Below are 72089 nucleotides of genomic sequence, written 5' to 3'. Positions count from 1 at the left end.
GCAAAGAACGGAAGCTGTTGTGTATGGGGAGCTTTTGGCCACCGGTCTAACCTTCTTGATATGTTGAACTTGTATTTTTAATGAATGGTTGAAGCTCTACGGGGCGCACGATACGCCGTAGACCAAAAATGACAACTCCTCACGTACCGTCGCTTGGATAGCTCGTAACAAGAAAGAATCCGCGAAAAAAAAAGGTAAATAAGCTTCATCCCGGAGTCTCGGGGTGTCGAAGTTCTTTTCGGAATGAATCATTGTTGTTCCCCCTTCCTTTCTTGCAAACTTAATGGTCCTGTTACCCCCCCTACGTAAACCATTTTGAATACAAGCCTCATAAACAACAACTGCATTTGCTCATGGTCGTATATGCTTTATTTGTCACATTATTTCCAACCTGGAAAGGCTAAGCTATCTGTAAAGGAGCATGTTCACGTCAATTGTGTGTGGACCTCTGTTCAACCAAGAAAATCTGCACTGTGACGATCAGCCAGTTGGCTGCCAACGAGCGCAGGAGTTCCTGTGGTGGGCCCCTCAGTGAAAGCCGGCGCTGTTGTCGTGTGTCCTTTTTTCCTTCAGCTTGTAGTGCAGACCCAGCAGCTCCGTTTTGCACGGAGTAGAAGTTTGGGTAACTGGCGTGCCGTTTTTCAGCGATAACGACCCGCATACCGATGCTGCATCTGGGATACTGAGTCGCCGTCGTATCCACCAAGAAAGCAAAAAAAAAAATGGAGGGAACACTTAAGCTCCGCCTTGAGAGTATGACGCGATAGCGTTAATGGGTTAACACCCATGTATGAGGAATCGATCATTCTCGACTTTACGTTCACATATCGCCGGGAGTCGTCAGACTCTTCATACTCCTCCTGGCGCAGTGGTGCAGTGGCTAAGCGATGCGCCACTGCCCTGCGATGGCAGGTGCTGCTACCAGTGGGGCTTGTGAAACGCAGGTTGCTCTTCCCGAGCAACCTGTCATTAATTTAGCTGCCATCCGCCACGGTGGTCAGTTTGCTCACAATCTGGTGGGCAAGTTGTGATGATGCCACAAGTTCACGTGACGTAGGTGACCCATCTATTTACTTCTCTGGGTATTTTTCGCTCATACGGCCCACGATGATGCCGGGGATGACGACGAGGATGCCGGATTTTCTACCGAACTTGAGCCTTGAAGCCATAACGTTAAAGTCATAACGACGCGGGCTTCGGCGCTGTACTACCCTGGCCGCGAAAACGGCGAAGGATGTCACAAGTTATTCTCGTGGCTTTATGAAACTCCAGAGGCGACATCCAGAACTGTCAGGTCAGCTCACACTCCCTAGCGGAATTCGTGCGCGACAATAGAGCAGCCAAGTTTTGAAGACAAGGTCGGTTCAACACAGTTATTGCGTGAAGAGCGCGAGCGGCGCTTTCTGAGGGCCCCGTGCCGCTGGAGACTCCCTCGTTTGGCCTCTGCAACGCAAAGGCTGAACAGGAAGGGACGGCGTGTTTCAAGGACGTCTCTGTAATCCCTGAGGAGCTCCTTATAGTACTTATATTTAACAATGCAGCCAAAGACAGCCAGGAGGTCTTGATCTCCCGTTATTTTGCGGGTACTGCGTACGAAAGCTAGCTTCCTATTTCGCCAGAGATTTCCAAGACCACCGGGGCAACTGTTCTTTTTATTGAGGGGGGGGAGGCTAGAATGCGGGGTAGCTTGATCCTTAACTGCTTCCTGTACTACGAGCACAGCGCAGTGCTCAGTATGGCGGCGCGCATTGACCACTTTTTGAGAAGGGTTTCGCGGTCATGGAGACAAGTGCTCACAGAACGTATCGGCAATTTACGGGAAATGGTAGAGGTCTTTGCTTTTTATCTTATGAACGTGCAGACAGTAGACGCACATTCTCCAGCTTTGGTCTTTACTTTTACAAGCCCGACAGGTGACGCCAAGCGGCTGCGATGGCAGGACTATGTCTATCTCCAGCATTTTGTCTACCTCGCTTTGGATAAAATGGTGCTCAGAAAGAAAGACACCATGCGGCGCCGGTGAATAGGACTAGCCTCGCCAGGGTCAGTGCGATGGATCACAACAGGAATTTGTCCTAAGGGGCGAGTACCAGCCTACGCAAGATCTTGGAGGGTGTTAAACTCTACCTCAGGAAACTCTCCAGAGCCAGCAACAAAAATTATGCAAGGCGGGATTGAACTAAAGGGGGCTGAGCTTTCAACGATGATTGCGTTTCTTTTGCTCAAACATCAAGTAGTAACGCGAATTTGTCCTCTATGACTGCCCGAAATCGTTAAACAATATTTCTAGAACCGCGGTTAGAATATATGTCATTACGGCATTTTTAACGCTGAAAAACAGTAAAGCTGCAGATGCGCCAGGCTTGCAGATAGTACACTCCATGAAGTTTATCATCGATGTCCTTGCACCTTGCCTTGCTCACATCTGATGTGCAACATTCTGTAAAAAAATTCAAAAATTGAAAAATGGTAAGATACTGTTATGAAAACATTAGAAGTTATGGTGTATTCGTCTGATGTGCCGCAAAATATTTATTTTAAACTGTTTCCGTCGATCGAATCGAAAATTTAAGGCTGCCATAGAAAAGCAATGGGAAATGCTTTTGAGGATAGGAAAAACGTGAATAAAAAAAATGCATGACTCAAGTCGCGTGACCTGCGGATATATCGATTGTTATTGTGAAATCTTATGTCATATGAAAAAAATGCGTTCACAAACGGTTTCCCACTCAAAAATTCTTTTGTCCAGAATTGTTGGGTGTGTTTAATGTGTATTTTCTGTCCGGCGTCTTACTGTGTCTTACGCGAACAAGCTAAGTTTAAGTAGTATTCAAAAAAGGAAACAAGAATAAAATAGAAACTACTACCTGATATCAATCCTACTTGTTTTCTAAAAATCTGAAAAAGTTTCCCCGCCGCGGTGGCTCAGTGGTTAGGGCGCTCGACTACTGATCCGGAGTTCCCGGGTTCGAACCCGACCGCGGCGGCTGCGTTTTTATGGAGGAAAAACGCTAAGGCGCCCGTGTGCTGTGCGATGTCAGTGCACGTTAAAGATCCCCAGGTGGTCGAAATTATTCCGGAGCCCTCCACTACGGCACCTATTCTTTCTTTCTTTCACTCCCTCCTTTATCCCTTCCCTTACGGCGCGGTTCAGGTGTCCAAAGATATATGAGACAGATACTGCGCCATTTCCTTTCCCCAAAAAACCAATTATTATTATTATTATTATTGAGAAAGTTATTTTCTTCACAAGGGCGGAAAGTTGGGCGAGTCGGTATTGATCCATGAGAAAATGAGCGCGAAAAAAAAAAGGAGCGCTCTTGCTGTGTGTTCTGTCTTCGTCCGTCGTCTTGTTTTCGCGCTCTTTTCACAAGCTATTTTATTCCCCTGTCACACGGCATTCCTCTAAAGCCTTTCCAGCAAAGGCATCCCTTTTCACCAAAGGAGCGAAAGCTTAAAGGAGCAGCGACGCTGCTCCACGCTGCACCCCAAAGGGGAAACAGTCGTTTAGGCTTAGCATCCGCTGTTGTGCTCGAGCCGGCAGAAGTGAACGTTTTAAAATTAAAGTGGGGAATACTGTTCATTCGCTGAGCTCAGGCAGTTTTTTTTATTCCAATTGCTTCCTTAAAAGGACTGCAAAAGCTACGCTCATCATCATGAGCAGCAGGTTTTGTGTACTACTTTGGCCACCAGGGCCACTCGGTGTTGCTGCTACACTACAAAATATAAACACCCGTACAAAAACCAAAGCCAGGCACACCTTTCGTATTAAAAAAAATGTTTTCAAGCATTGTTTGCTGTATCTATTTTTTTATTGCTTTTACTTTTTTACGTTGGATGGCACTGCGATCGCAGGTTCTCGAAGGCCGCGCCTTTGGGTTCCAAAGGTCTCTGACGAGCTCCTTGGCGTCCAAGGCCCTTAGCGCCAAAGGCGCAACATTTGTGCCTTGCAGCTGCACTCCTTACGCCTTTGGATATAAAGACCTGATTCTCAAAAGCCTTTGCAGTGCCCGTGTGACACGAGCGTTAAAGCGATTGTCCTGTTTCACTGATCCGTAAAACCTGATCACTACTGCTCAATATGACTTTCGTAAAAAGGAATTGACAGAGTTAGCTAACGTTGTTCAAGAATAAATCATGCTAGAAATATAGCCGCCGCGGTGACTTAGTGGTTATGGTGCTCGACTGCTGATCCGAAAGACCGGTTTCAATCCGGCTGCGTCGATCGCATTTCGATGGAAGCGAAATGCTGAAAGCTCGTGTACTATGTGAGTGCAGGTTAAAGAACCGCAGCTAGTCGAAATTATCCAGAGCCCTCCAACACGTCCTTCCTCACAGCCTGAGTCGCTTCAGTACGTTAAACCCAATAAGCCAACCAACGAGAACTCTTATTCCCATTTTGTCGCATTGGTTATACTTGCGTCTACTGTGATTATTTATCTTTTTCTCTGTGTTGCTCCCACTGTATTCATAATGGGTTTAGGATCTTTCAAATAGTCATTTGTAACTATTTCCGTAAGGCCCACCATAAAACCTGCATTTTTGGAAGTATAGGCCACCTATTTATCATGTGGCGCATTAATTGACCATGGCACTCAGAGATGAATGAATGAATGAATGAATGAATGAATGAATGAATGAATGAATGAATGAATGAATGAATGAATGAATGAATGAATGAATGAATGAATGAGTTATTTGCACAAAATAACAGTTTTATGGTGGAATTAAGAAAAAGGTTGCAAACGGCAACATGAATTCTCCTCAGCCCGTCCTGTGGCAGTGTACAGCTAGAGATGAATGTCACTGGCATAACTGATTTGAAAAAAACAAGACATGCCATGAAAACAAGTAAGTTTAGTCTACAGGACCAAGAAAATAGGGAAGAAGCCATTCTAATAAAATTTGCAGAAAAAAAGTGGGGAATACAACTGGTTATAGGACCGTTTTATCAATGGCAACCGCCATCTTGGGAACGTGGCGCCATCTAGTGTCTAGGCGGCCAACAACCTCCACGCTGATACGAGTATGCGCAGTCACATTTGCGGAACAGGACGCAAGCGACAACAATCGGTATTTCGGAGCTTTCACGTTAATCTTTTTACGTTCTAAAAGGTCCCGATTGAGAAAGAAATGTTTTCAAGCAGCAGTGAATACATTTAGTAAAAAAAAAATTATCGGAAATGCGGCGCATGATGGGGCATGATGACGACTGACAAGAGGAAGTGAGATCTCACGACGAGCTGTGTGTTACTTATATACATACATGTAGTGCAAAGCAGCGGTGGCGTGTACCGCTGGCTGCGACGTATATGGAGGCAGAGATGCAGAGCAGCTCTTAATATACGTTTTATGGTAGTAGACTGAGTTTTGAGAAACAGACTCAGGTAGCATTTCGGGACAGTTGGAAGCAAGTCGAGGTAGTAATTTCTTGAGGAATCTTTTAAGCGCTATTTTAGTCGCGCTAGAATTTTTTAGTACAGTGATTGCGCAAACACTCAATTTACTGTTCAGCAGCTAAGCCGCGTGCGGTTCCCACGGTACATGTTCTGTTAATTATGACCTTCTGCGAAAGTCGATTGAAACACGCTTATTTCCCAGTGCATTTGATGTGTATAAATTCGGGTATTTCCAGGAATGATTGGGACTCACATAGCCACATTAACACGCACTATCGGCAGCAGGAGTTTGCGGGATGCATGCTCCAGAAAAAAAAAAACATTTTTGAAGCGCTCCCACACTCCCAATAAATTAACAACCGATCAGGTATCGTTACCATACAGTGGAGCACGCATGTTCTGTCATACCTAACCGGCATTCCGTGAAGTCTTGCTTACGATAGTACCCTGCGCTCATAATCCAACTTACGCATGCGCCATAACAGTTTTGACCACCCGTTCTCCACCAACAAAGTGTTCAGAGCACGCACGAGATGCCGCCGATAGGCCGAAACGCTCTCGGTTGCTGCTTACAATCCGAAGACGCCGCTCGTCTTCGTCCTGCGGAAAGCGTTGCAACTGGTACAGCATTTACTCGCACACACCGCCTGCTATTGATGCAGTTCGCACGGTTATGGAGCTAATTGTTCCCCTCTTTCGACAGTTGTTAGTTCAGCGAAAACAACACAGTGGTATCCGGACGACTTTGCGGCTCGATTCAAGACGCTTTGCAGCTACGTCGTCGCGAAAATTGCTGCGTAGCATGGTGGCGCGCACGCATTCTGATGGCCATGCCTTGAGTCCTCGGCCGTCCGCGCATACGAAGGGGGTAGGGGTGGAGGGTGGGGGGGGGGGGGAGGCGACGGGCGCAACGAGTTCGATGATTTTTTCTTCCTTACCGCTAGCATGGTGTACAGACAGATTAAAGACAGCGAGGTGACAAAATACCTAAGTAAACTCTGTTTAGAACAAGAACTAAGATCATCATTGTCGACCGATGTGGCTATTTAATAATCTAGCCAGATTATAAGAAATCATTTGTTTCGCATAGGTGGTACGCGGGCACGGCACAAGCAAAATAATCCGGAAACCCTTGTGCATTAGTTAATGGTGCTTCTTCTGAAGTGGGCCATAGAACTAATGTGTTTCGTGTTGTCTCCACATTCCTTAGATTAAGCCAATAATAATCAAAAATTTAGGAGAGCCGCAACCATTAGTAAATGTAGGTCTTAACCGCAGCAAAGAAATCGAATAGTACATTGCACACACTGCCGATAGCTCTTTTTTCGGGAAGAAAAATGCAATTAATATTAGTAGCAGAAGTTGCGCCCCTAACGAGGCAACAGCGATTTACGTGGCAAAGGAACAAATAATAATAAATCAACAGTTTCACTTTGTGCTGGAAGCTTTTTAACAGTGAAAACATTTCAAGTAAACTGAGATAGCTTGCCTCCAAAATCTTTGCATTGTGGTTGCAGAACATATTTTGATCAAAAAGGATACCCAATGTGTTAACTGAGCCCACGAGTTCAATTAAAAAAAAAACGAGTACAATGTCATTTTGCAAGATAGCATTCTTATTCTTGAACTGAAACAATAAGGTTTTAGGTTTCTTTATTGTTAATTATTAATTCATTATCGAAAGGCCATCTATATAATTTTTCAAGCACATCATTCGCGCTGTAACCGACTCTACAAGATCACTGTATGAAAAGAAATTGTAGCGTAGTGGCGTATATATAAATTTTGTATTCGTTTCCACGATTCGTTTCCAACGACTGAGAGAGCAATCACTCCTCAATGGTTTCCGGCGTTTTGCTAACCGGGGTACTGTTCTTGATTTTGCTATTGCTGCTTTTCGGTGATCCTGAGCCTAACCTCGAACCCTCAGTGAATCAGTGCTGGAATTGCTCAAAGTTTACAGGCTGGTCAGAGCAATATCAGGAGCAAGCTGGATGCTATTGAGGCAACATTAGCTAAACACACCCACGTGATACACCGATCGTTCCTCGGCGGTTTTGTCCACCCATAGCTCACGACAATGCACCCCTCCGCAAGCTCCTTGCAACGCGTTATCTTTCGGATGCGCACTCAGATACCCTCAACCTCTACACTGATGTCGCTCTCTCTGGCGACCAAGCTACGAATGGCGTGCATTTGTACGCAGACCTCCGTCTACTCAGTGGCCAATGCGTGCCACCTTCCTTCCAGTAGCCCTCTGCACGCTGAGCTGCTCGCAGTCTGGCCAGCCATTGCCTCCATACCTAGGCTGTTATCAAACCAGCCAGAGAGTTCACTTATTCACACGGGGCTTACTTGAAATTCTTCGCCCAGCCTCGGGGGATGCCACAACCACGGCCATCCAACACATTCTCCGCAGGCATGCACAGGTTGGTAATCAGATCGAAATCATTTGGACACCGGGCCATACGGGTGTGCCCGGGGCAATATGGCGGCACGTGCCGCTGCTGCTGCTTCGGCAGGTGGGACGATCAATTTTTCGTTACCTCTGCCCCTCAGGGCAAACTCGTACGATCTCCTAAGCTACGCAACCTCCACAATAGCTGCCATGCACTACAACCGTGCGTCTCTCCGTACTTCAAGTCATTCCGGCATAAAATAACTTACTCCGTCGGTCCTCTTTTCGTGCAAGACCCGCCTTGCACGTTCCGAAGAGGTCTTCATCAATAAGGTTTACGCTGACTCCGCATATACCCCATATACTCTGGCGAAATGGAGACGACCCGACATCACCGCGGTAACGTGCTCGCACTGAGGGGTCCACTGCCGTGCGGACCTTACCCATTTACCCTGGAAAGGTACTTGCATTTGAAACCGGGAGAATGGTCATACAGTCCGTCCAGCACATTGATCACTGTGCCGCGCTGCTCACGGATGCCGTCACAGCTATTATTTGCTGCATATGAGAGCCAAAGTGTCCCGATAAGGGCGGTGTAAGGCTGCCGACTTAAGTCCTTCTAATCTAGTCTAGCAATAGCAAAATGGAACAATATGCCGATTCGGAGCTTGAGTGTGTTTAACACTCTTTCCCCCTTTGCCCTCACAGTGGCCTTGTGCGTTTTCCTCAAAATAAAGGACTTCCAGTCAGTCAATGAAGCTATTACGCTTACTGAAATAAATAGCAAATTGCGAACAGCTTGAAGTACAGATAGTAACCCCTGAATGAAGCAGTAGAGGGAACAAGGCAATGTAGTCAAACATCTCACAGACGAAGTTAAGGACCTGCAAAAAAAAGTGTCCACCTTCATAATAGAAGTCGAAGGTAGAATCTAGTTTTCTTAATGATTTAAAGGTGACTAGATGAAAATGTGCGATCAGTGAGAAGAATTTGTTAAAAGTGTCTGTCAGGACCAGCTTGCAATAAAACTGAAGAGGAAACGAAGAGCACATTCTGTCGGTTGGTTCAGCATGAAGTTCAAACGACCGATTGTTGTCATTTTTTTCTCCGACAAGGAAAAAATGAATGTCCTTAAAAACGCTAAAAAATTTAAGGGCTGTGAGTATATTGTAGATCAAGATTATGCACCAGAGGTACGAGAAATTCGGAAACGACTATGGAAACATGCTAAAGTGGAAATAACGGACAGCAGCACTAATGTTCAACAAAGTGTTGTGTTTATTGCTGACGGAAAGGCTTTAACCTGGGACAAACAAAAAAAAGGAAGTTGCTCCGGTTCTAAAAATAAAATTGAACGAACACAGGATGGAGCGGCAAGGTTCGTTATGAGGTGGTACAAGCGATGGGAGAGCTGCACTGAAATAAAAAGTGAGCTGGAATGGAAAAAAAACTCTCCTCTCGTAGAAGATAATTGCGCTTAAGACTGTTGCTTCCAATATATAACAAGACCGGAGTTAATAAGATATTTATTTTAAGCAACCGCACTATATATCAAAACAGTTAACTGACCATGGCTTCAAAATACGAGAGTACCATTCTAGGACGAACCGTTACGGTAATTCGTTTTTTGCAAGAACGACAACAAAGTGAAACCGAGTGTCTTGTAGCCAAGTGTGCTGTTCTAATCAACATCTATTTTTTTTTTAGTTGTGATGTCATGACGGCGTTTGTTGAGGGCGGTGGACAATACAAAGGTCAGTGTGTGCCGACTAGCAGTACTAATTTGCTAAGCTTACACATGCCACTTACGGCAGCAGGACTGCCATCAGCAGCGCGAATTGTTCATGAGGAAGCTGGTGTCAGTACTTCCACGAAATCTTATGACGGACACTTTGGCGCGATTATCAATGGGTATAGGGAGAGGAACACCAAACACAAGTACATCAAGAAGATTACGTTGATGAGCAAGGTTAAAAAAAACCATGTTAGGTCCGGGTCACACATGCAGTGTCACATCACGGGGCTGCATCGCCTAGTTTTCCGAGTAGTGCCCGGAGCTCGACGGAGATGAGCTGCAGAGAGGAAGAGGGGAATGAGACAGGCGGGCTTGCACTGAAGGGCTGCACACACGAATATGCAGAGTGATCTCGGTTTAAGAAGAGTTGAGTAACAACGTGGTCCGTAGACTCCATAGCTGTTTACGTAGAAAGGTAGTGGTAACGACTACCAACAGCTTCCCGTAATGGTGCGAGATGTGTCCGACGCGCGAGCATGAGACACAAATGGGCCTAACATCAGGTGTACGTCATTCATCAGGATTGCGGTACCGGTATCGTGGTGCGATTTGGTTGCTAGAAGTGCGCGGCAGTGATCACTGGCGGGGCTGGAACTAACGTTTCGACGGTGCAGCCAGAGGGCATGTCTAAGCATGCAACGTCAGCGAGAACAATGGCTTGTATTAGGGAGATAGTGGCCAGCATGCCGCCAGAAAATTCAAGAGTGGGCGCGGCGGGAGTCATGGCTTCCAGTTCGCGGCACACGATTCGGGACGCACCTGGCGCAGCATGATGGGGGAGGGGGGGGGGGGGGGGGGGGGAGGGGGGGAGAGTCATTTGTCCTGCAGTGGACGTAGTGGGGGATGATGATGTACTGCGCTAGTTGGCACTTATCGTTCTAGGCTCGATGGCAGCTCTCATGCGCGCAACCTCAGCGTCGTCGTCATCAAGAAGACAAATAGTGCCTTCGTCGTCCAGTGGCTCCGCACCTGCACGTAACACTAGGTAACACTATCGTGACGTGGCGGTAATAACGCCGTGATGGATGAAGGAGCAGACTGAAGTTGCGCAGCAACAAACTCTTTATTGAACTGACGTGCACCAACAAAGGATGAAAAAGTCGCGAGGCGGTATGAAACAACGCGCATGACAGTAACCGAAAAACAAAATCACGATCGTTCTCGGCCGCGCTCAATTTAGAGCTAACGAAGAGCTCTCGAGATAACCCGCGGCAATCACCTGCTGCAACCACGAATAGCGTTGAAGCAGTTGCAATTGGCTGCAATTATGGCAGATAAATCTGGATGCATCTTGTGCCCAAAACAAGGCGATAGATCTCCGCATAAGTGGATTTAAACATAACAGACATTACCAAGCTTCGCGTCAATATACTTGCAAGCACGCACATGTATGTGTGCAGAACGTGCAATGACATCGCCCAGTACACGGGGCACTAAAATTTCGCCTTCATCGAGACCACTGCGACCGGGATCGAACCCGCATCTTTCGGGTTAGCAGCCGAGCACCGTAGCCATTGATCCACGGCGTTGGGTTTGTTTAGAATGTCGTCACTATTTGCCTCCTGTCCAGCTCTTGGCCTGCTTCTTTTTTGTGCCGGAGCACAAGACAAACCGAAGTAGAACTTTATTACAGCGCTGGACACCTAGGTAATGAGACTGCATGCTTCTTATTTCTTTTTACTCGCCAATTCGTGTAAGTATTCCACACATCTGGCCGTCAAGACGCCAGTCACATTGCTTCTTAGGAACTGCTGAGGAGCAGGATGTTTTGAGAGGCTGCCTCGGCTGACCCAATTCTTGCTGACTCTTTCCAAGTTGAAAGGACCAACCTCATCTCTGGATGCTGCTCACTGAAAAGCTCAAGCGTGCTTTCAGTTCAGGCTACAGAATTGCAAAATCAGGCCGGCATTGATGTCTCTTTCAATCCATCGACGAAACTCACGCGTGCCGCATGGTTGAGCAGGCAATCTCTGGAGAAGTCTTGAAGCTTTGAGATGAAGCTGCTGACTGTTATGGTTTTATTATTACAGGACAAAACTGCTCACTGAAACTTTATAGGAGCTTCACTTAAGAACTCCTCGGGACGTCTTCAGAAATCGAGTACCCTGCGTTCGAAGGGCCGCCTAGAATTGGAAATATGCTGCACTTATAGTAGCATTAGAAGTCATGGAAAACAAGAAAACAGTGAAGAAAGAAAAAATGCATATAAGTTGCTATAAAAGTGAAGGAGCGTAACAAAAACAGAAAATTATGCCAGTAAATCACAAAGCAGAATCATAACAAGAGGCGCCGAATCCATTTGTTTCCCAGAAGCACGAAAACCTCCTGCATACGCCTCTAGGAGGCGAATACATCTGGTGGTTTTGTTTTTCCATCACTCGCTCAAGCAAGCCACTTCACTACTTTTCAATCAGCGCTAGAAAAGCACTATTTATGCTGGTACTTATGACACAGGAAATATGTCTGGTGGCTTTCGTTCCTGGGCTACATTATTGCAGCAACAGCGAATTCATGCGAAAGGAAGAACAGCGTTGCGATTAAACATCATTAGAACGATGTTGTGACTAAGTGAATAAATGCTGATAAACACTTCGAACACCGGTGATGGTTCTACTGAAAGAAATGTTTGGCTTGACAATTAGCCGTGTAAGGGGGACATTCAGCTTTTGCAGGTAACTTGCGAATTGCGTCAGTAGAGCATGCCAATTCGTTCTGGTGCATGTCGCCACTGAAAGTAGTTCTTACATATTCTTTTTTTCCCACCTTCTACGGAATTCCGCATGACATAATGCCGGCGTCGTGCAGGAATAACAGTTCATTGTACACAATGCAAACGTAGCGAGATTGACCATTGCAGAGTTGCAATGAATCGCAGTTTCACAATGGCCAGAAGTATAAAAGGATTGAACAATCGGATGCATTTTGTCTTCCTGTTTGGCTGAAAAGGCCAAGAACTGACAACTTCCAGGCTAAGATACACTGGGCAGTCATCGGCAACTTGTTTAAAAAGGGCACATCCTCAACGACGGCCACTCTCTGGGTCAGGGAAGACTGGCCACAGAGTGTGTTTAAACATAGCAGTGCGCTAAACCTGTACGAAAAATCTATCTAAATATCTCTTTAGACACTTGGAGAACGCAGGAGTTTCGGGTTTTGATGAGAAAGATTGACGGAGGCAATTATACTTAAATAGAATGCTCATATTAATCATATTTCTGGACAAACACTTCGCAAACTTGGCTATATTAAAAGAACATTAAACAATTCAACGAAAGAATGTAAACCACTTACAAATCGCTAGTTTGACCGATCCTGGAGTACGCCTCGGTTATTTTGTTCCCGCATTACGCATGTCACGTTGACCATTTGGAATCGGTGAAAAAAAAGCAGTGCGATTCATCTTTGGTCGGTATGATCGGTCGGTATGATCACTGCAAACGTTAGAACACCGACGCACACGTGAACGCATTATAATGCTGCATAAGATCGTTCACACGTCATCTAGAATCGAGGCACCCTTTTCTATTGTATACTTTCTAGCACGCATGAGAACCGACAAAACCCTCCATTAAACATTGTTCCTTTCAGGCAACACAAATTTTTTAAATTTTTTTCTCACCAACTGTTCAAATTTGGAACAGAGTGGACGGCTCACTTCCCTCATTGCCATTTGAAGAGCTCGTTGTTGAACTGCTTAGCGTTATGACCTGTTAATCTGCTTTGAATATTTGCGTATTATTTCTATGCTACTGACGTTATTTGTTTTTACCGCATGTACCCAATCTTGCTATGTCTCTCCTCCGAGGCAGCAGTACTTGTAAATAAATATAGTTGAAATAATCAGCAGTGGCAACAAGGCAGCGTGCTAATGGAGCGGCCATGAAGAACAAATCTGAGATAATTACCTAGAGCATCTCGGCAGTTAATGAAAGGGCCCCGCAGGCCTTTTAGTATATTTTGGTCATGTCTGCGTTATTTTATATAATGAAAATAAAAATTCCTAATATGAAAATGTTGCTTAGCATTAGCGGTAAAAAATCAGTTTCGTACCGTTGTTAATCCCATTTGAAGTTCAGGTGTGTGTCTTTCATCTAGTTCACCTAGTTAATGAACCACCCTGTTTGATTACTCCGAGCAGGCGAATAATTAATCACTGAATACTTTCAAAAATAATTCTCAACTACTTTAGAAGTTTGCCGGCTGCTGCAGGAAGATAGAGATCTTCATGCTTCAAGAGCATGGGTCAAGTTTGTTCACTGATGAAACTCAGCCTATCAGAAGAGAAATTTCTCTGCAACCTTATTGCGTTTCTTTGAACTCCGTGGATTTAATTTGGAATTTCGTCATTGACTGCTTTTCATTGAACAGAGCCGGCGCTTTCGAGTTGCTTAGTAAAAAAGTACTGCTGGGTTGCATCTCTAACTATAGCAGAGTCCGTTAAAGCGAGTCTTCCTAGCAGGAAATGTTTGCTCCAATCGGCTCCGCGCACGACTGAGTTGGAAGAGAAAGCGCCATTTCCTTCATCTCCTCGCGAGCGGCCGCGAGGTCAGGCTCCACAGGAAGGTCGCTCTCGGCCCAGAAATTCGTCGGAAGCCTTTTAATCTCTCCTCACGGCGCCCTCCTCTTTTCTCTGTGGGCGTCACGACTGTGGGTTCCATCTTTTCCCGCTCCGCGTCGCGTATTCCTGTTTGAGGCATCGGTTGTTGTGCGACTGTACCCGGCCATTATTTGGCCGAGCGCCCCAATGGGCGCCGCCATGGTTATCGCGTCTGCCTCTCCTCTTACTCCTCCCCTTCCCCCCCCCCCCCCACACACACATTTAAGAAGGTGTTGCAGCACGAGAACCGCCTCGCACATCGTTCGTCGCAAGCAGTCGCCACGACAGTTTTGTCCCGCAAGTGCAAGGCTAAAGCCGCACCAACGCGACGCATTCCTCACCTCCATGTCCCACACGCGAAAAAAAAAAACGAAGCAAACAGCTAAATGGGAAGAAACCACACAGAGAAGAGGGGGGGGGGGGAGGCGACGATATCGTTCGAACCCCTCGGGAAGTCTCCTTTTATTCGTTTTCCCAGCACGCACGTGTAAATGCGGTTCCCACAGTGTTGCCCCAGCTTTGGATACCTCAGACCGAAGGAGCCCTTCGCGGCTATAGAATGGGCGCTCCTGGAATGATTTTTGTTGACACCCGGTGCTGTGAAATGAGCCCCCACCATGGAGGTGCTTTTATGCTTGAATGAAAACACGTTTCCATTCCCTTCGCAGAGAATGAAGCCCGGAGACGTACTCTAACGAAATGGCGAGATTACTTGGAATGAACGTAGCTTTTCTTTTAGTGAGAACAAAGTGACAGGAAAAACTCCCAGTAGACTGACAGAGCTTGATGGAGTCGCTCGTAAAATTTGGTACATGTGCTGGGGGAAGAAACAGAAGCAATCTGAAAAGGTAGGGTACGAAGTGGCCCACAAAAAAACCACCTGTCAGAGAAGGAGAAAAAGAAATCGGAACGCTGCGCCAAGCATGAAGGTTTACGAAAACAGAGGCGCCTCTTAGATAATTATTAATGGCGTGCACGCGTTGACGCTGTACAATTGTTTCGCTCCTGGCGCATTATGGAGTTTAACGCATAGTTCTTGCAATTATTCAGAAATGGACCTGCAGCAGAGCCAGTAATCGGGTTCGCATTTTCGGTGGGTGTAATGTGTGTGGTACTACATACCACATGCAGCTTTATTCGCATGAATAAGGACATGTCTGGAACAGCACGTGAAATTTACCTTCAAAAGCTCAGCGCTCATGTCGTTCTGTGTATTCATCTATAATGTAGTGCTGTTTAATTTCAAGAAAAGAAAAATGAACCTAGTTAATTGTATGAAAACTTCCGTTTTACTTTAGTCGTACTTTTATTTAGTTTGACAAAAGCCATTGTTCGGAACATCCTGGCATTTCACGTGTAGCACCGGCGTTATGTGATTCGGTTTTATCACGTACTGACTGTTCACTGACGATTGATTGCCCTTGACTGAAGTAAGGTTGTACAAGTTTTTACGCACGTCGATGTTTTTTGAAATTATCAAGAAATACCATGCAGGGACGTACCAGGATGTGGGGAGCGAGGATTTAAATAAGTTTAGGCAATATTGTATCGGTTGAACTCCGCAAGACATTCGCATAATTTTCTTGATCGCGAGTGTTTGCTAGCTGTATCGCCTCAGAGTTCAGATAGATTTGCTTCAGATTAAGCGCACTCGTCTTTCCTTCTAAAGAAAAAAAACAGCGCTTTGTTGTGTCCCTACGTGTGTCCTCCTCCTATGCGGAATTCATGGAATTTATGAAATAAGAGGGGGATTTCCGGTCTGTGCCTGGAGTCTGCTCTTCTCAACTCGTGTGCGCACAGAATGCAGGAAAGCTCTAACGTTCTGGTGTGCAGGCTTATCCTTGCCGGCTCCTTCTGTGCGATTGTGGTAGCGGTGGCTAAAACACTACTGCAAAAGATGAAAGGCAAAGCGCGACAAAACTTGAAAACGAAGTAAAACTGATTCTTCTTCCACTGGTTTACTTCAGCGTTTCCTTATTAGTGAGCTCTTTGCACTTCTGTGATAAGGGCTTTGAGGCGTTTTTTTTTTTCCTTTCGGTTTAGTCTCCGCTCATTTGCTCCCCGCTCCTCTTACGCAGACGGGTCTTTGGCTTTTATCGTCTAAAGCCGTGCCATCTATGTCGCCGCATGGATACTGAAAGGAGGGCAGGCATCTGAAGCAAATGACCACCATTTGGTATAGAGAGATGAGCGCCTCTTCAAATCCTTTCCTCTCCTTTCAGGCAACGCGCTGTAATGCAATCGTTCAGGTTACCGGTATCTAAAGCATCGCTGTAAATTGTGCTTATCAGGCGGTCAGGACGGGTAAAAGTTTTGTTAGTCTTAAGGCAAGCAAATGACGGATCTGGCTGTTTTGATTCATTTTAACATTTACTAATGCAGGAGGTCTCGATGTAATTTACCAATAGAACCTCGTCCTCATTTGTCCTACTTTGTTATCAAAGAAATAAACTATTGATTAAACTGATTGATTGGATGATTAGACGGATGGAAGCTGGGGAACTGAGCAAATATTTATTCACAACTCCGTTACCTCCACGCCCACGCACAGGCACAAACGAGGGAAAAATGACAAGCTGCCTCTACTGCAGTTCAAAGCGAAGTTGGCCCTCCAGCAGTTTGCTTTCGCTGTCATAAATCAACCCCAGTTATTTGGGTCGTCAGTCAGTCCTTGCTGGCTAGAGTGCGCAAACGTATCTGTTGTCGGCTCAGCTTCGTAGTACTCGGAAGAGGTCGAAGTCTCCGCGGGCTCACTGACAACAGCTTGCGGTTCTTCGGCTGTACGCATGCCTTCCTCGTAGTTCGTGAAGAATTGTGCAGCCTGGTTCAGCCACTGCTGAACGTGAAACGACCTGCTGCTCCAGAAATTTCCAGCTTCGGTGTTCGGCAGGGCACTCGCGGACATTCTTTGTACGTCGTTTTCCTCGTGGTCAGGAGGTACCAAGGCCTCGGACATGACAGACCTTGTGGCATGAGCCTGGTCGGCCATAAAATACTGCATGGGACCAAAGTCGGCCGTCTCGTCAGCTGGCTTGGACACTGCCGCCATCCTGTGTTTCCAGTTTTTTTTTATGGCCCTCGTCTTGTACCTGAAGGCTGCCGTCGACCGCGAGCTGCTGCAAAGCGGAAACGGTGTCCGATAGGGAGCTGTTTTGCGCATTGCCTTTACACGTTTCTCTCCGCAGAAACTCGTAGAGGCACTGTCTTCAAAGCTAGCTTGATTGCCGACAGTGTCCACGTTGGGAGAACCAGTCTCCGGCGAAGGCAACCCTATTATCTGCTGCTCTCGCTCAGATGAAGTCACTCTGCGCTGTACGGACTCGCCGATGGCGGTAACCGATGGCGACGCCCCCTGCTGCTTCGGATAGTCACTCAAACCACCGACGCTGGCTTGATCCTTCGGGATGCAGTCGGCAGCTACAGAGCACGTCTCAAGGAAGCGATTCAACAGGCTGTACTCTGGCAGCGAGGTGTCAAACCTTGCGCCGGAGCCGACGCCTTCGTTGTTCACTTCGCGCGGCGTCCGTTCAGCGGCTGTCGTGCTCTCGCTCGTCAGAGGCATATCTTGCAGCATCAAAAACCTTTGCAACAGAGGACTGATCTCGTCGTTCTGAAGCAGATCTTTACGCCGGGCGTCGTCTCTCAGCTTAGCTTGCTCCAGAGCTTCAATCTGCTCCGGCTCAAAGATGGTGTTAGTGCCTGACGCATCGGTGAAAGTTTCGCCAGAGCTACTCATCTGATCTGTCGTTAACTCCTGGTACAGCGACACAGTCTTGAGCCAGTAGTCTGTGTGCGACTTTGTTCTGTGGTTTGCTGCGGCTGTGGACCCTCCACGATTAGCATTCTTGCCGGAAAACCCATGAAAGGAAGCAGATTTCGGACGTTGTGATAAACGGAATAATGTTGGGCGTACCGAGCCTCCTTTTCCGGGTTCTTCAGGCGCTGCTTTTGCGGTTGTCTGGCTTGCAGACGCCGAATAACTAACTCTGTTCAGGTGCTGCTGTCTCTCCACGTAATCGGTATTTGCATCAGGAGCATGGTAGGACCAATTCCCGAAAGGAACATAACTGTCGGATCTGTTTACGAGCCCTGAGTGAGGGAATGGTTTCAAATCCTGCTGCGACTTTGCCAAGCTTGCATTAGACGCTGATAAAGTGATGTCTATGGGTGGTTGAACATCGGGTAGCGGCATCCTTTCTTCCGTGTAGGAGAATGCGGTAGCATCAATATCTGGCAGTGTTATGTAGGCCGGAGGATTCCAGCTGACTTGACTTTTCTTGGCGGGTTCGAAAGCTACCTGCTTTTGCCACTGCTCGTCTGGAAATATTTTATTCCCTGGCAGCCGCGGTTGACTAAGATGTAAGTCTACGAAGTCAGCACAAGATAAGCCAGGCTCCGGAGGCTTAGACGTCGATGCGCTTTCAACTGATATGTCAGATAAGAGCCTTTCGCCTTGGAAATCAACACTAGGAATCACATGCACGTGTCCCTGTTCAATCGAAGTGGAGTCCACGGCTGTACTAGGGCTTGTAGTGCTTCTCGTACGGCAGGATGTTGCCTTTGAACTGACATCTCTAGCGAGCTTCTTCTCTTCGAGGCAGTAGCCATCTAATGACGTGTCCTCCGAAACAGCCTCCAGATGCTGTTCTGCAAGCCTCACCCTTTTGTTCTGGCCATCAGTTAATTTGGACGAAGAAGCTACACTCGACTCAGAAGTCGGGCGCCGATTAATTGATCGCGCAGCTTCCTGTGAAGTCTGCGTGCTGCTGGCTGACGCGCTTTTAGTGTTGGAGCTGGTACGCGTCGTGTCACCCTCGGCCTGAGAACTCTCTGCACTGCTGCCTCCCTTAATTTCCGCAGTTGTGGCACAATGTGCGCCGCTCTGCGACTGTTTCGGAATTCCCGCATCCCCTGCCGCCGTGGACGCGTTCCTCGCGCGCCCTTGAACGCTCGGCGGCGTGTTCAAGGAAGTCGCTTTAGACGTCTGAGACGTCGCGTTAGTGTCATGATCTGTGCACCGCGGGACAGGATCACTAATTTTTGTATCTGTAGTGCCTTCACGCGCAACTTGAGCGGACGCGTGAAGCAGGTGCGAGTACTCTTCTTCGAGGATTTCCTTCAGGATGTCTTTAAGGTCTCCTCGTCGGAGTGAGTACAGCGGTCTGTTCAGTGCGTCGCTCTGGCTGCTCGAGCAGCGTTCCGTGTCCCTCCTCTGTCCTTTCCTGTCAGTCGCTTCGCTCGACACTGCTTCGCTGTGCAGGAGTGTGTCGCGCATTAGTTGACATCCCGACACTGGCGCTTGCTCAGCGAACGCCTCGGGAAACTTTCGTTCGTTGTCTTGATCTTGACAAGCATTAATAGCTACAAGCCTGTTGATGCAGCGAATAAGTTCGTCTTCGGTGACGTTGAGGTTGATAACGTCGTCTGGAGTGGGCTGCTGTCGACGTGCGTACCCTTTCTTGGCAGGGTCTTCCGTTGTGGAGATTGCCTCACGTCTGTCTGTGAAACTTCCCATTGGTGTCTTGACTGCTTCATTCGGCAAAAGTGTGTGGGATGTCATCTCGTTCATCCTGTTTATTTTTCCATCGACAGCTTTGCTCCACTGCTGCTTTCCCCCGCCAAGTTTGACGCCAAACGGTAGTTTCAGCTTGTTGAAATGAGTAGCTAGTCTTGCAGGCTTGTCTGGAAAAATTAACTCATCAGAGAGGACCGCCGAAGGCTGGCTTTTCTGCACACTTTCTAGCACGTTGCCTTCATTCATTGCTCTTGATTCCCGACGGTTGTTTACCCGTATTTGCTCATCGCTACTGTTTTTTGACGGAACTATGCTGGGGGTTTTGGTGCGCTTTTTCAAACTCAAAACTGAGCCAGGATGTGGTTGTATCTTCGTCCTAGAGTGTTTGCTTGAACGTCGAGTGCTTGAGCTGGTCCTGCTAGGCGTAGTCGACGCAGCCCTTGTGGCGGGCACTTTAGTTTTTAACTCAACCAGAAACGAAGGAAATTCCTTCGTGGAAGCCGGATTGCGAATAACTAATACGTCGCCATCCTTAGAATGGGTCGTCTGCTGCGAGCTTAATACAGCTTCTTTTTGCGCGGAAATACCGCGCTGCTCCGCGGTGGGGCCTCCGCACGGACTTTGATTCCGGCTACTTTCATCCTTGCTACGTGGCTCTTCCTTCTTCAACAAGAGTGGCCTCTCTTCTTCGCAACGCTGGACATCCTTTCCGCTTTTCTTGTCGTCTGTGGTTGTGCCAGCATTCTTCAGAATACTGCGCTTTTTTGTGACTGCGCTCACTGTCTGGGGTTGTCCGGCGTTCACCAATGGCTGGACACTCAGTCCAAAGGAAGAAGTTTGGTTGTGTTCCTCAACATCTGCGTCGTAGTAGTGAACACGAGGAGCTCTTCGCGCCGCCAATTGATCAGCCGCACCGCATTTGCGCTCCTCGATGCGAGTGCGTTGTTGAGGAACATCGCTGTACACAGTCTGGAAGCACCCGGCGCTCCTGGTGCTTGTAGCCGCCGTCGAATTGGGATAGATAATAGAAGACATGAAGCTTTTGAAGGTGTCTCCGGTCTTGCCGGATCTTTCTTGAGCTCGAAGCGCAGACATTTTTGTCTCGGTTCCGCATCGACCAGCACTTTGCGAGAAGACACTTGGAGCGCCAGCAGACTTACGCGACCCTTTCCAGTGGCGTGACCGGGACGTATCGGAGAACGAGTGATAAGAGTGTGAGGCACCACACTGGTTGCCATCTTTGAACAAGTACGTCCGTTTAGGCAGTGTCCAGTTCTGCATCACCGGATACGCGTCCACTGGACACGTGTAGCTCTTGTATGACTCCAACGCTGCGTCCGGACGTGAACCGAGTAACGAGGCTTCTACAAGCGGTGGCAGCAGTTTTTGTTCCGACATGGCCTCTTTGTGGATCGCTTTCGGCTTTTGAGCGGCCTTTAACGGGAAGTTCGAACACATCGCCTCTTTCGATGATGCGCTGTCCTTGACTCCAGTGAACGGCTGACGCCAGGCAGGAATGTCAGCCTGAATTTTGCTCTTTTCTTCACCAGCGCCTTTGTCCATCCTCTGCATTTCACCATCGCGGCAGAGCTCACCACTGTTTTCGATGCACTCTTTCTCCTCGCACGGCTTGCACGAATCTCCGTAGGACACGTCGTCGACGCTTTCGGCGTCTCGGCCGCTGTTCGACAGAATCCTGTTTCGTAGGGTCACCAGTGTGTGCGAATAAATCGACCTCACAGCGCTACTAATGGGAAGCATGTCAGCCGGAAAGTTTTCTTGGCAACGCTTGATAAGGTCGCTAGAGGATCCCTGAGTGCCAGTGGGCTTAGCTTCTCCGCCCATCATCCTGGAGCTCGGTTGAACGACAGCTTCCTTCGCCGAGCTGTGTGCCTGCAGGATGCTGCTCCTCTCCAAGACCAACTGATGAAGCACCATTCTCATAATTCTCTCCGCGTCCGACTCGGGGTCGAATACGTGCCCGACGGACGCCGGCGCTCCGGAGAGTTTCTCGGGTGATTCATCTTTTAGGGAGACCCCAGCTTCGCTTCGAGACGCGGATTTGCTATCGGCGACGTGTCCCGTGTGCCGAGAGACTGAGAGCGACATTTTTCTACGGTCGTTCGATTCTTCCTTGCCGAGCATGAGGTCCCTGGAGGTGGGAGACAAGTCGGCTCTGTCATTCTGATCTCCCGCCTCGTCTTGCGTGGGCAGCAGGCCTTCTCTCGGGTCTCCGGCGTCTTCGTCGGGGGACACTGAGCGATGCACGTCGGCCTTCACCGTGGTTATCCGGACGTGCCGCGCATTGGGCTTACTCTGGCTCGGTAGGTAAGCCGCCACGCGCGTCTCCGGCGCCGGGGCCACGGTATTCCCGCGGCGCCGCAGAGCGAGCGCTCTGACCTTCTCTTGCATCTCCGAGAGCATCACCTTCGTGCTATCCCATACATTCGGACGATCCTCTCTCCAGTACTGGCTGTGGTACGTTGGTCCAGTGGGACTGTGCGTATCGTTTCTGTTGGCTAGTTTCCTGCGCAGAGAGTCAGAAGGTAGCATTCAGCCGACTGTGCGTCTAGAATTGGGAGTCAACCATGTTCTGAAACTGCGGTAGGGTTTCGCTTTGCTTATAACCGGCGCTACACAGTGACAGGGCTAAGGACAAAATGACGACAAGGATACTAATTTCTTAAGAATTTTAAACCACGTGCAACACTTCTGCAAAAGCCATGCATTCTTCACGTTTATCAGCAGCCGATCCATCAACTTCACCCACGTTTTCTTCGTTCATGAGCACTTACGCGTGAATTAATTGTGGTTCGTCTGAAACCTTCAACCTCTTAATTGTAGAATTCGAGAAGAATTGTAATAAATTTATTAACTAACCTGCTCACCTATCTTATTATTAATCTGCTCGCCTCATACAATTTACAGGAGCGCATACAGGCTGATCAAAATTAAGCTTTAGAGATTTCATAAAATCAGTCGCTGTGTGGTACTTGAAATAGCCTTTGCACATAAGTTAGGCACCCGCCGCAGTGGCTCAGTGGTTAGGGCGCTCGGCTACTGATCCGGAGCTCCCGGGTTCGAACCAGACCGCGGTGGCTGCGTTTTTATGGAGGCAAAACGCTAAGGCGCCCGTGTGCTCTGCGATGTCAGTGCACGTTAAAGATCCCCAGGTGATCGAAATTATTCCGGAGCCCTCCACTACGGCACCTCTCTCTTCCTTTCTTCATTCACTTCCTCCTTTATCCCTTCCCTTATGGCGCGGTTCAGGTGTCCAATGATATATGAGACAGATACTGCGCAATTTCCTTTCCAAAAAAACAAATTATTATTATTATTATTATTATTATTATTATTATTATTATTATTATTATTATTATTATTATTATTATTATTATTATTATTATTATTATTATTATTATTATTATTATTATTATTATTATTATTATTATTATTCATAAGTTGGGTGGCCAGGGGCTAGAGCGAATGTTTATATTAGGAACAGAGGCGGTCACGTTTCTGGACTACTCGATTTGGTAGAATTCTTATATAGCCCACGTATTTTGAGATATTCGCTCCCAAAGTTTACATTGATTGCGCATGCAAGGCTGTGGAATTCGATGCGAAGTTCTATAGTGCGGCGCACCTGTCCCATCGAGCGTTCCTTCCAATTCGATAGAATGAAGGTAAAGAGCCTCAGTTACGAGCTTCAGCGGTCGCGCTGCGTCGTTGGCAGACAAAACGCCGCGTCACTTTGGGAGGAGTTTCGCGCCGATCGTCGCGGCCTCACATTGTGAATTACGAGGATTCAACTGAAAATTCGGACGCGCATATCTCGAAACACGTGTGCTAGCGCAATTCGGCCAGGTGATTGCGCAGGAATGAGAATGCGTTTTAGATTCCAATATATCGTAAGCACACCCGCTCACACGTGCCATTGAAAAGTTGGCTAAACGATTTTAATTAGCTAGGCTTCTCAGAGTGAAAATTATTATTTGACTTTGTGTTCCCTGGCCGTATAACTTTGTGTTCCCTGGCCGTACAACTCACACCTGTCATTGAAAAGTTCGCTAAACGATTTTAATTAGCTAGGCTCCTCACACTGAAAATTATTATTTGACTTTGTGTTCCCTGGCCGTATAACTTTATGTACAGCTGAATTTGACGCACCTCACATCGCATATTTAAAAAAATCTGTAAAGCTCAGTGAAGCCTTGCACTCTCATTGAAAAAATTCCGCGTGATCAAATATCCAATGTCGAAGTCTTTGAACAAATAGAAGTTAAAAGTAAATACAGTGTGTGAAAGAGAAACGAGTAGTTGACATAGGCTGCCCAAAAGAATGACGTAAGAGTACAGGCGGCTTCTGCGTGTATTATTGTCGGTGTTTAATCATTAATACGTAATATGCGCCTCGTGGCGCCTTCTTGAATAATAGAAGACGTTAATTAGGACAGATTTATTTTTTGTGTGTGTTTAAGGGCAACATATATTCAGTCACCTGACTGCAAAACTGCTTCAGTAGCCCTTCATAACAGAGCCTTATTATGAATATTAACGGAGTCATCTATACATGTGCTCCTTAGTGCCGTGCCTCGCAGGAATTTGGTGCGCGTAAAACAAAAAAAAAGAAATCCAAACGTAGGGCTTGTGTTCACGTGAAAGTGCTGTGGCCATCAATTACTTTCGAGTGGCCACACCCACAACTAAAGAGCTTTTGCGACAAGCCACGTCCAGCACAGCCCCGATGGCGTTCGGTTCCAGCCTTCATCCTGCCTCCTTCCTTCCGGTCCCCGTGCACATTGTGGCCCTCAATGCATGATAGCAAAGCACTGGAGATTAATATTGAGCTAAAAAGAGGGAAGAGGATCATGACTAGCTAAACGGGCTTTCTAAAAAGCGCTTCATACCCAGTGGGAGTGCCGAAAAGTGGGAACGGCGTATCCGGAGTTCCCGGGTTCGAACCCGACCGCGGCGGCGGCGTTTTTATGGAGGAAAAACGCTAAGGCCCCCGTGTGCTGTGCGATGTCAGTGCACGTTAAAGATCCCCAGGTGGTCGAAGTTATTCCGGAGCCCTCCACTACGGCACTTCTCTCTTCCTTTCTTCTTTCACTCCCTCCTTTATCCCTTCCCTTACGGCGCGGTTCAGGTGTCCAACGATATATGAGACAGATACTGCACCATTTCCTTTAAAAAAAAACAATTATTATTATTAATTATTATTATTTCGATTGGCCAGCGTATATTGGCTACAGAAGTACTACACATGCGCTGCAGTTATTCAGTCTTCAGACACATATATTAAAATGCGAAATAGTATTCCTTCATTCACATCGGCTGATACTTCATGCAGGTTTCTGCATCTGGTAGAAAAACAGATTTCTGCTTCTCCTCTAAGCGAATTAAATATTTTAACATCGTGCCTTTCTCTCTTATATAAATTCCGTACACAAAAGCGCTTGGCATTAAGCATATTTGAGCATTTGGAGATTTTTCTTTGAAAAGAAGCCGTACTTTTGCAACCAAATATACCTTCTTCCTTCTGCATACTTTCTTGGACCAGGCAAATACCAAGTCCAAATTTAGCAACATTTGTGCAGTAGTTGACCTTAATTCAGTTACATTTTGCCTCAAGGTAGCTATAGCAAGCTCAATGATTTAAAATGCTTTTTTACGCATTTTGGTACGTTCTCTAAACCAGCGACATACGCTCACTTTTCGACGTATAAGTCACAATGCACTTCCTTTTTCATTTCTTCGGGATTACCCGGTTCATTTCATTCAGCTAAAATGATTCTTCCGTTTTTTTTTTTTACCAAACATAATCTTTTCTGCGACCTGACTCACCTAAATTTTCATATGCTTTTGCTCCTAAAGGGGGTTTAAATTCTTCCACGTTTCTGGCAATTAGCTTACTATTCTATTGGCTAGAACGCGGCCGAGTAACGAGTCCATATTACGGACGGTCTTACGGTTAACAGTGCCATTGGTATTGAAACTATGAACTGACTATAGGGTTATACATAAGAGGTGGTTTATCAGGCCTGTACAAGGATATGCTAACAGAGTTTCGTCTCGTCGGTCTGTAACTGCTTCCCGTTTTGTAAGAAAGCAGCGCAAAGCACAGAGAGTCGTTCACAAAAGGTGCAGACAAACAGACTCACCAACTGAACTATCTCTCATCTATGGATTCGGAGAGCTATGAACAAGGGCAAAGCGCACGACTGATATTACATATCAGATTCTTAATGACATCTTAAAGACTGACTTATCAAAGTACACTTCACTCTCTCATATACGACCACTAAATAGCCAGCACCACGGGTATAAGATGAGAGGGGACCCATATCACAGTGAAACTTTTAAACACGCTTTCTCCTCTCTAGTAACAAGGTAATGAAGCATTCTGGATGTATCCATTACTAACGACATCTGTTACTAACGGTAGTTAATATTAAATTTTCTGTTCCCAACCAGACGCCGTTTTTCTAACTCCTATAATTTGGTTGGAAACTTAATTCTTCATTTTGTCTATCTGCTGCTGTTGACGCTCTCTTGTGGTCGTGTCTTCGTTTTTGAACTTGTGCCTGTATGAAAAATATTTTTGCAAATCTGATAACTCCTATTTAGTTTTCTGAGCTGTATGAATTACCTACGTGGTTGTATTTTTTTGAAGAACTCCTTTGAGTAACTATATCATCAGTTTTTATATCTGATATGTATAAAGCCCAAAGTGTTCAACAGAAGCGTGTCGTTACCGCCTTATGTTTAAAAAGAGAGGTGAATGAACGTAAGAATAAATAAATACGTATTAAATTGTTCCCTGTGATGTTAGCTTTGTCGACAATATACCAAAACAGCAACTCGAAGGCTTATTTGCTGGTTCTATAAATACAGAGCATCTATAGATTACCTAAAATTCAAATCCAAAAATTAAGCCGGGCACAACAGGCTACGACGAAATGCGCCCACAGCTATGGTACGATCGGAAAAGTAAAAAAAGTTTGACTCTACTGTTCGTCTTACCTTGAAATTACGATGATGACGCCGATGATTCCTATAAATAGGATAGCTCCCGCTATCCAGGCTATTGCCTTTGCTGCTCTGGGAGCGATTCCGGCTGGAAATAATAGCATTGCTATGAATGCAACCATGTCCCGAAAAATAAATGACAGACAGTGCAATGTAACTAAGGTCAAGCGGTCCCAATATATTTGTGACCGCTAGTTTGCCATTACCAAATTGGGGGCTTGAAGCATTGTCACGCCGCCTTGAGGCAGCTTTTACTCCAAGCCCCGCCATCACGTACATAGTGACAGCAAATAAAAGATACTATTATTATAACATTAGCCGCACCCTATACTGAGACGTAGATGGTATCGGGCTCCAAAACTTTTCTTTAAAAATAAAATAATCTGTATCCCGCATGCTTAACCTAGCCCTACAAAACGCAATATGAGAGAACTAAATTTATGCAGAGTAGAAACCTTTACATTAAAAAAATAAAAAAAACGGCAACTCAAGAACAGCCTTTTCCGTTTCACGTATCGCAAATCAGGATGACAGATATGAATCGATTTTACCAATCTTTCGAGGATGAGTGAAACAAGAGCAATAAAAAATTATGCTACGCAGAAGGTCGGTCATTGCTACACGCAAAAAAAAAAAATAACGTGCTGGCATTAAGAAACGCAGTATGTCAGTTTTCAGTGCATGCACTCGTGGGCCACAAAGGTAAACATGAATGCTTGAAGACGTCCAAATCCCACTCGCCCTTAAATAATATGCGGTGCTTGAAACTAAAGATCACTGCTCATGATGACACGAGTTCAGCGCTTAAGCTGCCCCATGGAACGGTTGAGATGGTCAGAAGAACTCCATTTTTCGGAAACATCTGTGATTCCGTAGTATGTATGCAAGCTTACCGCCTATGTTTCAGTTCGAGCTTTCTAAAACATACCAATAAACAAAAAGAAAATAATCCCAAACCCCAAAAATTTCCGCTTTCAAAAGAAGTAACGCTGATAGGAATCCTACCTTCCATTCTGTTTCTCTAACAGAGTCCACACTGAAACCGACTAATGTCACGTGATCAGAGATAAAACATACCCGAGAGCCCATATTTCCAAGACCCGCGTACCCTTCACAGTTCATTCCGAGCTGCGTAATTTTCTGTCATTTTAGGTCGTAATATTTTAGCGACGAAATGTTAACATTACTGCTGGGCCCACACTGACACAGCCAGATTTCGTTCGCGTTAGACGAAATCACTCGTACAGCAGTCGCCCTAAGATATGTCAGTATGCTACTCCCAGGCCATTGCAGTAGCTAGCAACGCTTCACGCTAGGTGTTACGCATGATCAGGAAAAGTGTTCAATCAGCTTGCCCATTTCGGTGCCGATTAGCTGAAGCTGCGTCTAGCAGCAAATACGGATTAGAAGTCATCACATATCAGCACGGAGCTCATATCTCGGCGCATCGTTTAGGCTGTTAAACTAGAGTGACTGTATAAATATTAATGCAAAAATTGTAAATCGGTGTGTACAAAAACATTGAGGTGAGCTTATGCGAGGCATGGGCGCCTTAAACGCTCATCGATCCAAGGCTACATGCTTTTAGTTTTTCTCGCACAACATTACACATATAGCTATGTATTGCACTTGTTTTAGGAGAAACGGCGTCACTATAGCATGTTGCATGCGATAACTACCGTGTCACTTGATCGCCAATTAGGTTATCTAGTTCAATCCGGCCAATACCAGTCAGAACACGTGGTTCGGTTGTGGGCGTTCTCGCAGAGCCAACTAAAGTTATCCCGCTCAACTTGAGAGCGGGCGCTTACGGGGCGCTACGGGGGCCATATAACAATGACACTATTCTTTGTTCTAGAATAAGCAGCACAGCTGACATGGAGTTCTTACTGTTTGTAAATTCAATTCTGATGTCTCGAGAGAAGTTTAAAGAAACACTGAGGACAACTTCATTGCCTTTTCTAAAATCAGACAGTTTTCATGACTTTCCTTGTTGTAGTTACGTTTGCTCGGTTGCAAACGACATTATCAATGCTGATAAATTTGGAGCTACGTTTTGAAATTTTTGCCGCCCCTTCCTGATTCAAACTGGTGACGCTGTTCATCACTCGGACTTGGCAGCGCTATGAGAGTGCCCTACTGGAAGTGGTGCAAAAGTTGGCTTCACATTTGGGTACGTGATCCAGCAATTTATGTTATATTAAATATGTTTTTGAGGTTATTGATCTTCAGTTCAATGGCGTATAAGCGGCTTTGCGTACCATGAGTCAAGCAAACGGTGACAGCATGTTAGAGTATGGAAACTAAAAGTCGAACGCTGCCGCTTTCTGCATGCTTGGTGGAACCCGTATTTTATGCTTCTAGATCATAGGGCCTCGCTATGAGAGGATGTAGGCCTATTGTGGTTACAAAGATGTATTTCATCAGTTAGAAAACCTTCAAAGTACCCTTTAAAGTCTCGGCCGAAAGATTTATTCGGCAAATGTTCTTTCACATTGACAAAGTACGCAGCTGCAGACAGCACTCACCTGGAACACACATCTCCTTGTGCTTCAGTATGTTCGGCGGTCGACATGTGCACACTTGGTTCACGCACTCCACGTGAGGATTTAGGAAAGAGCATTCCACAGTGTCTGCACAATCTTCGAATATGTGGCGAGCTGCGAAGATTACAGCGCGCAGAGAGAATACGTAAGACGTCCGCCACACTGAAAATTTATTGAGTGCATTATGCTCGAGCATAACGTATCCCGTTTCATCAGTGCTCGCGTAGACAAATAATTAGTGGCAAAAACTGAATACCAGTTCTACATCTGGGAAATTCTGCCTGGCAGTTGAAGCATCTTAATAACTAACACACCTCAAAGTGGCTTAGCGGGACCTTTTCACATAGTCAGTGAGGACAGATGCATTACAGATGCTTGTAAAGACTGCTAGACTAATTACGGTTAAATGATTCTACATCTCCGCTGGGCAGTGGTATTAAACGGTTGCCAGGGTAGATGGTTAAAAGTAACCACGTTGAAAGTGAACGAAAGGGGGGACAATATAGAAAGTTTCAGAAATCTTTGGTTTTACTCTGAAGCTTTCTTTCTGCTCATGTATTTGCTATAGCGCACAAGAACGTTCGGTACCACCCACGATGAAGCATTTGCAACGCTTCCAATGTCTGCCCTATTTTAAAAGATAGCATGCTGCATGTTTTTTATCCTTTTTTTGACGATACGTGTGTACCCGTACCCTTTTGCGGACTTGTAAAAAAGAGCGGTTCATTTGGCTACGTTTGGCGACGCTCAACGCGCCGCACTAATGACACGAAAGAAGGCAGTAGTTGAAAACAAAAAAAAACAAAAAGATCTCTGAAGAAAGGTTTAGGGCTCCTTTGAAACAAAGGGCAGCAATGCCAAACACTAAAAATACCTTTCCTCGCTAGTGATCTTTTCTTGTGACAGAGGCTGAATTAGTTCCCCTTCTTTCGCATGCCCGAACGTGAACAATGTGTTCACAGACGTGTGTCCTGTTGTGAGATGCCGACTCAGATTAAGAAAATCGTTTGTTGTGCATACAGGATGGCGTGCCCTTTGGGAACAAGCTTAGAGGGTATAAGACAAAGGGTAAATTTAAATTACTTCTGCCAAAATTAAGAAGAGAAAAACACAGCTTTCTATATAGGGTAAAAAGCATTTATTCAGTCGTGCATGAAAAGGCGCCTTGCTACTGTTTCCTGCTGCAGCCATTAATTACTCGCGATTGTTTTGTCAGGAACCACAATGTGTATGATTGTCAGGGTTAAGTTATCACCACAGCGGGTCGCGATGCTCGTCGTATGTTTTCCTTTGTTTCACTGGAGCCTTAATTATGACGAAGAAAGCGATTCGTGTTGATAGTTTTCTTATTAGTACAGAGCTTCCTGATATAAACTTAGCGGTGCTAAAGCAATACTGCACATGCAACGGAAGAAAGGGACTGCGTCGTAGTCGACGGGCGAGCTATGCGTTAGTACGAAATATTTAATGGCTGCGCGGGCCGTAATCTAGCGCAATCGTGGAGCACACCGGCGACGCAGCGCGGCTGAGTCTCGTCGGCGAGGTGGACCGGCGTGGACTCCGGGCACTGGCAGTTGCCGGAGCTTCCTCGCTTGCCGCGCTTGCAGATTTGGCCCAGCACTCGCATGCAGTCGAAGTCATCCGCGCAGCGCTTGCCGGTCGCGATTTTCGTGGTAACTGCGGAAGCAAGACACAAGAGAGAAATGCGCGCGAAACCGTGACTTGCCAGCGGCTTCACAGTGACCGTTCGAAAGATTCGATCGAAAGCAGTCGGCACCTTATTGGGTGCTTTCTGACAACGGCGCGGTGCAGTGAAGAGTGAGAGAACAGGCCTTGTATTTCGATATGATTCATTTTATTCTCAGCAAACCCCACGGCGTCTTTTCTTCTCCTTATCAAGCTTGTTCTGCTATAATGTACTGCAAGCACTGTTTCCCCCTAAAAAAGGAAGAATTTTTTTTCAGCTATCAACAGTGAGACCTGGTACATCTTACTTCAATTCAGAAATGTAAGGACTAAGCTGCTTTATATCTTCAGTTTTATTTCACTGATTGGTCAACCAAGAAGAATAAGAAGCAATAACTTTTACACTACCACTGCTGACCGCGCCGCAGTAACATGTTTAAAATGCTGCTGCTGTATATATAGCGTTTAAAAGCAACGTCAGCTAACATTAGCAGAACTAGGCAGCGGAAACTCGGCGTTTTTAAACGAGCGTCATCAAAAATTGTGGAGGTGCAGACAGCCCAGTGGCACAGAACGTTTGCCACTTTAATGTACTGGACCTAACTATAGGGATGGGAATATCACCCTAATCGAGGACTGCATTTCCAGTTTGCTTCACTTGAAGAGAAGCGCGAAGTCGGCTTATGTGTTCCAATTTTAAAAATCTCTCATTGGGATTAATTACTTTTTCGTATTATGTAATATGTAATAAATAACAAGGAGAATGAAAAAGCGGGAACCAAGCACAGTTTGATCATGAGATAATCTCTCTGGGCTATATGAAATATACATCTAGAATTGTTGAATAAAGCCGAATGTGAACAATTCGCCGGTACTTCAATCTCGGCAAATATTTAGGGAAAGCAGTACTTTTGTTAAGACATCACAAAGCGCGCATTTCTCGCAATATGACCGCCATTGAGGCCACACTTACAATAAGACCACAATGGAGTGGTCGAGGGCTTGGGCATGAACAGAACTCCTTGTCTGGGTCCTCGTCGTACGTAGAGGTTTGGTTTCCACTCGCGGCTTTCCCCGACATCAGCTTGGACGCTGCGAGACGAACCACGCATTCTAGGAGGCAGGTAGCGCTAATAACAAAAGACAAAAACCTCAAAAGACACAGGGAAGATGCCGCCTCAACACAGGGCGGTACTCCAAGCATGGACGAAACATGGTACACGTCGAAGACGCTACGATTGCAGAACACAGTGCGCACTGCTTCTCAAGCACCAAGCAGAAGCCTACATTCGGAGAGCCATCGCTTGGGAGGGTAAAGTTGTAGGCCAGTTCTCACCAACTGTCCATGTTGTGGCTCCTCGTTGACAAGCTTACCGTCAGTACGGATGCGTTACTTGTTTCTAAAAGCAGCGCACTTCGATGAATAAAGCCATTTCTCTGGCACTTGGCGAGCGTGTCGTTCCATACCAACTGGCGATGAGGATGGGGTACAAACTAATAGTGTGACCGGCACGGAAGGTACGACGCAGCTCAGTGAAGCGGCGAGGCCATGTCGAAGTTCTGTGATTTTGACACCTACGCCGAAGACGGAGGACATTGAACGAACAATGCGACAGTGTGCAACGTTCCAGCGGAGTCAAAATTCCGCTCCACGTTTTCCCATAACGTCATGGGAATAGCCGACTAAGCGCTGGCAAAAATTACTGGCGAATGCTTACTCCCGATGGGTTGAGGTCATCTGCATCACTGCTACAGCTGTCAAAAAAAAAACTGCCGAAAACATTCGTACCATTTTCGCGATTTTCGGTCTGCCAGAAGAAGTGATAATAGGTGATGGGCCACAATCCGTATCGACAGAATTCGCGACGTTTCTATTGGCAAATATGATACACCACAAAACAACGCCACTCAATCACACAGCGCCAAGCGGCACTGTAAAATGCTTTGTTCAGACTGTTAAGAAAGACCCGAAAAAACAGTTTCCGGACGAAGAAAAATAAGGCGTCCGGAGGTTTACTCAGCACCGCGCTGATGGCTTCCTGTTCGGCTACAGGAACATGCCATGTACATGCAGCAAAAGGAAAGACACCAGCTGAGCTGTTCCTTTCATGGACGCGAAGAACATGCCTGACACTGCGACATACACAGCTTAGTGAGAGCCTGGAGAAAAAAATGCCGGACATGCCGCCCCCAGCATCACGGTGGCGCGACTTTAAAGAAGGAGGCAGGGAGAGAATTAAGGGAACCAGACCAGGTGAGTCTGCATGGCTTGCCGGCGTCAATACCAGGAGAATTAGTGCTGCAACGTACGTCGTAAGCATCGACAACGAAGAACGTTTTTTCCATGGTGACCACCTGGTAAAGGCTGTTTCCTGTTCCTAAGCGAGGAGTGCTTCTTCATGCTGTTCTCATTACCAGACGCCAACCCTCTAAGCTCGCAGAGCAACTCTTTGGAGTCCCACCAGGCTGCCCCAGAGCCCGAAACGAGTTAGATAGCCGCAGTGCGACCAGACAGAGACCGGAACGAGCCAACCACTCCGCAGGAGGAAGCTCCAAATGAAAGCTTGTTGGGACCTGCTCCGGTTAGTCCCAACGCAGTTCCTGAACCGAACGCGAAAATACCACAGCCATCTTCCCCCGTTGCTCTACGACGACGCACGCGAGTGAGATGTCAACGCCAGGGCCACAATTAAAGCTTTAAAAAAAGAACAGAGAGAAAGTGTGCTGTGGCTCGGCGCTGACAAGCTTATCGTCAGTGCGCATGAGTTACTTGTCTACAAAAGCAGCGAGAACCTATGAATGAGGCCAGATGATTAACCCGGCAGTTGGCGAGCGTGTCGTTCCATGTCAGTTTAAAATTTCCCCCACCTAAGCTGCCACCACGTGCCACCACGTGCTACCAACTTTATCGACGCTAATGCGTTCATCATGAAAGCGAGAGAGAGGCAATTTTTTGTTTACACCTGAGCGTCAGTTCTTGGTGGCATAATTCAGTCCCAGAAAATCTTAACAAATGCTTACAGTTGGCGCGGCTGCCACCACGTGCTTCTGGCATTGGCCATGATCTCTGCGCAGATCCCATTGATTACGCATGGGGCTTGAGTTCAGGCACTATTTTATGTCTGACTTCGCAGCAAGGTTTATTGGTAGGCCATCACAATCAGCATTTTCAAGCAGGATTATTCCGCGCGCTGTAGCTTTCTGACAATTACAAATGAAAATATTCCCATTGAGTTACACGATGTTCGCCGCCTGTGGCAAACACCATGCGACTTCTGAAAATACGCGCATATAATGGCTTGAAAACCATTAGGTCTGTCGAAGACTTAATACTGTTACCTTATAGGATGCGAGGGAGCGAGTCAGCTCGCTGAAGCCGCTGTGAGCGCCTGTGAGGGTTTGTTAGTATACAACAGCCAGAGCTACTGTGCAAATGTATCTGATTCAGGGAAAAAGCCCCGCGCCCCCGGCCGATTGGGGTTGCTTCGGAGCACCCTCCAAGGGAGGCACGACCGAGCACCTCCGGGTGCAAATGCACATCGTGCATTTTTGCAAACTGCACGATGGTGTGAGATGCACTTTCACCCCTAGCCTCTGCTCTCTGTCCACAAACCTTCTCCTCCAGGTGCCTCTACCAACCAGAAGTGCACCCAGCAGCGGCGGCGAAACCAAATTCAAGGACCCAATGGGAACGTTGCGAATGTAAAAGCGAACTTACAACCAGTGTTGCAAAAGCATATTAGTCGTACCACATCGCATGATCGCCTGTACGCATTTTCGTTCGTTTTAGCACTCGGGAACGTTCCTGCCAAAGAAGCATCAAAAAGCCCTGAAAGGCGACGTAAAGTGTAAGGTACGAGTTTCTCTGCCTAGTAATTGACCCAGAAACAAGAAACTGCGATTCCAAATTTTAAGCACGAATCCAGAAAGTGGGAGAAGAAAGTCCTTGTGTTGACTAATAAGGGCACAGGCTCCGGACCGGCTTGAATGATCAACCTTCATGTTCAAACATGTCAGCCAGAAAAATCTTTCTCAGAGCAAAATTTTATTTGCGCTCGGTTGTTTGTTTTGTTTTCTCATCACAATTGTGTCTATTAAAAGTAAGGCTGAATACAGTGTTTTCAGAGCGCAAAATCCAACCACTCCTACCTTCGACATATTATTTTAATGCGTCTGGCATCACCAAGATATCCCGATAACGCAAGTTCATGCGCTTGTGTTTTTGTGTGCATGTGTGTCCGTGCAAGTTCTTGAAAGGTTAGTAAGAAATATTGCATTTTCTTTTTTCAAAACTGGATCGTTCACTCTTTCTGTAATCCTAGCGAGTGCGCGCTCACGTAAAGGTAAGTCTCCAATCGAACCGCCATTGACAGCTTCATCTGTCATCGTGCATCAGACGAGGGAGGGGAACGTTTCACCCGCAACGGACCACACCTTCAGTAATTTAGGGTTCACGAGCGTTTGCCGAAATTGCCCGGAATTTGCGGGCGTGCGTAAGAAGAAGCAGCGTTAAGGAAGGGTGGGGTGCACCGCACCATGTAGTACATCCTACCAGGATTCTCCCAGCACGATTCATCAAGTCTGAGGCCGATGGCCTCTCAGAATTGCCCGTCTTCAGTGGCATGGAAAGGGCCCCACAGGCAGAAGTGACTATGTGGCACGTTTCGTTCATTGCTGTTTTTCCTCCTTCATTAACAGACACCAAGTCCTATTGCCTATTTTCATGTGAAAATGCGGTTGCTGTTGCAGCGTCCTCGTCATCATCGAAGCAAAAGTTGTCTTGAAGAGAATAATTTTCTGCCAAATCACCTAAATGAGAGTGGGATGTAACACGTGCATCTCACAACATGTAATAAGAATTATCAGTTTCTTATCAACCCAATTACGATACGCAAGAAAGCCGCTAAGAAAGCGATTACACAAAGAAGAAACAGAACACAATCATTACCCTGAATTTAAATCCAGGATTTAAAAAATGACGCTGTCGCTTGTTGAAAGGGTTTTAAAATAGAATCCACACGAGGCAAAGCATATTTCTTACCGGATAACTAATAGCCAGCTCCACGATATCTCACTTCGACAAATTCAAGTGGTTTGCATGCAAGTTAACCAGGCATGTATACGTTACAGAAGATAAGTATCCGATTACGGTTAAAATTATTTCATTTTGAAATGTAAATGACGACCGTGCTCAGCTACAGCCCCAGGAAAGTAATTGAGCAATTACAGAAGTGTAATCGATTACCACAGTGTTATTTGCCTCTCACATTTTATTGTCATATAACACAAACTCAGACTACAACGAACTACTGTGACTTAGGTGCTACATGGTGCTCATCAACTTTTATTCACTGCAGTTAGCGTGCATGTTTATTTTAAAAACTTAGAGACAAGCGCATTCGAAGGTTGTTCTGTTTTGTACAATTTTAGTAACCCGTCTCTATCCTGAAGTATGGACGTCTCAATTTCGGCACAAACCATGCAATTACGCATGTGAGACCACGGCACTGAGCATGATGCTCTTTCCTGGTGTGACGCAGCTGTTGCATATGGCACTCCACCTGAGAAAAATGTGGAGTTTTAGGCGATGGTGACAACTTATTCTGGCCAGCGAAACAGAAGTCTCACTGTGCCGGCGGTGTGGGGCGAGCGATGTTTCTTTAAGCGATTGCCTCTAGGGTGGGTGATAAGACGTGGCGACGACTTCGCATGCGGTCAAGCGCAGCGATGTAACACTGCAGGGCAAGAGCGAGAATTTATAAGTGTCGCATGGAACTCCATGTTCTTGTTAGGCGAAGCACCATACGCAACAGCTGCGTCACTTCAAGCAGGAGCTTCATGCCGAGCGCCGCTATCTCGCATGCGTTACACGGATAGGGCTGAAAATTTAGACATGCGTATTTCGGGACCCGGGTGTGCTACCAAATTTTAGCAAGATAGAACAGTCTTTGAATGCCACTGCCTGCAAGTTTTCAACAAAAACATGCGCGATAACAGCACTGAAAAAATAGTTTATTTTTAGTTGGCTATTCAGGTTACGATGAGAATTTTGCACTGTTTGTGTCCGCCTGACCGCATAACCCATTTGCAATGATGACTCTTCTGTACTGTTCTTAGTATTTTTGGTTAATCCGCACAGCCTATTTCTGAACACCCTGGCTTATGCATTCCCACTTATCACTTTTAGTGGCGACTTTCAAGTATGCCTGTCCTATACCAGTCACGTATACACAGCTCCCCCAGATTCCAGTCAGAATTGTCCGTGGCAGTGTTTTCATTGTTGCTTTTTTTTTCCTTTAGCAAGATCTACAAAAACTTGTGCCAACGCATCTTAGGCGCAGGGCACGCGCGCAGGAGGGGTCACAGCTCTAATAAAGACCTCGAAGTATATTCAATATACGCGGCCTTGGGGCTGCCACGGTAGGTACGCGGTGGCGAGGCGAATGCGCGCACAGCTTACTTGTGAGGCACTCGTTTGAATTGCTGAGCATTTGTTGCCAGACCCGTTGCGGGACCGCCGATGTGCCTTGCGTCCACGGAGCCCGGTTGCGCAAGGGTGGCCAGCAAAGCGCTCAGCAAGCACAGGCGCCGCATCTCTTCTCTTCCAGGCGGGGTCACTGCAACCGACGCATCACGCGGGCAGCCTCAGAAAACGAGGAGGACGCGGGCCGCTGGCACCGGAGGGTGCGCACAGATGCGTGTCTAACATCAGAACGGGTGGTGGCTTCCCCACGACGCCCCATACGCATGTGACCCCTTCTTTGCCATAACCTGCCTTTTTGCGCCCCTCTTGCTAGTTGGCCAACAGTTCAGTGTCAGCGCGGGTCACGTACTCAATCGCTCAGAAAACAAAACGCGCTATGCCCTCCTCCGCAGGGCATTCTACTACGGAACCGCGCTGCGTAGACCTGTCTGTGACGTAATCGCGACTTGCGCGTTCACCATTTTTTTCGCCCGCGGGGGTGGATTCGGCAAAGCGAGAATCGTTCTAAGATGCTAGTTGGCTCTAGTATACCGTTTACGAGGACATCACCCCACCTGCTGGGTACAGCGGCCGTCTCTTATGTCTACGTCGGGTGCATTTATGATAACACGAAGCTGATCGCTGGCATATATCAACGCAGAAATAAATTCCTCGCTATTCGTTGAAGGCAATCACCGAAGTGAGATATGAGCAGTTACGTATGAGCGCGCTACTTAAAATAGCATCGACTTCACTCTCCAGAACAACCGGCGCGAACAGCCTTCGTTTAAAACACCAACAAAGGACCGTGTAGCCAATTAAAGGCAAATTATGATAGGTTCCCTAAGGGAATCGTATTGCCTCTTGCCCGTTTAACTTACACAAAGAGAAATGGTCTCGCACCAAATGCTTCGGGCACCGCCCAAAACGCACAAAGAATTACCGACGTAAACGCCGTTTCTCGTCTGAACCTCGGCATGCGAACATTACCGCGTATTTGGGGAGCACACTCATTCTCCGAACAGAGCGTTTCAAATGCGCGTGGCGACATCGCTCTTGCCAAACGGTCTCGTTGAAAATCCCGCTACAGTTTAGGTGGCTACTCGATGAACCGAAAGGACAAGCACACGCAGCGAAGCGGAGAACAGCTCGCCTGGAGCAGAGGCAGACTCACCGGCTCTCAGCTCAACGCAAGTCCGTTGAAATCCCGCAGATATGGCTCTTTCCGTGGAATAAATCTTCGTGGCCGCACGCGGCCCAAGCTGCTTCTTCTTCTCGCGATTAGGGCACGTGTGCCCCGTGAGGCAGTGCTTCAGATGCCCGGATGTTTAACAGGCCAGGACAGGCGAAGAATGGATGGATCAATGAAATTGCCGAGAATCAACGTGAGGCGGAAATCTGCTTCAAGTAAATAATAAAGCGCGCTTAAATGACTGGGACAGCTTTTATTTTCTTTTCCGTATTTTCGCAAGGAGCTTACCTTAAAGTGGAAGCGATGTCATTGTTTCGGCAGTATGCTTTTAAGTGCAGCCGTGTGTCACGTATATTATTTGCTTAATTTGACCGAAAGCTCCCTTCACTTGAAAGCCTTTGCTAGGCCTGAGTCACTTTGACACGTTGGCTAAGTTTCGGGCGGTTTGATTCTGTTCCTTGTCTTCCCTGTGCGTTCGCAGCGTTGGTCTCGACAGAATAAGCCCCTCCCTACTATTAACCAGACAAAGAAGCTTCTACCTCTCTCATTTTGCTCCTGGACACACAAGCCTCTAAAGGTGAAGAAGTTAATTCCAGTTTGAATGCAAAGAGCCGCATGCCACAGGGAGCACTTCTGCAGGCTACTCTAGCCTACTTAACCGAGGTATGTAATAAGAAAGTAATTTCTAATTGGCATCCACACAAGCGCAGCCATATGGCTACACAGCCAACACTTTGACCAACACTTCCACGAACATTTGACCAACAAAGTCCCCATTTCGAGTTATTGATCAATTCGCTGTCGCCCTACCATAAGCTTGCCGTCCCGGTTACCTCAGTTGGTAGAGCGACTGCTCCGGTGAAGCGGTGGTCCCGGCTTCGAACCCCGGACCAGGACCAATTTTTCTTTAAATGCGAAGTTTCTGAGAAAGGTGTATACGCAGGAACATACGCAGCACATCCACATCTTCACCGACGGTTCAACTACTCAAGAAACCTCTTCCTGTGGCCTTTATGTGCCCTCAACAAGACATGTCCTTTCTTACCGGCTTCAATGGAAGACAACGTCTAAGACAGCCGAAATTCACAGCATTCTTATATCTTGCGCCGAACCTCCGGCCGATGGTTTATCTTTACCGACTCCAAAGCATCTCTGCAGATCTTGCCAACTTTCTGCAAAAACATGAATCATCCGCTCATTTTCCTTGACATTGGAGGTCTACATCATTTGGCTACTGTCGCAGACCACTGCACACTATTTCAGTGAATACCAGCACATTGTCGCATTCTGGCTAATGAAGAAGCAGATGAAGCTGCCTGTCAAGGCCGCCAACATCAGAGATACATTCGGATATACTTTCTTCACGAAATCTGATGCGTCTCAAATGGTAAAAAAAGATTTGCTTCCGAAGAAGCGTATCGGCTCTGAAGCTTGTCGACACATCATTATCAATCTCTGTATTCAGTCGACCCTCATATCAGATCAAGACTCCATCCAGAATTCCTCGCCATCTGGAAACACTTTATCAACGACTTCGCCTGAACGCTGCATTTACAAACGGCTTGCGATACCGTTTCGGTGAAATTATCAGTCCGCTTTGTGACAACTGCGGCTCGAGCGATAGTTTGGAACATATCCTGCTTGAGTGTCCTGCATATGCTGACGAGCGTGCGTACTATGAACATTGCATGGAGAAGCTCTGCCCTGTTCCTCTATCAGTGGACAGTGTTTTAGGCCCCTTAGCCTGCCATAGGCAACAGAGACATGCAATCAACATTTATTTGCATATTTAAAGGACATCGCACGCCTTGACAAGCTCTGATTTCACCTTGCATGTTATCCTCATAAATTCTTCACGCAGAGAACTTTGTTAGCCCATTTGTCGGACTATATACTTTATCATTTCATATGTAACTTCATTACTATCCGATGTACCTTATTATGCATTTAATAGCTGTATTTTATCTTCTCCTCTTTTTATTTATTTTATTTTACCTTTTTCGAACCGCTCTCTTTGCGCCTTTATCTCCCATATTCCCTTGCCCACGCGGAGTAGCGTGGCAGCAATTTTTAAACACCGGCTAAATTCTCTGCGTTTTCATTAAAGGGCTTTGTTCTCTGTGAGTTCGAGAAACCGGTCTGATGTCTACGCTGTCTCCCGGCCAGGGCCGCTTCTCCTCAGCGGCCTCCTTATCCCGCGATTAGCTGTCTTAATAGTATTTTCTGCGCCGCAACGTCAACAGTGTTCCTGTTGCGCTGGTTCCCAAGGATATCTGCAGATTTTGGCCTCCACAGTTGGCCTCTAAAATACATTGCATGATTTTCTATAGTATACGGCGAGTACAGATTATTCCTTTATCGCAAGTGTGAGAAATAAAAAAAGCTGGCGCGCACGCTCGCGATTTCGCTGCAGACGACGGCGCCTTCGGATCATGACGTCATTCAGGCTGCTTCAATATGGCCATCGCTGCCAGAAGGAGGGGCTTAGCGCCCATAGCTTCTAATTTCAATTGCTAGCTAATATGGCGCGCAGAGCCCTACTTCTTTTTTCAGTTACGCATATTAAGCTGTGGCTAGCAGCTACAACAGCAAACCACGATTTATTGATAGACCATGTCTTTGCCACTTTAAGGTAAGGTTGTGGGGTGCTAGTTGCAGGTGTCTGAGAATGCATTACTAGCGCTAGAATGCATTACTCAGCTGTCGCAAGTTATGCAGGCTGGAATGGCGCCCGTCACGATGCCTATGCCCTCTGTGTATACAGCTGTCCAAATCTGAAACGGGCCAGCTCTAGAAACTCTGTATTGGCTTTCCCACTGATAATTCGGGTTCTACCTCTGACGTTCAATTTCACGACGATCCAGAGATGATGAAGTTTGATGAGCGGGTTTTTACACGCAGTGCATCTCCCATGTTTCATCCGTCTTCTTCGCGTCTCCATACCAAATTCGAGAAGCGACAGTTTGGTACTAAACATAAGGACATTTTGGTTCACGCGGTCTAACAACCATGTGGTTGCAGCGATTTCTGCAGTGGAAATGCCCTATATTCTTCCAGCTCCAGCAGAGTAATATTGTGTTTATTCAAAACTCATTCCGGATATATTAACTTTGCTGGATTCATGTCCTATCTAAAATATATCGAATATTTCGATTAGAGATCCAGTTAAGAGGACGAAGTTTTCATATACTGGTTTCATTCAAATTTAGTCAGAGGGCAAAGGTTTCTTTTCAGGTAATGACTTCGGAGTGCGAGACGTTGGTATTAAACTTAGTAATCCCCGGGTATTGTCCATATTCTTTAGGGAATGTTCATTTTGCCTAGAGTGGCATGAGACTAAGACCCCTTGAGGAAGGTATAAGCAAATCAGAAGCTTGCCACAGGAGACGGTCCTCTCCTGTTCCTTTCTTTATTATTCTCCTCGGGTCTACTCCAACTCCCCGCAAAGCTTGCGCTTCTATCGACGAGGACGAAATTGAGTTTTTTGGGCCTGCCACTCGAACCTAATTTTTATGTGTCTTCTTGCAATCCAATATGAGTGCTCTCGATCAATTATTACATAGCATATACTTGAAGCTACATGTGAAGAGATTAGTTGTAAATTGGGTGGTTCATCGTCATGACGGAACACATGGGCTTTGAGGGACGCCGTTGCGGAGAACTCCGAATCAATTTTGACCCCCTGGTATTATTTAACGTGCGTTATCAGTGACCGCACAGCACACGGGCACATATCGCGCTGGCCCGGACTGAACCCTTGTCTCCCGCCTCAGTAGCAGAGTGCTCTAATGACTGAGCCACTGAGGTGACGGAAAACTAGGTGTGAAACTGTTTGTGTTAACCCCCGTGTTAAAGAAACTCAATCCTTTTTTTCATTACTATTTAAGACTTTTCTCTTGTCCAACTTATCACTAATCCTAGCAGCACTCCGCCATCACGGAAAGCATCCTTGATCCCACCCTAGCAAACAACCGAGACGTTGATTCAGATAAACTCCATATACACGGTCTATCCGGTCACGAAATCTTCACCGGGTGCATCACTCAGCCATTCAGTCAAAAAGAAAGCTACCACGAAGCGAATTGGCTGCTACAACCACGCTAATTTTGGAAAGATAAACTCAGAACTACAATTTCTTTCTGAGAATTTCCTAGCTGATTATTCATCTCGCTCTACCGAACAAAACTTGCTGTCGCTTAGAACCACCTTGACTAGCGTCGTTGAGAAATATGTGTCAATCATTACCATCAGATATCATAAAAATACACCTTGATTCTTCTTCCTCTTCCTCTTCTTCTTCTTCCTCCTCTTCTTCTTCCTCCTCTTCTTCTTCCTCTTCTTTTCTTTTTCCTCTTCTTTTTCTTCTTCCTCTTCTTCTTCTTCTACTTTTTCTTCTTCCTTTTCTTCTTCTTCCTCTTCCTGTTCCTCTTTTTCTTCCTCTACTTCTTCCTCTTCTTCTTCCTCTTTTTCTTTTCCTTTTTCTCTTCCTCTCTCTTTTTCTTTTTCTTTCTCTTTTCCCTTTTCTTCTTCTTCTTCTTCTTCGACTAATAGATGGACGCGCGTTGTGGTGATCATGTTCCGGATATACCTAACGGCTGCTTCATTATGTACTAATCACGTGCGAAACCTGTACACATTTCTTAATGTGTAAAAAGTTTTTGTATATTACCTCTCCCCCTATCCTCTCTTCCTGTCCCCTCACCTCTTTCATGTGAGTTCTCCATTCTGCCTGCTATCCTATATTTCCGCTGCCCCAGCCCTGGTGCTTCAGTATCGATGGCAGTTGCCGGGGCTAGCAATACTCTTATCCTTCCTTATTATTATTATTATTTTAATAAACCAATACTACTAATAATAGTATACCAAGCGGAAGAATACAAGGATTATTAAGGTTATGAACTTTCAGACCTCTATGTCAGTCCCTTATAACGAGTGATGGAACGCATGAACTAAGCAGTGATGGAACGAATGAAGCAACATGAAACAACCTCTCAACGCGCTCTCATTGTATCCCAAGTGGGACCAACAGCAACGTTATTGCTCACAGTCAACGAGCGACTGTCCATCACGAGACTCACAGTCAACGAGCGACTGACTGTCCATCACGAGAACGCCGTTCTCTCTCCGACACGCTTTCAGGGCGCTATGAAAAATGAGACGATGGTGCGAAGCGGCAGGTCGCCACGCAGCGCAAAAAAAAAAAAAAGCCGCTGACAGGACGAGCAAGGGCTCTGTAGCATTTGAGCACAACCTGGCCGATACAGCACGAGATTATCTTTATACAACGCGCCATATATGAAAGAACGTCACTCACGTGCTGCGGTTTATGTTTACGATGTGTGCACTTTTTGCAGGGTGCGCTTTCCAACCGAGCGACACATGTTTTGGTATAGGAGATGAAAATTGTCTTTATGAAAATACAGGCTCCTACTTCTCTGAAGATCAGGTTTGCATTCAAATAGGTTCTCGTAACAATGTGAATCCGGGCCCTTCCGTGATTGGTTAGCCTGTTCGTCTTGGTTATGGACAGCGGACATTGGCTTCGTAGAATGCAACTTATTCATTGCTCCGCACCAGAGTTATTTTATGGTATTACCGACGCAACTATAATAAAAATCAAAGCATATCTTGTAGCCAGTTTCTGGATGTTAGGACACCATGGCGTCGACAATGAGCGATGAAGTTAGCTACTTGGGACGCTTAAGAAGCGTTCTTTAAAGTTATAGTTACTTTCCTTACATTTATAATTAGAACATTTATAGTTAACTGAGAAGGTGTGCCTGCAATAAAGGGTACTTACGACCAAGCTGCAGATAGCAAATGTTTTGCTTTACATTCACTGTCAGAGCTGAATGACTAATCTAATAATAAATATCTATGTCTGGGTGACAATCACTGTGTTTCTTTTTTGTCATTCGCAAGACTAAATGATTTCCGAGAGAAATGAATAACTAAGAAAAGAAGAGCCAACAGACACAAGACGTAAGAAGTGACACGGACAAGCGCTTGTCCGTGTAACTTCTTATGTCTTGTCTCTGTTGGCGCTTCTTTTCTTAGTAACATGCACCAACTAGACCAGCAAAAAGTTCTACTATAAATGAATAAGCTATGTAAAAGAAAGATATCTGCTGAAACATTACTTTTTTCTTGCACTCGGTCAGTCATGAAAGCAGTGAGTATTGAAGAATACCATGCGTAAAAAAGAAGACTTTAACGTATATTGGAAATCTATATCACGCATATTGCGTGCTTACGGAAGTGAAGATAATTATATGACGAAGTATGCGAAAACTAATTTTGCTCGTTCTTCGCCAATGTGTTAGATAAATTCTCGAAGCTACTTTCCACCATTGCGAGTGGAAAGACGTACGCGGAAAAGTAAATAACGAAAGGAAGAGCGTAATATGCTCTTGGCGGTCTAAGGTGTCCTCGCTCATTCAACACGCCACAAAACGCCATTATACGAGGCTAGATGCTCTCAAAGTGCCGACTACAGAATGTGAGAAGTAGTGAACCGACATTAGTCAGGAACGCAAAATGCCGCTTTCGGGCAAAATCTACTCCATGCCAACAATTCTAAGATGCCAATTAACTTTTGTGCTGCCTATTGGGGATGAGGCGGGAAATATTGTTACAGGAAACAAAGGTGTTTACTCTCGGCTTTCCGGCGCACAGAGCAAAAGCCTTGGACGTGCATTTCCTACAAAGGGCAGTGTGCGGTCGCTCGCTCACAGCAAGCGCGATTTCTCCGGTCGTTTCAACAAACGTCACACGCTGTGGCCTGCAGTACAGAGGCCGAACGTAGCGCGCTTGCCGAGCAAAGCCGCAACTGAGAAATTGCGTTTCTCACTTCGCCACGTCGTCCGAAATGAACCGACAGCGCGGACAGGGCTCCCGGCCACGTCCAGATGCGAAGAAAGCAAGACATAACAAAAGTGCAAAGGACAGAAAAGACGCCCAACTCTAACTTAATTCCCGCGAAAGGCGGCGGGCTCCTCCTGTCATTTATTTCTTCCCAGCGCACACTAAGACGACGCTGTCGCCGGCAAGGCTGGTGCCCTCAAGCCGGCGTTCCGGACCTGGGGTGCGTCGAAATGAAGCCAAACACGACAGAAAGACGGGCACACTGGGCTTAACGAAGCGAAAAGAATGCTCCTCGTCAACCATTTTGCGGCAGCTATTATGCCACTTCTTCGCTCCCCCCTCCTCACTCTTCTGTCGCTAGCTCCCCCCCCTCCCCCCCCCCCCCCCCCCCCTTCGGATTCAAAGCCGCCTCCTCATCTGTGCTTCCGCGGCCGTCTGTCTGCAGGCTGCGCACTGGCCCTAGTGGCCGCGGTTTCTCGCTCAGAGAGAGCGCGAGCTTTTAGGCCCCATCAAATTTTAATCTCCCGCGCATCGCCATTGCTTTCAGCAATGAAGAAATAAGAAATACGGAGAAAGAGTGTTATAAAAAAGACAGAAAAATGACAGCGAATCAGCGAAAAACAAGCGTAAAGTAAGAGGACTTTCGGCTGAAGTCGGATGACACAGCAAATATTCGAAGCCCTCGAGAAATGCCTTGTAGCATGAATGAAATTAAAAAAAACACATAGAAAAAAAAGTGGTTGCGAAAGAGAAACGCAGCCGTTTCACTTCTCAACCATGTGCCACCCTCCTGTAATATGCGAGCGCGCGTGATAAAAAAAGTCAGGGCAATATTTGAGAGTGCAGTAATGATTACAGTTCCACCAAGTATCGTCTCCGGCAATTAATTTGCTTGCTGCGGCAATATTAAGCTGAAGCGAAGTTGAAATTAAATTTCTCTCAGCCTGCACGGCGCGCCTTTTTACATCGTCTTTTGAGACGACCACTTGTCTCGGCTACCCGCAGGTTGTGCGCTTTCTGCCTCGTCTGACGGCCTCGTTCGCCAGAGCGCCGTTTAGAAAAGCTTCCCCGGAGCAGTCGCTGTCTTCAGTCCCTGCACACAAACGCAGTGAAGAAAAAATGAAGTCAGCCTCAGGGCAAGCATTCGTTTGCGCAAGGCTTCTTTGCCTTTTCTTTTTCTAGGCTTGTCGTCTTCCCTGAAAGAGCCGAGCTGCGTTTTAGTCGAAGAAACGGTATCCAATTAAAATGTAAATGGCGTAGACTCAGCTCTTCGTTTTGTCATCATCCTCGGCCGCTACTGGTGGCTTGTTTTTCAGCGCTTATAGTTTTGTGCACCCAGAAAGAAGAGGCACACCACGTGTCCTCCCTTAAAATTGGACGAAAAAAATATAAATAAAAGCTCGCGTGGCTCTCAGGCGATCGTGGGCTATCTTTCGCTCAAGTGTTCTTGTCTCTTCATTTTCCCACTCTTCGTTTAATCTTTTAGAGCAAAAGCCGGAGCTTTCATTCTCGGCTCACTTAACGCAAGTTGAAATCAAACACATACGAAGAGTACCCTGACGTTTTCATTTTAAACCTATATTTTGCTCCTCAAAGGTGGTTAGAAACCCGGTGTGGCGGTGCCTCTTTCGCCAACGCAGGACCCGGCAATCAACCCTGGATGGGAAATCTTGCTATTTACAAGATACTGCCATGACTTGATTCCGAGAATGATAGAACTAACACGCAGATTTTCTGGCGCGAAGAAAAAAGGTCAAAGCTGCTGCGCGTAGGATATAAGAAAATGCCCGGCAACATTAATAATTACTCAGGACAGAAAAAATAAATTAGGAATGAATATAACAAGCGCTAACCTTCAAGTGTAAGAATTAGAGGTTGCCTAGCACATTGCCCATGGTAAAGGTTGCCCTAGGAGACTGCAATGTTTCTATTTATTGACGATATTTTTGATAAAATATTTTTGTTTACATAAGTACACCGGTTCCGCAAGGCAATAAAAGCGCGTAGGGAGGGAGCAACCTCTCATGTTTCCTCCACTAATAGATGCCTGCTGAATGCCTCCTGATCGCACTTCCCTAGAAGATGTTCTCATTATACGGGGTGAATAGGCATAATAATGACACGTATTGTTTTCATACAGACATAACTGGAACAAGTTAACTGTTCAAAACACTAGATCGAAACGTTGGTTGCACTGGTTGTGTGCCGATCCGGTGGACGTCTTTCCCTTGTCGGGTACCGAGGTCGTGATGAGGTTTCGTGTCCCCTGTCACCCGGAGAAGACCCTGGGTCACGACCTGAATGTCTTCAAGAACCTGAAGATTCCGTTGATAGTCCGCCTCTTGTGGGAAACTCTCCTGGGTCCTAAACAACTATGGCCGCTGTTTCGCCTTCCTGGTTTCTTCCCTTACCAATTTTTTCAGAAAGTCTATAGACCGTCCATAGACTTCTGTCTGTAAAGTCTATAGACTATCTATACACAAACTCTAAGAACAGTCTATAGGCAATACAAAACCTATAGACAGTCTATAGACAATTTATAGATTTATGACCGTACCCTTTTAGTACACTTCTGTCTTAGACAGTCTGTAGACTATGAATAGACAAAAAGAAATATCTACAGGAAGGCAACGAAGGCTATAAGAAGTGTATAGGCCGTCTATAGACCATTTTATAAAAGTTGTGTCCCGGTTATCAGCACCGGTGGATGATTAAGATGGTTGGCATGGTTGCCACGGGTCCTCGACATGGGTCCCTTACCATGGTTTGAAGACGTTGTCTGGTGCTCAGCCTGCCTTGAGCGTATGTGGTCTTGATGCTTCTTCCATTCTACGACTCCACGCGGCGTACACACCTGTGACACATAAGACACCAGCCGCCGGGCGTGGTGTCACCGTTGCCTCGAAACATTTTGACCTTCTTTGGAGTTTCGCACAAACCCCTTGTCACCAACGGCGAAAATTCTGTGAAGTTCTCTTCGGCTACGCGTCTTTTGTAACTTATTTTGCTCGATCATAGAATGAGCACTAGGCTCCAGGAATCGAGGTCGAGTTCAATAGGGCGGCCCTATCAAAAGCGACGCCGGAGACAGCTGGGCGGCTGCATGTGCCTCCGGGCACTGGGCTTTGCTTCCGGGCGTCTTTTAGCTGCGAGTCTTGTCCGATCGCTTTGAGAGGGTGTGAACTATAACGTCGGCTGAGAGCGGCACCATTTCTGAATATGCCCTACCCGGTGGCATCTAAAATGCGTCGCTCTTCGGTATCGGCAAGCACGGTAGCGATGACTCAAGCAGCATCGCATGCACATCGAGCCGTGCTGTGCCCAGCCCCCCCCACCCCCCCCCCCCACCCCCACCCCCCTTGCAGAAAACTTAAGGTGTTGGCTGGGTTGCGCTGATAGGCCGGCATTCTGTTGGGTTCTTGTAAGCCGCCTCTACAAATAATGCGATCTCAAGTGGCTTTTGAATGTCAGAGGCGCATTCTCAACAAAAAATTGTTTTGTATGTCAGCCCGGGGCCAAATCACTTACAAATTTGCATGTTTCTGCGAATTGGTCGAGGCCTGCCACGAACTCCACAATGCTGTGCTTCTTGTTGCATTTTTCGACAGAACTTTGCTCTTTGAGCGATAGCTGATGGCTTGGGGAAAGATGCCATCGTAATGCTTTCTGCAGTTCTAACAAAGCCTGACTGGCCTGCGTGTTCGGGACGGCCAAACTCTTCAACAACTTGTACGGCGTCAGACCCACGATACTCAGGAAGGCATGTACTTTGTTGGCGTCTGGAATCTTATTCACTTGCAGGAATGCGTTAATATTTTCTTCGTACGTTTCTCACTCTGAAAGATTCATAGAAAGGTTCCACTTGAGCAGTGGTGGTCATCCTGGGTGCTTCCGTTTCCCTCCACCATGGTCCTCCTTGTACGCTTGATTGAATATCTGCCTTAACGATCTCCGTGGAAGTGGTCATCGGTCTGCTTTACCATCCTCGGCGCCAAAAAAAAAAAGGGGGGGGGGTTGTGTCTTGGAATTGGAACGACGCGGCAGCCGAGCAGTAGCCAGAACTCGGGTTTCTTGTCATCCGGGAGTCAGATCGCGCGTCCCACTGGTCTACGACTGCCCCTTAAAACGGACCGCAATGCGCCTATATCGAAGTACAGAAAGGAGGAAGAGGGGTTCGGAGTCCTTACATAAAGGGGTAGGCGACCTAACACCGACACGTGGACATGAGTTAGCTATTTGCTTATCGGAATACAAACACTACAATAACATTCGCAGAAACGCCGAACTTTTGTTTCGAAACCTGACGTTGTTGCAAATTCGCGCAAGTAAGCAAATCGCAGAAACGTCAAGTCACGGCTTGTAGACGCTTGATTGATTGCCATGATATCTCATTACAAGTTAAAGAAATCGGGAGAAACCGTAAACGGCTTCGAGCACTGCAGAGCAAACAAATGGCTGCGGAAAGATAAGTCAGTAAGTTGATACGAAATTTGCGGTTCAATGAGCGCGAAGGGATTTCATTTCTTCAGATTGTTTTTTGCGCGTAATGAGAAATCATATTTCTGAAGACTTCAACGTAGTGTTCCCTTTACAGGCAAGAAGTGAATGATGTCACGGAATATTTTGGATAAACAGAACTCTAGCTAGTAAAAATGGATGCACTGGGTGACAGGTTTCACTTTTCGGGGGAGGTGGAAGTGGCCGGAAAAGTGCACTAGGAGCACAAGAACCACGCACATTAGCGCACACCGGACGAACTGGTTAAGCTAGACATGAAACGCGGCCCGTATGTAAGGCCCGACAACTATGACACAGCAGCGCATGCATTTGGAATCTGAAATAGCAAAGACCGAGTTTTCTGTTTTACCTTTCCACGGGTCACCTTTTCTTCTGAAGTGCGGGGCGAATTTCCGTGGCCAGTTTTAAAGGCGAATGTTTAACGCTTTGTAAGCATTCATATATTTTGGCATTTAGCGTGACTTTTACAGTACTTGTATGACGATACGTGTGTCAGCTGTGATTCAACTTAAACGTGGACCAGTAGAGTTGAGAGCCCCGCTACTAAAGAAGAGTGCATAAACAAACGCCCACCACCTAACGTTACGACTCAGAAGTATTGCTGGATAAGATTAATGCCTTGAAAAGAAATAAAATAAGATGCAGCAGCCTCTTTTAAGCGGACTTTCGAAAAATGTTCGAACAGGGAGAAGCAGAAGAGAAATGCGAGCTTAGTTTTTCAAGGATACCCGTGAGGTTCTGAAAGCGGAATAGAAAGTAAATAGGTATGAGGAGAACCTGGCCACTAAAGGCGGTCGTAATACTGGCAGCGACCAGGCACGCTGGAATCGTATACATCTGCGAGCGAGGCTTAATGTTCGCCCGCAGGCCTGAGGCCCAACTACACCTGGCCAGGGGCAGATGATGCCCGGTACGCACGTGCGTGCGCAACGCGCTCAGTACCGTGTTATTCTGAACAGAGCTGGCCTTGGTTACCTCCCTCGTGAAGCTTAATCATGAATGCGTGACTTGTGGCATTGGGAAAAGCTCAGTCACCTGGTTAGGTCGTCAATAGGAGCCCAAAGCGGGACGTCTTTTTCCTTTTCTGAATGCGAAGCAGTAGGAAAAATGTTCAGGAATAAGTTATCAATTAATGCCTAAAGCAACAGTAAATTAAGGCACGTTAAACTTGCAGGTAGTTCTTACTGGGACGTAGAATAACGTTTGACAGGTCATTCACAGACCAAGAAATCTCCCTAAAACACAGCGTTTGCCTTCCGTAGCTAAACATTAAAGTACGATGCATAAACTCAATTAAGTTGGCGCTTAGAGTGGCCTGAATTTTCTCTGATATTTATTTATTGAGAATCCATGTTCATTGATTTCGCACATCTTAAAACATCCCATGCTAATCATCAACCCATAACAACCTGTGAGCAATGTAAAGAGGTTGACACGAAGCCGCAGTGACTGTTGTAACGTCTAGCATGGTACCCTGTAACTGTCGCTTAGATCAAGGAAATGTGGAGTGAAACCTTAATTAAGGATATTTTTGCCACGAGACCGTCCTTCTATTGTTTCGTTAGTTTCCAATAACCGAATACGGCGTTCTTAAACGCCTACCAAAACGCCAATCCGAGTTAGTATTTTCACGTCTAAAAAAATCCATTATTATAACAAAAATACAAAAAATTACATTATTGCAGTTAAACCGTATATGGAGGATATTTAGTGACATTAACTCGTGTTTGAGGCTCTTCATTTTGCACTTTGCAAAGGAGCGAGATTCAAGCGGTCTTTTTGATACACGCGTTAGTATAAGAACAACGTGTCCAGCATTTTGTGTAACTACCTTCGACATTGTTCCAGTTCTTCTATCGCCTACTGAAACCTTACTTACATGAACGCGATTACCGCCTAAAACACCGCATCGCTTTTGACATTTAATTTTATGGTTCGTGTAAAGTAACCAAGATACAATGCCATTTTATTCATGCAACAGCTGAAGTTAAAAAAAAAGGTGTGATGTGAAAGCTTTTTCCCGCGTAACAAGGAAAATCGGCAGTGTGGCCGAAAGCGCACACATGCGCAAGTGTTCACATATAAACGTAAACATTTACGTGTTGATACAATTAGATTGCTGGTAAAACAAATTTGCCTCTTGTGGTTCCAAGGCAGCCGAACGCTATATTATCTTAAAAACACAACGTTTCAGAAGCAAACACTGTACTTCAAAGTAAATACATCATCATCAGTCGGACAGCGCCCACTTAATATTTCTTGATTCTAATGCCGTAATTCTTCCGGAACACACAAAAAAGCCTGCTACATGCATGCAATTTGAACCAACATCGCGTTCGCAGGGGCCAGCCGCAGTTGCCGCAGTATGGAGTGCAAGCGGACGGCTCGGTTTCAGGCGTGTATACGCGGCTCAACGTGCTCTAGCTGCTCGACTTTTGAAACGTGTCCGGTGGTTTGGAAACTGAAGTACGCCTCACAAGAGCGTTCTTAGCGAGTTCAAGTAGTTGTTAAAGACACCGGCTGTCTCATTTATGGGCCTGAAAGTTTTTTCCGTGCATGGCTTGTCTTGCGATTTTTCTATAGCTAGACACAGTTTGCTGGAATCGCGCTAAAGCCCGTATATCTTATTTCCAGAAAGTTCAAAAGCACTTCATGCGAGTGAACTTTTCACGCGCTTTCCTGCTGCTGATCGCCTGAAAACTCGAAAGGTCGCGCAGACGCTCTCAGGCGTCTTCTCGTACCGGTAAACCGTTCAGTTGACGTGGACTGCGCCGTTCGGTGCCGTAATCCTTTTTAGGAACAATTAGATTTGCACGAAGGCTTCGCTCTGTCCTTTGGTATGCACGTGCGAAGTTGTGTCGATCAAGCTCAGCGCCTGTCTTACGTGCGACATTTGTAGTCGCGTAGATCCCCGGTCGCAGAGAGACCGAACGCTGTTGCAGCCTACGCTTCAACGTCACTGGGAGAACAAGTCCAATCTTTTTCGCCAACTCTGCAACCTTTTGAAACGTTGTAAGCTGGAATAGGCGAAGAGAACAAACTAGCCTTGTCTTAGCTGCAGGTTAACCGTTTCGTATTCTTTTTTTTTTCCTACTTTCGGACACGATGCTAGTTGCAAGTGCTTGCTAGCTTTGCGTACCCAACAAACCAGGTTAACCAGCGTCTGAACTGCCTCCATTAGCAAAGTTTAAACTATAATGAAGCGTCACTCTCCCCTATGCTAATTTCGAAAACACAGCTGCCAAAGAAAAAGGAGGCACATGTTAGACGACGCGAAACGCGGTATCCATGCGCGGAGCCTTCTGCCGTCACGGCCACGAAGGAGCACGTTCTAGGCAGCGCATCAAGGGTGGGGAGGAACTTCTAACCGCGCTAGGGCGCGCAGCTTTCTGGTACGCCCAAAAGTTCGCTTCAGGAGAGCCGGGCGCCGTAAACATGGAAATAGATACCACGCCCACTGCAACCGAGGGCTATGAATCGCTTAGAAGCCTCGTGGAGCGTGACAGCACAGCGAATAATACAGAAACCAAAAGTTCCGCTGCCGTAACGGAAGATTGATAGCTTGTTCTTCAAGCGCGGTATTTGTTTCTCCACGGTTCTTCATCTACCTGTACCTCAAAAGGCCCAAACTTCTTTCCGCAGAACTTGCCCGGAGAAATTTCAGTAACTAACTCTGGTTTCAGCTTAAAAAATGGCGAATCAAGAAACAAAAAAAATGGAAGCAACATATAAGTGAAGCTCTAACCTCGTGTCCAAAAGACAAATTATTGCATTGGGAATTACGCAGATGTGGTCTAGAGACGCGTTCCAATCGCAGCCATAAACCCACGGAGGCGAACTAGACACGCTGGCAATTCACTCTTCATTTTACTCTCGCTGGTCCAGGATATGAAGGTTCTTGATGTGCTCTGAGCTCTAGTTTCTTTAGCAAGCGTGATCTTCTAAGCCACAAAAACTCGTTCGAATACAACCTGATGGCGGTCGTTTGGAAAGGTATTTCAGAAATAAAAATAAAACTAAGTGAGACACAAGATTAACGGCTTAATTTCTCTTGAATTATGTCGACACGCTTGACATCAAGTTGGTGATGTTCACAGGCAGGAGAAAAATCCAAAATGCAACAAATAAACACTGAAAATGAAACCTTTTTTGCAATGTAACGTAATATTAAAGAAGCTATACGTCGCCTCTTACTTAGTTTTTTTTTTATGTTGAAAGCGATAATTATGAAATTCAAAGCACACTTCTTTGCTTAGGACGGCTGAGTAGCACAGATGTGAAGTGTTTTTTTTTTTCGACTGCTTCACTTTCCTCGCTTTAAAGAAAAAGCGCAATGATGGGCTGAAAAATCGTGCCGATTTTGACCCATAGAAAACATCAGTTTCCGTCCAACTTCTTTATTAGTTTTAAACACGAAGCCTTTCGGTCGGCGTCTAGCTGCTTATCAACAACTCTTGTTTTCTCTGACATTCACTCCGCGCATACAGTCTCTCATCGAATGAGTCTGCAAGAACATATGGTTGTTTATAATTATTTCTGTGATCGTTATGTTGTACGGCGTTCGTAGCGGTGGCACTAAATTTGCAGAAATTGAAATATTCGTGTCACCATGAGCTGAGACCACGAACGAGGACATTTTCCCAATCTGGACAGTATTTTATTCTTCACTGTTCCGCCCAAAATATGTCCCATTAATTTGTTGCAGCTTACTTTCTGTGGTAGGTTTATCTGGTATTTATTAGTTTACTTATTCCTTTTTTTTAATTTCAGGGCTTAGCACGCTGTCAGCTTTTCGCTTATACAGGAATTTTTCCATTTATGCAACGTTAGCTGCATTGTCACGAAAAGTATTACCACAAGTGAATGCAACTCAATTCAGAAGGTTATTATAGTCTTCGTATGTACAGAGTACAAACGACTGAAGGAAAGAAAGCAGTTGTTATAATGCGACGTCCACATTCTGACGATGATTGCCGCGATATGATATGTAAAGATCTTTAAATAAACTCATCCTGGAGGGTGGAATCAGAATATAACTTTTGAAATAAGGTTACGCCAGAAATTATTCGACTAGATATTGTCAAGTGGTTCTGACAATGCCAAGGGCAATGAATGACCAGACAGAAGTGGCGCAGAAACAAATTCTTTATTCGGCTCACTTGCGCCTACAAAGAACTAAACAGCTCGCCGGTAGCGCAGCAACAGACGATCTCGGCGGTCTTTCAAGAACAGCGTCACCACCGCACCATCGTGGGGATATTATTGATGGAAAAGCCATATTATTTTGAATACCGGTTACATATCCTCCTCAACGATATACTTGATCCTGGAACGTTTTTTTTTATGCGTGGTTCATTGCTCTTAGCATGCTCAGCGTTTACGAATTGCGCACTCAGGCAGTTTGACCGTACTTCTGAAATTACTGCAGCTGTTTGCTGCGCACCACGTAGCCACTTTGTAGCCAGCTTTCTGACCTCAGCGCTGCACGTGCCTGTGGTGGAATAAAATAAAAATATTTAATTTATGTTAGGAAACACCGATTGGCATCATCACCATTATGGTTTTTTATGGTAATTCTTTATTTTCCTCCTTTATTTCCTCATATTCTTACTGTTGCTAGCTCCGCGTTGCTATCTCCGCAGTCACGAACTAAGCCAAAAATCTACCGCAGCAAACGCCTATACCTGTACCCATCTTGCGCATAAATGAAACTGCTGAGAATCCTCACCACGAGCGTGGTATTCGTAGAAACGACGCATTTGCTCGTACTCGGCGCGAAACAAGTGGACGCATCTGAAGACATTTCCAGGGATACGATGGCTTGCCATCCAATCACTGTGTAAAGCGAATGCGAGCAGGCCGGGTCGGCGCATGACGCAGCGCACATGCGCACTACGTCACGAGAGCGGGAATAAAGCTAAGAGAAAAACGGGCCCAGCGCAGGATGAATGACGCGCGAGAGCTTAGCGCGAAGCAGCTATTTTCGGCGTTTCGTGCCGCGCAGGCGCGTTCAAAGCTGCCGGTCGAGCGACGCTCTTTCTCGCCGTTTCAATTCGTCGTCTAATTCCGCACGAGCACCGCAGTAATCCTCTGGGCCATGTATTCTTGTTAGTCTCAGAGGAGGCGGAGCCTTAATGACGCTCCTCTGTAACGATAACAAACTGTCGCCCTGCGCGTTGGGAACAAACTGAAAGACAGGGCAACAAAGGAAACGCGCGCTAACCTCTCATCTCATTGCTTGTTTCCAACTGAAATGCGCAAACACTATGGCGCCCAGCGAGAAAGGAAGGAAGCGACGCTTTGTTTTGCGTGCACTTCTCTTTCTATCCTCCTCTCAAACTCTTGCATGGGACGAAGTCGCAGCCACCACCGCCGCCGTCTTTGAAACGCGGTCGATGGTGCGGCGGCACAGCCAATGAAAGCGGCGACGAGCTTATTCAACGACATCTCATTGATATTGCTGTTCTTAGGAACGAGAAAGAGACGTCTTCGAGCACGCGTAGGGAAGGAATATTCAATGCTCTCTTTGCCTTTTACTTTCCCTCCATCGCCAGTGAATTGTTGTTATTGCGCCGACACCATCCCCGAATGCGACGTCAGCCGAAAAGGAACGGGAGGAGGGAATAGCGAGGGAACAAAAATTCTGCCTCGTTGAGCAGACAGAATGTGCGAAAGCGTGCTTCCCTCCTGGCTGCTCGCAAGCCAATGTCGAGGCCCCGGGGCGAAAATGAGATGCTGCCAACAGCCGCCTCGCCGAACGCGCGCAGCTTGTTTCGCTTTGCATATCCGCCGGAAGGCCCCGTTGTGCAATAAAAGCAGGTTTGAAGATTAAAAAGTCGCAAAGACTGCATTACTTCATTTTCATTTCTAGAGGGTCTGGAGAATAGCTAACGAACGAAGCAGACCGTCAAAATACAGCCGGATAGAATATACGCCTCGCTCGCATGTGAAAAGTTTACTGCCCAAAAAGTTATGCGCTTTAGCTGGTTGTTTGAACCGCAACTAGTGTGTGCTCAGTCATGCAAGCATAAACACGCCACAAATAATAACGTCTCTTACTTCGGTGTGTAGACGGAGCCGGATTCTAATGTCAGCAGTCAGAGTCAGCGGTCATAGCGGCCCTTTGAATGGTGATTATGCGAGTGTAGCCTTTCTCTTTACGTGGCGGGCAGGTAAACAAAGATGCTTTTTTTTTTCAAGCTTCGAGGAGCTTCTTAAGCTTTCCAAAAACGCGACAAAATTTTCGGCGCCCACTTCGAAGCTCAACTCCTCATGTGGTGAGAGAAATTAAGAAATATGAAATTTCTCGCAGTGCTTGTGACGTTAAAAGTAACCCGATTACGTTTTCGAAGGTAATTATAATGTAATGCGATTATTTTATTGTGAGAATGCTACTTCACTAAAATCCTGAAAAAGCCGATAGGTTCTCTGAAGCCTCGAACCTTAAACATTGACCATTGTTTACTTGAGTACATTCCTACATCAAAAAATTAAAAGGTGAACGTGAAGCCTGTTACCTCGTAAAATGCGCAGGTCGAGGTGAAGCATCGGAGATAGTCAAGAAAAAAAAAAGAAGCGCGCACAACTTCCTGCCTGGGTCAGTGGCCAGATACGTGTCAGTAGTGACAGAGAGATGTGCGCTGCATCCGTTGGCGTTGACAAAGTTGTAGACTCCGTTGATTTTTAAGAAAAGGAAAGGCGCATAACTATCTCCCTGGATCAGCCAACACCTCAATCGCTCTTCCTGCTTCGCGGTGGTGGTAATGTGCACCTGCAAAAAATCATGCTTTCGCACAGTATTTTGTGCTTAGCAGTGCTAAGCCGTCCCTCACCTTTTTGTGAGCTCACTCACCTTTTTATAATTAATCAAATATTACAAGCACATTTCCGATTTTTGAAACGCAATTAATAATATTTTAATCCTTCTCAATGCAGGTGTGCTTCGTTAGACGAATTATTCTCGGAAATATTGTTTAAAATATGTATTATATATATTTGACGCGAAATGAATATTTGCCTAATTATTGCACAATACGTAAAAGAATAGAGATTGTGCAGTGGTCTCATAAGCAAATAATTTGTAAGTTCTGAAAGCTCGATTTTCACCCTCGGAAAATGCGGTCAAACGTGATGAGCACCGCTGATGTTTTCGTCGCTTAAAAGATGTAGGCCTTATTACTTTCTCTAAAAGCACTTGCAAGGTAGACTAATTTTGTCATAATATGCCAAATGAATAAGCGTTAGCCCAGCGGTTTTGACTTGCGGGAGTTCTGACATTTACTTATTTCATATTTTAATAATCAATCAATCAATCAATCAATCAATCTTTATTTTTTCGGTGCCCAGGAACAACCCAAAGGTCTTGGTGCTGGTACACCATTCACACGCACAAAATGTACATTTATTTCACTACAAAGGAAGACACTCAGGGGAGGTAATGCAGCAGTCAAGGCGATAGAAAAAAAAGACACATAAACTAGGCGTGACAGCAAGCATGAAGCAAAAAAGCGAAAACAAGGAAACAGCGAGAACAGCAGTAAATGAAAACAGCTAGAACAGGCAACAGACATATAAATAACTAATAAAACAAATAAACAAAGAGAATGAACACAAGAACGACCGATAACAGCTAAGTACAGCATATATCAAAATACAAACAAGAATAAAGCCAATACTAATATGAACGAATAAGAGATCTCTGAAATACAAGCTAGAAATACAATCATACACAATAAGAAATGTAATTAGTGAACGCGTTACAGACAATCAGGCGTGAGTACACAGTATTAAAGAAATAAATAATGAAAACAAGTACACGTGATGTACAATTAAGGAGAGAAAAAACAATATAATACCGGTGCAAACGCACAAGTGTAGTAAAGACAAAATGCATGAAAGGGGAAGTTATGTAGTTATGTATGAGAAAAAGAGTGCTCAAAGTGGAACGTCACGGACATTCAACATAAAGGAAGGGAGAGAATTTTCGAATATATCAAGGTGAGGACAAAGAGAATTAAACAACTTCTGCATTCTGTCCAGAGGGGAGAGGGAGTGCAGGAGCGCAGAAACTTAATAATAATAATAATAATAATAATAATAATAATAATAATAATAATAATAATAATAATAATAATAATAATAATAATAATAATAATAATAATAATAATAATAATAATAATAATAATAATAATAATAATAATAATAATAATAGTTTATTTCCAGGTAGGTGTACAGTCCGCGTCACCCTTGTGTAGAGCGCTTGAGCAGCCCACATTCCTACAAAACAAAACCGATACTTTGTCGCAGCTTTTACGATTTAGAAGCAGTGCTTGCGCACGAGTAGAGCTCCATAAAAATCGCCGCCCCGGTGGCTCAGTGGTATATGGCGCTCGGCTGCTGACCCGAAGGACGCGGATTCGATCCCGGCCACGGCGGTTGAATTTCGAAGGAGGCGAAATGCTAGAGACCCGTGTACTGTGCGATGTCAGTGCATGGTTAAGAACCCCAGGTGGTCGAAATTTCCGGAACCCTTCCCTACGGCGTCCCTCATAGCCTCAGTCGCTTTGGGACATTAAACATCCCTAAAAAAGAAAAGAGCTCCACAGATTTGCAAGCAAGGTGTTGAAGTGCACTTTGCTTGGAAACGATGGGCTGCTTTGTAATTTTAGCCTTTATTACGTGGATCACACTCCTCGAGTGCTCTATATACCTGTGGTGAAGACTGTACATGATAACAACCAGCCCACTTAAGCATTGACGCGGCCGTGAGTGTGTAGTACAGCATATTGCAACAGGGAAGAGCGATGCAGAAGTAAACTATTGGAAGGACACAGCATTGCAAACAGAAACACAGATTATGAAGTAGAAAACTTGAATGTCGCCGAGAGAGAGAGGAATGATTTTCCTATCTTACCCTCTGGCATTACGAACATTTCTTGTTAAACAGTTTCGGCAACATTGCGCTTCAATATGCACTGCTCAATGACAACCGCAGTCATCGCAGATATGTTTAAAATCGCTTGAGAAGAATTTGTGCTTATTCATGTCGGGACATTTGTAAGGAACTCAATAAAAAAAAAAAAACTAGCATCCACAGCAGCGTGGATTGAAAAAGGCAAATGCATCGAATAAAAAAAAAACTGTCCCCCGTAGATTCGAGGGAGCTGTAAGCATGGCGCCCGAGCGCCATCCCGTCCCTCTGTACCGGTAGGCGCCACGCTGAGCCCCGGAAATTTGAGCTTCCTGAGCTCTGCGCTTTCTAAGGCATCGCGACACCGGGAATGCGCTCGGACCGGAACCAGCGGCCCGTAAACAATGTGTTCCCGTTTCGGGTGCTCGGGCGGGAGCCAGAAAGGCATGTGCCACGTTTAGCGCCCTATACGTATACTGTTGAGGCCAATCACCTCGTTCTGATCTTCGCCGAATGCGGCTCACTTCTGCCGGGGGGACCATTTCGTAAGCTCATTTCGAGCAAAATTGTTATCCAGAAATGACACAGAGTGCCTTCTCGACACCCAAAACGAAGTAGTAACCAGACGGAAAGAGGCTCGCGTAAGCTACGTATATTAAGTGTAAAGACCGAAGGCACTCCTCTCTTGTAGATGAGGAAAGAAGGTTCGCTCGCTACGTTTTATAACACAGGGATATTCTTAGTACCGCCCAGCCTGGTTCAGACAGTCGGGTATTGATTCATTTCATATAGTGTGAGACCTTTCTTATCTAGGTGACATCTTTTATTTCGGTTTTTATTATTTTTGTATTATTGCAAAAATGGCGCTCTAAATGGTATTAGCTGCTGAAATAATGAACATAAGCAAGATGTTGCAAAATTTCTTTGTTATTACCCTAGAACGATACGCAGGCACTGAATCAAGGCTTGACAAGTAGGCCCGCAAATGAGCTGCTTGACCAGCTAGCTAATTGCTGGCACTGAAGGAACGACCCTTAAAAATTTTTGAGACAGTCTATAGACTGTCTATAGACTTCTGTCTATAAAGCGTATAGACTGTCTATAGACAAACCCTAGAGAACTATCTCTAGGAAATACAAATCCTGTAGACAGTCTATAGGCAATCTATAGATTTATGGCCACGCACTTTTATTAGACTATTGTCTATAGACAATGAATAGACAAAAATAAATATATATAGGAGGAAAATCGAGTCTTTAAGAAGTCTATAGACTGTCTATAGATCATTTTTATAAGGAAAGAAGGAACGAGAGAGAGCGGCAAGGTGAAAATAGAAGACGCCCACACATGGCTGCCCACTGGCTCCTTCAGTAACAAGCAAGTAGGAGGGCGGTTGAAAAATGAGTGCTCCACTTAATATTTTGCTCGTTTCGTTCTGCTGTCGAACTAAAGGCAGTTTACAGAAAGTAATACATGGACTGTGAGTGCGTAGCCTGTCGAAAAGTTCTTGCAGTGCTGTAGCTGATTTGCCCAATGAGGGGGCTCAGTTATTCTAGGCGTTCTCCTGCCGCGCGCAGGCTAGATTGCCGGAGTCCGAAGCCTCATTTTTAGAGGACGTGCAATGCTGTATATCCGCAGCATTAAAAAAATAACTTTTAACAGTCTCCGCATATTAAAGCGCAAAAGCAATATTCGTTGCGATGAGATGTGCCGCAGTTGTAGGCTTTGTACTTATACAATTTTGGCCATCAGGCAATCATAAACGTGCACCTGTATATGAGTGGTAGGATAATTTTTTTTAAACATTTGTCGTCAACATAAATGGGATCGTTCTATCCTGAATCCATCTCCCTTTACTGACTGAACTCTTTGTCACAAGCAGAATTTCGCAACCAATCGTTCACCAGGGTTAGTACGTGTCATTAGCACCACTTCAGTGCTTCTGTGAACAAATGACATCGCGTTATTAAAGAATAGGAAATAAAATGCTTTCTAGCCTCCTTAATCAACAATGTGTTTTTCATGGTGATAAATGAGCATGTGCTCACCGCCTTCTTTATAAATAAATGTACGAGTGTGCATTCCAATGGACTTAGTTGAAGTCAGCGCCCGTTTTGCCATGTCGGTCTGTACGCTCCTCTGAAAATGAGTAGTCCTCAATTACTGAACTAGAAATTATGCTCACCGAGACCCTAAGTACAGAAATGTCGCGTATGTTATGCTGTAGCTTGACAGCGGACTATATTGAAGAATTAATGACCATTGAGACCTCAAAGAAACTCCGCGCAAGCCAATAGCTGCTGCTGATGAACTACAATGTCTACTTGCGGATCTTTATTATTTTTAACTGCTACTGATGCTGACATTGATCAGTGTCAGAAAACTCAGACATTTTCTCTCATCTTTTCGAAGATGGGAAAGGTGGTCACGTCGGCTTCAATTTCTGGGAATTCTGGTAACATGAAAACCAGAGCCGCCAGCCGGACGATATTGTTGTCCAAGTGCCAGCGTGAACGATATTGCGCACCTGCGCCCAGCTATAAAGCGGGCCTATACGCGGCCTGCCTGCCTTACCGTTTTTAGGACTGCGCTCCTCAGACACTTTCGGTGGCGACGGGGACGACATGCGGCAGTGGAGGTTTTCTATTGTGCTAGGTCGTGGGGTCCACAAAAGAAATCGTTGGTTGAAAGAACGAAATAAGACATTTTTTAATTTTTTCTTTCTCCTGGTCCCAGAGAGCTCGCAGTCGTCTGAAAAGCCTTCCGGAAAGAGCGTTAAGAAGGGAAAGCTTGACGGACCTACACCAGAATAGCGATTCTTTCCTGAGAAAATTAAATGGGGTCTCGTTACAAAAAGTCTCGGAAACTGCGCTGAGCCAAAACAAAGGAATCATTTGATCCCCTCCTTAAGTCACATGATTGCACTATACAGTTATTGGAATCTTGATTGGAACGGGCTGCGTGGAATTTTGTTTTCTTTGCATGTTTGCGGCCAAAGGTTTGATTTTGTTTTATGGGTAAGCCGGTCGGCTTGCCGACTGAAGAGGAAAAAAAAAACACCCTGAATAGGCTATCTTTTTAGCTGATATCATGGGACTAGAAATGCTGAAAACAGTCGGTGCTAACTGTAATACGGACGAATTAGTAAATGGATGTTAACTCTTGTTAAGCATGAAGCGTTTATTGCATGGCTTATCCCAGTATTTCTTTCAATTATTAGAAGGCGAACAGGAACATGTCCCTTGGCGGTCACTGTAACTTTCGTGGTGTTGCTTACGGTTGTTTACTAACCGTTTAGGAATTTAACGCACACTCAAGAATGAAGGAATAGTTTCGGTGGCGTAGGGGAGACGGGACCGGTTTAAAAATTAAAGCGATAAAGAAGCAGGAACGTCGCAGTAGTGCAACACATTCGAAATGCTACTTTATTCACTTCTTTTTATTCCCGGTGGCTCGTAAAAACAAAGTGCGTGTGTATGAGTGCCTGTGTCGTGACTGACTGCTTTGAAAATACCGTGCACGGAGGCTCTGTCTCACGCAATGGCCATCGGCTTCGTTGCGAACTCAGCGCATCTACCTGCGTTACCAGCGCGTGCGAGAGGAAGCAAACTAGTGCGACTTTATGGCTTCGCGCCCCGCGCTCATGATGTAAAAATAAATTTCAGCAGAAAACCAGTCAGTTAAAGAAACACGAAGACAAATTTGACTTGTTGTCATATGGAAAAGGCAGACATTCAAACAATCGCCCCCTTATTTATCTCTTTATTATTTAATCTACAGTAAGCCGTTATGTCTGCTAAACAACGTATACAACCTAGCATAGGCTCGATGAGGGAAAAAAAATGGCTGTGGTTCAGCTCTGGTTAAACCTGGAGTGACGCGATAGCTACAGCTGGCCGAGTGGAACTCGCTCAGTCGAATTGCAAAGTTTTTCTTTCTTTACTGCTCCGTTTCGCTGGGCTTTCCTTCTTCATCTTCGTCCCACTTGACACGGCGCATGCGCACAGCTGTAGCAGCTGTTGCGCGGCGCGTCGCCGGCAGCAGCAGCTGCTCCGCACCACGTGACCGACCACGTGGCCAACAGCGGTGCCATGCTGAAGGGTCTTAGAGGTGGCGTAGTGTAGCTATCGCTACAAAAATTACCTGTGGTTTTAACTCCGATTAACCGCGGTGAGAAGCGAACGGTTCCTTTGGATGGCTACGTTCACAAACGACACACACTGCCGAACGGATTAATAATAATAATAATTGGTTTTTTGGGGAAAGGAAATGGCGCAGTATCTGTCTCATATATCGTTGGACACCTGAACCGCGCCGTTAGGGAAGGGATAAGGGAGGGAGTGAAAGAAGAAAGGAAGAGAGAGGTGCCGTAGTGGAGGGCTCCGGAATAATTTCGACCACCTGGGGATCTTTAACGTGCACTGACATCGCACAGCACACGGACGCCTTAGCGTTTTTCCTCCATAAAAACGCAGCCGGCACGGTCGGGTTTCGAACGGATTGTCTGTAAAGCGTCGATGAAATGCCCGATGCCCGATGGGGCAGTTGCCACCTGCCACAGTGGACAGATTGTGATGGCGTCAGTAGCTCACATGACCTGTCACGTGACTGCACTGACGCCGCCCTCTTGAAAACCTAGCGTAGTGAAGCTTTCGCTTCAAAGGAAAGGACACTTACTGCATATTTCATTAATTTGCAAGCACTCCAACTGAGAGTTTTCTGTTGTTGCGATCTACTTGCAGCTGTTAACTGTTCGCCCTTCTTACTACAGAGGGCGCTGTGGCCGATGACTTAGGGAAGAGACTGAAGCGGATGCTAGACGTGGGAAAAATGGTGCAAATTATATGGACACCGGGTTACACTGGCGCGGGCGGAGGAAACGCTGCCGTACACGTGGTCTCCGTTCAAGCGGTTGGGCTCGGTCACACATACAACGCTACAGACCTCAACTTCGTGCCGAACACGATAAATTGAAATTCCTACCGAAACTGTTCAGTGAATTAAGGCTCCCCCGGCAGAGCACTTATGCACAACATTCGCACCAAAATGAAAGCAGAGAGCAGTCGTCGGTTATCGGAAGGAACACCAGCGCCTCTGCTGAGGGATAGCTCACTCGGCCAGAAGAGATCTTCCTAAACAAAGTAATGTCAAAAGCAGCGTACATACTTCACAAGTGGTCTCTTGCCAGACGGAAACACTTATGCACAACACACGCACCCACTGCCAGCAACACTGCAAGCAGACCTTCAACATCTGAATGAATGAATGAATGAATGAATGAATGAATGAATGAATGAATGAATGAATGAATGAATGAATGAATGAATGAATGAATGAATGAATGAACTTTATTTCTCGTCATAGCGAGTGGAGACTGGGACTAAAAGTGCCGATGACCTGACGAAAGGTTCCTGGACCCTACAGTAAAAAGTTTTGACAGCAGTGATAACAGAATGAAATACATATAAAAGGCAAAACTACAAAATTTACATAAGTACAAACATATTACGCTTGTAATACATATTACACAGCCACAATGCACACATAGTACAACTGCACTCTATATATTCATTTTGTGAACGATATATGTGCATACAAACAAACAGAAAGGGAACCGAATGACACTGATCAAGAAAAGGAAACATCGGGTAGTAGCAATGCGGTAAGCTCTGTTTTGAAAGTACCCAATGAAACGATAAAATCCAACAGTTTGTGAACCTTGTTAAATATTTCAGTTGAATTATATAAAAATGTCTGCTTTCCATAATTTGTTCTTGTTTTTGCCTTGTGTCTGATGTTTCGCCGTAGAAGGTGAGGAGATGTATCTGGATTGGATGTCTCAGAGAATAATATCTGTTTGTATACTGTAAGCAGAAGCTACTTATAATAAATTTTGTCTGCGCGAAGAAGTGAATAACACTGGAATATTGGAGCAGTTGCAAGATCTGCGTAACGACTATGGAAATTGCTGTATATACGCAGAATACATTTTTGTAAAAGAATTAGCTTGTTGTAGTTGGTTGTTGTTGTTGTTCCCCATACCAAGATCCCATTGCAGAGCTTTGAATAAAAAAGGGCATTGTATAACTGTTATTTGAGTCAAAGAGGAATTAGGTAGGCTATTTTTTTAATAATACCTACGAATTTAGAAAGATCATTGTATAACCTGCTTATATGTGAACTCCACGATAAATTTTCATCAAACTATACACCTCAGAATTTTTGTTCTTTAACGTGGGTAATTTCCGTGTCATTAAAATATAAGTTAATGTCACTATGTATGTTTTTGTTACGAGGCTTGAATAAAATGTTTGTTGTTTTTGCTGTGCTGAGTTCTAGGCTGTTTGTGCTCAGCCATTCTGACACACCATTTAGATAAGTAATTGCGCTGAAAGCAAGTTCGGAAATGTCATTGGATGTAAAAAATACATTGGTGTCATTGGCATACATTGCCAATTCTGGTGAGTCAGTTATTCGTACAATGTCATTTACGTATATAAGGAACAATAGTGGGTCCAGTTTTGAGCCCTGAGGTACACCCTTTGTTAAAGGCAAAATGTCAGAAGAAATAGAGTTTACCTGAACAAATTGGCTTCGATTCGTTAAGTAACTTCTTATTAAATCACCAGCAATGCCGCATATCTCTTAGATTTATAATTTTTGTAATAGCATTTTATGATCATTGAGTCGAAGGCCTTTCTAAGTCTAAAAGAAGTCGGAGTGTAACGTGTTGTTTTTCAATGTCTTCAATTCTTTAATACTAAGAAGGGCTTATTCGGCCGACTTATTTTATTGAAAGCATATTGGCACTTTGAGATCACATCGTGTTAATAGAAAAATGACCACGGCCTGTCAAATATCACACTTTCAAAAAGCTTTGAGAATATATTTAGGACAGATAATGGTCGGAAATATGAGACTGATCCTTCGCGCCGCCTTTGTGGGTTGGTGTCCCTCACGCAGTTTTTAAGGCCTCCGGAAAAATTCCTGAAGATATTGACATGTTAAAAATGTAAGCTAGAACACTTATTTTGTTTGAGAAACACTTAATAGGCTCCGGCCGGATTCCGTCGGGTTGGGGCGAGGCAGTACCTTTCAGTTTGTCTATTAAATTCTGTATCTTTGCGTTATCTGTGGGCTGCATGACATCTGCATGACATCTTATATGGACTTCCCACCTGGCACATTGGGAAATTTGCCCACAACACGGTGGGCAGGTTGTGACAACGCCACAAGGTCACGTGACCTAGGAAGACATGGCAAGGCCACGGGAGACACCCATCTTTCGACCATGGCGGCCTGCGCGAAGCAGAGCAGAATCTTGTGCCCCAGGTTGGCCAGGTAGGCACCCTACACCAGCCGATTTTTCTCTCAACGCCGACGAGAGAGAGACGATAATAATAATAATAATAATAATAATAATAATAATAATAATAATAATAATAATAATAATAATAATAATAATAATAATATAATAATAATAATAATAATAATAATAATAATAATAATAATAATAATAATAATAATAATAATAATAATAATAATAATAATAATATAATAATAATAATAATAATAATAATAATAATTGGTTTTGGGGGAAAGAAAATGGCGCAGTATCTGTCTCATATATCATTGGACACCTGAACCGCGCTGTAAGGGAAGGGATGAAGGAGGGAGTGAAAGAAGAAAGGAAGAGAGAGGTGCCGTAGTAGAGGGCTCGCGAATAATTTCGACCACCTGGGGATCTTTAACGTGCACTGACATCGCACAGAACACAGGCGCCTTAGCCTTTTGCCTCTATAAAAAACGCAGCCGCCGCGGTCGGGTTCGAACGCGGGAACTCCGGATCAGTAGCCGAGCGCCCTAACCACTGAGCCACCGCGGCGGGGAGAGACAGACGATGGCAATACCGTATTTTCCGCAGAACGGGAGCCTTAACGTGGTAGCGTTAATATTAACTGCGTCGCTAAGAAAACGACACAAAAATACAATAATGTTAATAATACTGACCCTATACAATGGTGCAGCAAAATCTGAATAATTTGAAAGGCTTGATATGTGTGTCGCCGAAGGGACAGGTCGAAAGATGGTTGACAGAAAAGAAACCAATGTTGTTACATAATAGTTCGCACCACACGGCCTCGGGAGGAATGACGGTGCCTGTATCGATATCCTGGTGGATACTGCCACTATCCAGTAAAAATTAATGCAATAGCATTAGAGCCCGCAATCAGTTAAGATAACGGCATGTGTGACGGAATTCGTTGATTGGTTGAGAGAGGTCGTGTGACCTTGGAAAGTCGTCACGTCATCATCCATGTAACTGCGCTGATAAAGATATATGTTACAGCAAAACTCTTCCAACAACGAATGAGTATGCCGGGAGCCACTCAGGCAGCGCAGCAAAAGACGTTGAGCCACGTAAGCGCGCGTCTATTCACATGTTTTTATTGACGAGGAAGACCGGAGGCCTCAGAGGAAAGTGGTAGGCTTAGGTGAGGTTTAGTAATAATAATAATAATTAATAATTGGTTTTTGGGGAAAGGAAAATGGCGCTTTATCTGTCTCATATATCGTTGGACACCTGAACCGCGCCGTAAGGGAAGGGATAAAGGAGGGATTGAAAGAAGAAAGGAAGGAGAGGTGCCGTAGTGAAGGGCTCCGGAATAATTTCGACCACCTGGGGATATGTAACGTGCGCTGACATCGCACAGCACACGGGCGCCTTAGCGTTTTCTCTCCATAAAAACGCAGCCGCCGCGGTCGGGTTCGAACCCGGGAACTCCGGATCAGTAGTCGAGCGCCCTAACCACTGAGCCACCGCGGCGGGTGAGGTTTAGTACGCCGGACTCGGAAACCAAGCCAAGCAGGGCACTGAGCTTGCGCTTAGCGTCCGCCACATGGGGCCGTCCAGTCTTCGTATGCCTGAATGGGGAGGGCAGAGGCCCGATCCTTCTTGTATGAGTTCGCAGCGCCATTGCAGCGTGGCTCGATTGCGTGAAAATCTCCAGTACCTTTAACACAATTTTGACAGATTCTCCATAGCTTCTCTGTAGACTGCCAGAAGACTGTCGAAATATTTTTTTATACTCTCTTACTCTCACAGCTGCAAAAAAAATTGCAAAGATTTCTATCGCACACATGCCAGCCAAATGCGTCCTTTCAGTGAATGTTGAACACGAAGCCATTTTTGGCTTGACATTTAAGCCTAGTTACGTAACAGCTAGAGCTTTGGAGCGACTGCAAGGGATGGAAAATATTCTCTCCGCAGAAGGCAATATCCTATAGGCGCCATAAATATAACCGCTGCAGCACTCCTGTCCAAGTTTTCGCGCCACGAATGAGTTGCCCCGGTGGGCTAGTCATCTGAATTATACGGTGTATCTATCAGCGCAGCGCCACGGTGATCTATCCTGGCTCTCATGTAGCGCCAGAGGAACGAGAGAGAGAGAGAGAGAGGCAAAAAAGGACAGCAAACATAGGGGAGAATTGTCAACGTTGGCACGAGGCATGTTCGACACACCTTTCCTTGCGCACTTGTCCGTGCCCTCACTTATCTTCTTTTCCCTTTCCCAAATATTTTGCTTCTTTGCATATTTATTCCCTCTTTCCTCCGCCTCTTCCCCCGAAGCAGTCAATGTCGAATCTCTCGAGGGTGCTCCACGCAAGAATTGCCTCGACTGAATAGAGGCATCACGTTACGAAGTGGGCAGCAATACCGCTTCTGCTCGTCCTCTATCCACTTCTTTCTTTATTCCCCGCTCGTTCTTTCTTTTTCTCTTCTCTTCTGTTGCGGCCCCTTGACGAGCTCGGCGGTGACTCTGGGCGCGCCAAGTTTAGGGGGGCCGGCTGCCGCTGATGAAGACGGATGACTTCTCCGCTTCCGATGTGCTCGTGTTTGCATTTGGCTGCGGGCGACAACTCGGCGGCGGGGGCAAGATGCGGGCTCGCACATCATCCCAACCTGTTCCCTCCTCTACCCTTTCCGCTGCGAGCATCAAACGAATTCGTGAGAACGGGCGGAGGACCCACTGCTTTCGTGCATCGCATGCGCGAACAAAACTCGCGCCCCAAAAAGGAAGCACCAGCCCGTTCTTTTTTGTGTGCGTGTGTGGTTGATTCGCTTAGTTTGGTATTGACGTCAATGGAGAGACTAGCGGCTACCCGGAATAAACTTTTCTCCGCGCTCTATTTTTAGTCGTCGCTCTTCTACTTAATCTCGGTTTTTCTTTTATTCGTGCGTCGGCTTATGCGCTCCCTCAGTTCCGCTATTTATCACAACGCAAAGAAATCTGTCTTGTTTAGGACCGGGTGCGGAGAGGAGACAGCGCTCGACGCTTGGCTGCGTCTTGATGAGCTCCTGGAACTGAAATAAATACTCTAGCTACTTTGAAGGGCCACCGGAGAATTTTGTTTGCGGCTCTTCCAACAGGAAGTGGAGAAAATTGAAACAAAGTGGTTTTATGTTTTGAGGCAGACCTTTTGTATTTGATGGCGCTAAACTTGCATAAACTCCGCGAGCGGCTTCACGTCATCCAAGCTTGCATCCAAATAGCAAGCATTCTTCTAGTCCGTTACATCGAGCCGAAGGTCGGTTCTTTCGTTTCTTGCTCGTTTTGATGCGACGCTGCCATTTTAATGCGACAGCGTTAAGGAGCTCGTGCAGCAGAAAAGCCGGTGTCGTCGGCGTCGGCCGTGAGCGAAAAATCCCTCCTCCTCGCAATGTACGCCACTGCCCCAACAGATACCGCGCGACGGCAGCGCAAAGAAAGGAAGGGACGCCTGCCACATATTTCGGTGGACAACCCGGACCGCGCCGCAGGGGAAGGAAAATGAAATGAAAATTGGTTTTAAGGAAAGGAAGTGAGGCCTGTCTCACATATCTCTGTGGACACCCGAACCGCGCCTCCAGGAAAGGAAAATGAAATGAAAATTGATTTTAAGGAAAGGAAGTGACGAGCCTGACAAATCTCTCGTTCGGGCGCAGTGGGGCCGTGCGGGCACGCAGGGATCACGCGGTGAGCGGCTAACAACGCAGCGCACATCCAAAGCGCGGTCACCACGAAGATTGTGGCTTGCTGCCCGTTCGTTCGGCGCGGAAGCTATGCTGGCGTTCGTGGCATCGGGTTTGTCGAGAACGATGTGCCGACGAACTACGACTGCAGCTTGGGTCCCGCGCGTTTCGGCAAGGCTGCCTGGCAGCGCTTCTACGTGGTTTGCCGCTGCGCGCGTCCGTTTCACTGTACGTAGCAGAGCGATTTGTCTAACGGGCAAGGCGTCGGGTGGAACGGGCGATGGAGTTCCGTGGACTCCCTGGCAGTGCTGCAACACGCTGTCGCGTTCCACTCCTAAAGGCGAAGCTGAAGCGTCTTCCAATTTTTTGAGGTCACCGGAAAACAGTATCCCTCGCGAGCGTTATACCTGACAACTCGCAGTAAATGTTTTTCCTGCTGCTTTCCATCATTGTAAAAACTCGCAGAAATTTTACTTTCCTGATTACTATATATAGAAGGAAAATGAGGTTATAACGCAAGTGGGAAAGCGCAGGCGTGCAGACTGGTTGGTGTGACATGAGGAAATTTTTTTCGCTCTCATAGACAGGTGCCGTATACAGAAAAGGCGTGAAAAAAAAAGTTTAGTAAAATAATTTACTAATTTTCGATCAGCACCCTGACTTTGACAATGCAAGTAACCAGCAAATAATTACAGCTGGTATTTCCTGCGTGCAGTGAACGGGGTAATAATTCAATACGTGTTGCATGGCGATAAACAGCCGTATTAAGTTCGTACAGAGGCATTTTAATTATCTTCGAGGAAAGATAGTTTCATAGCGCATCTGTTGTTTTGGGCAACTACGCTGACTTCTTTGCGCTTGCACACCAAGCGCATATACATGCTTACTAATGTTAAAAAAGTCGCATGCCTTCCTCCATTACGAAATCCTCGTTTCTTTGTGGCTTCAAAAATCCAGAGTGTAGCAGACAGTATAAGCCAATATGAAAACACGACAAGTGTTAAAAGTGCTGGTCACAAAAACAAGTGTACCACGAAGAGTTACAGTGAAAACCTAAATAGCACAAAAGGCATGCGCACGCTGACAAGAGCCCTAACTCAGTGGATATCCAGAGGGCATCTACGGCCCTTCCGCCGTCACCCTTCCCTTTCTCGACGGCT

The 72089-nt window shown here is 45.8% G+C and overlaps 1 protein-coding gene across 1 annotated transcript; it reads right to left on the bottom strand.

Annotated features, from left to right (window-relative positions):
- Positions 1-16730: 16730 nt before the first annotated feature.
- On the bottom strand, positions 16731-37583 carry LOC144129296 (uncharacterized). The gene is made up of 6 exons (XM_077663323.1): positions 37429-37583; positions 31942-32060; positions 30792-30959; positions 29265-29396; positions 26731-26824; positions 16731-22231 (listed from the first exon to the last, which is right to left on the bottom strand). Exons 1-6 carry the CDS (start codon positions 37560-37562, stop codon positions 16828-16830), a joined length of 6051 nt encoding a protein of 2016 aa, XP_077519449.1. The 5' UTR covers positions 37563-37583; the 3' UTR covers positions 16731-16827.
- Positions 37584-72089: the final 34506 nt, after the last annotated feature.

The sequence above is a fragment of the Amblyomma americanum genome, chromosome 4 (genome assembly GCF_052857255.1).
Source record: "Amblyomma americanum isolate KBUSLIRL-KWMA chromosome 4, ASM5285725v1, whole genome shotgun sequence".
Lineage (NCBI taxonomy): Eukaryota > Metazoa > Arthropoda > Arachnida > Ixodida > Ixodidae > Amblyomma > Amblyomma americanum.
The sequence above is the reverse complement of the archived record's forward strand: the minus strand, read 5'-3'. Positions and strand labels throughout refer to the sequence as shown.

Bases quoted from the DNA above. Each gene is read 5' to 3' on its own strand.
- LOC144129296 (XM_077663323.1), bottom strand. From the start codon at position 37,562: ATGCGGCGCCTGTGCTTGCTGAGCGCTTTGCTGGCCACCCTTGCGCAA. The intron at 30,960-31,941 runs GTAAGTGTGGCC...TTGCTTCCGCAG, and splicing joins CACTCCATTGTGGTCTTATT to TTACCACGAAAATCGCGACC. The intron at 26,825-29,264 runs GTGAGTGCTGTC...TATTATTTCCAG, and splicing joins CAAGGAGATGTGTGTTCCAG to CCGGAATCGCTCCCAGAGCA.